Genomic DNA, 72,089 nt, shown 5'->3' with positions numbered 1-72,089 from the left:
CATTTTAGTTTTTCTTGAATTTTCCAGTAGGACGCACCCTCTGAGTATTGCACAGTGCGTCCCTAGACGCACTGTCGCTGTGTGCACAGAGCGGGCCCGCACCTGGCTTAACCAGTTGCCTGCGTCCCTTGCTAAAATTTAAGAAAATTCCATTTTTTGCATTTTTTCCTCTTAGATTTTGCTTTTTCTTAGTTTTTACTGCCCAGATCCATTAGTCTCCTGTCAGAGATCTTCACCTAAGCTTGTTTCATTAGCATTCCTACTCTAAGCTTTCATCAATTGGGTGTTTTGAGTCTCTTTTTTGAGAAATTCTTAATTGGATTTCCTTTGGTCATTACTTGGAGGTTTGTCTCAGTCTTTTCACAATTTTGCATCTTTTTGATCTTGTTTTTGCAAAAAAAAATTCCCCCTCATTCGCCGGGGGGGACTAAATTGTGTATGAGTGTTAATCGCCTTTGAGTGTTTTTATGTTTTGATCTTTGGAACTCTCACCCAATTTTCTCGACTTGCACTTGATTGGTTCTTAGATCACATTAGAATCGTCTTGTGTTTGAGAATTCTCTTGCATAGATCACATTTGCATAATTAGAATTCTCGTCTTCAGAATATTAATGAAAAATGTGCATAGATTACATTTGCATACTTTTCAAGTGAATTGTGCATAGATTACAATTGCATAGTTTACATTCTGAAAAATCAATCGTAGATTTAGATCAGTTTTCTTTGATTTGAATTTACACAAAAATAAAAAAAAATGGTTTGGAATTGATATGCATTAGTTTTTCTTGATGAAATTAGTGCATTAGAGAATTTGTTATATTTTCTCTTAGTGATCAATTTTTGCATTGTTGGAAGTGAATGGAAACTCTCTCCTTACTTTAGATAGGATTCATCGAATTGAAAAGATTACATTATCATATTCGATTGCATTCAGTTGAGTCGGGTCATAACACCATTGGTTTCATATCCATTTCCCATTTGAGTAATAACAGCCTTAATAACACAACGCTTAATTAAAATTCATCTAGTAATTTTTACATTTCTAGGGCTCTGATACACCAATATAGCTTAGGCTAGTGTCTTGGAGTAGGAGAGTAATTAACTCTCCAAGACAACAAAACCAAACAAGTAGCTCATCTTGTGGTAGGATAAATCCAACTGTTTCATTTGTACTCTGGGAAAGCTCCTCTTAAAGGAGAAGCACGAGCTCGTGTCCGAACCAGTGAGGGGATCAATCCTCCCTCGTTGGGAACGACGCCAGACACGCACGTATTACAAACGGTAAACCTCGGATTAACCATTGTCAAGGAGCCAGGGGTCACTTGTCGGTAAACCTTGGATTATTGTCAAGGAGCCGGCAAGGGGATTGAGCTTGATACTCTGCCCTTGCATGCTGTCGGAGTGTAGACTGTTCCCCCAGGTGCATTTGTTGCTGTTGGTGACCTTAGTGACCATTATCTTTAGGGTTCTACCCAAGGTGACGGTGGAGGGAAGATCCCACTGTACCTGGAGCAGACGTCGGCTAGACTCACTTGGATTTTCTGGGGGGTTCACTTCACTCGAGACGGTTAAAGTGGAGGAACTTGGTCCAGTCTATTCATTAAGCAGGTTGCCGGGGTAACTGTTCCACCCGCCATTTCTGTACTGAATTCTGCGAGGTTGGGCTTCATCACCAACTAGTGTTTTCAGTCCGGAGAGCTTACTGTTTGTGTGTGGTTTGACTCCTAGATTTGATAGCGCGTGTTAATTTGTTTGTTTTTACTTTTAGAGACCATAGGTGTGAATTGTGAATTTTAATTGTTAAGTGTGAACTGTGAATTGTTAATTTTAGTTTTAAATTGTTAATAAAATTCACTGAAGTTGAATATAATTACAAATGTTCCGGAATTTATCAACCTAGGAACCCCTCCTAACGAGAATCCTAGTACTTTTCCTTACTTTGGAAATGTTGGTCCTCCTTATATGGCTACTTTGTCATTACCTGGATTTACAATAGGTTTACCGATATGGTTGTTTCCAACTTCGTTGGCCCAAAATACTCCAATTGTTCCATCTCAACCGGATGCTTCACCTCAACAGAGTTCACCATCTCAACATCACCAACCTTCTGTTGACCCTTTACCTTATTCGCCTAATTTTTCTTCCTCCATTTCTTCCTCTTCGCCTGGTAAAAGCCTTGATGCTAGTAACCAGGAGGCTAAGAAGAAGAAGAAAGGGAAGAAGAAGAAGAAGAAGAAGAAGCAAGATAAGAAAGAAGTCAACCAACCAACCATGGCTGTAAGTGTTAGTTGTGTTGAAGAAAATTCCGACATGCACCGTAAACCCAAATACCCTTGCAGGCTTTGTAAGGGTGACCACTTCCTTGTCAATTGTCCTGGTATTCCAAAGGTCTTGGAAGTATGGTCAGAAAAATATCATCAACTTTCTATTGATCCATCAACCAGTGATAGTCAGGTTCCTGGGAAAAAGGGTAAAGTTAGGTTTCCTTGTAAGTTATGCAAAGGGAGTCATCAAACTCACATTTGCCCTCACATGGATGAAGCCTCAACATTGTTGGAAAACCTTATTGTTCTACAGCAAGAATTTCCAACCGGTTACCGTAAACTTTCTCCCAACCTGCCGTCAACTGACGGAGTGATTGACCAAAATTCAAGTACGGTCGATCACACTCTTCCATTGGGGAGTGAAACTCATGTCACCCAGGTTGATGATCAATTAGTTGATCAAGTGGTCGATTCAATTTCACATTCGATCGATCCCACTTTCCCGTTGGAGAGTGAACTTCATACCGCTCAGGTTCTTTTTGTTACATCAGATTCTGCTATGCCAGGGGGCATTTCACCTGTTTCTACAGAACCCCCTCCAAGCACTGAGGTCTTTTCCTTTGATTGGAATAGACTGACAGAACCTCGTCTTCCTTCCTCCATCCCCTTCCAAATCATTGTCAAGGCGGGTGGTAGGGACATACATCGTACTTAGGTAGATGAAGGTGCTTCTGTTAGTATTTTATCCTCAACTGTTTGGAAAGCCTTGGGTTCCCCTCAGCTTGCGCCTATTACGCAGAATCTGAAAGATTTTAACAGAACCATTAGTGAACCTTTAGGGATCCTTCCTAAGTTTTCTATAACCTTGGAAGGTAAAACTGTCTGTATTGATCTTATGGTAGTTCGAGGTCCCTTGGATTTCAATTTACTCCTTGGGCGAGACTATGTTTATGCAATGAAAGCTGTCGTATCGACACTCTTTCGCGTGATGTCTTTCCCTCACAATGGCGGTATTGTGACTGTAGACCAGCTTTCGTTCCCTAGTCTTGTCTCAACTACCAATAATATGACACCCTAAATGTTCCTGATTCTAAAGTGGTATCTACCCTGCCACGGGTTAATTATGTGGCAACCGGTCCCATGTTTTCAGTTACCGATGTAAGTGAGCCTCTCACTATTTGCTCATCTTCCTTTGATTTAGATCCGGTAATTGACATGGAAAACTCTATGGGATTACTTGAACACGATGTTCTAATTCCTTTTGAGTCCCTTGACATGTGTTCCTTCCAAAAGACTATTCTTCCTTCTAATGAAGACCTTTTGGAAGCCATGATCAAGGTGTGTCCATTGACATGTCTTTCTTCCAGTTGGAAGCCATGATCAGTGTGTACGAGGAGAGTTTTTCCTGTATCAACCTCGTTAAAAAATGAAATAGGTTGTTGCGAGGATAGTTTTTTCCTGTACCAACCTCGTTAAAAAATGAAACAGGCTGCAGTGAGGATAGTTTTTGCTGTACCAACCTCGTTAAAAAATGAAACAGGCTGCACCGAGGAGAGTTTTTTCCTGTATCAACCTCGTTAAAAAATGAAATAGGCTGCATGAGGAAAGTTCCTTTTACTGTGTCAACCTCATTAAAAAAATGAATCAGTAAGTACGAGGATAGTTTTGTTCCTGTCTCAACCTCGTTAAAAAATGAAACAGGGTGTTAGAGGATAGTTCTTGTTACTGAGTCAACGTCATTAAAAAATGCCGAGTTCTTTCCATCTTTTCCTGCTCGTAAATTAAATTGAAAGTCAGCCATATGAGTACATTTTTATCATTTTTTCAAACTCATTAAAACTTATGAAAAAGTGAAAACCATGAGTACATTTTTATCATTTTTTCGAACTCGTTAAAACTTACGAAAAAGTGAAACCTTGGAGTTCTCTTTTAAGCCCTTTTCAGACTCCTAAAATATGAAAAGATTGCTGAGCGTTTCTTTTACACTCGTTAAAACGTAATTAAAAGACGGTCCCCTTATAGCTCTTTTTTGACCGTAAAAACGGGAAAAGATCGCCGGGTTTTTGTCGTTTCAAACTCGATATGGAAATAAAACGACGTGTCCTTGATCGCTTTTTACTTTTCAGGTCAGAGACACTAATCATGAAAGTACTCCTTGGTCGCAAGATCAAGCGGTTCCCCCAGGTATTATTTTATACTTTTTCGGGCTTGAGGAACACAAATCTACGAAAAAGTTCAACTTGGAGTCTTCTTAAGTTTTTCAGACTCTCTAAAATTGAAAAACGCCGAGTTTCTCCTATACTGGGCTCGTTAAACATTTCACAGTAAAGGACCTGTTCAATTACAAACAGGAATGAACCACTCCTTCCTAGGGTTCGAATCAAAACTAGGTTGGACTCATCCGAAGGATGAGCTTATAATCAAGCATATGTTATCCTCCTCAAGCTTGTTAAAAATAAAGAGGTACTTGCCAGAAATGGTGGGGGAAAAGAGAGAAGAATGAGCCTATTTGTTACCTTTTGTCTCAGAAGAAACTTTATTACCACTCTTGAACACGACACTTTTCATTCACCTGGGTTGGGAAATCCTTACCTCACAGTTGATCAAACCACTTTGAAAGTCTTCAGCCGGGTTCCGGGGATTAACTTTGAATTATTCATCACCAAGCCATCTGTCGTGTCGTTATGTGTTCAAGAGGTCTGCAAGAAAAACTTTCATCTGCAAAATACTTGTCATCCGTTTGACCATCCCTGAGTCAGTCCTTACAGCAACATTTCTTCAACTTGAACAATGATTTCGTGTTGCAGGCTTGCCTGCAACGAGTCGCTTTCTATCGACATCAGCACATTATCTAGAGAGATGACTTAGAGATCGTCAGTACCTTGAAGTCTGCATGCATCAATGGCAGGTTTCTCGCCTTTGACGTCAGTTTACATCATTGACTTTCGATCAAAGGATTCCGTGAAATGTTCGACATCAACTCATTCATTCACATCTCATGGATTGTACTGGGTACTTTGAGAACCATTGAAATTACTGGTGGTCTCTCTCACGCTTGTTAACAGTTTACATCATCGACTGGTAATCAAGTGGTTTCTACCATGTTCGACATCAACTCATTTATTCGCATGGCTAGAATAGTACCAATTCGAGAAGTAGAAATGAAGACCCTGGATCTAGTTTCTACCATCCAGGCTGTGAGGAGTTTTGTATTCATTATCTAAGTAGACTAATCACAAACAGATGGCTGCGCCCATACTGTGTCTACAAAAGTCTATGACTATGATGTACTGCAAGATCATTCCTGTATCAGAGTAGTTAGTCTGTTAGTTAAAGTTTTAATCTGAGTATGGGAATGCCTACCTCAGTGATGATATAATCTTATACATGTATTTTGTGTTGAAAATTGCAGGTTCTGACCAGGCTCTCCATGAGATAATCCTTGAAATGATAAAGCGCTTCACCCTTCCTAGATAATACAAAACCCTAATCTATTTCAGGCTTCGCACTTTAGGGGGCAATCTGTTACACTAAAAAATGTCACCATGACCATTTACAGTTAGGATGACTCTATCAACAGTCATGCTACCCTCTTAGGCAAGTCTTATGCCTCTGCTTTCCATGTCAAACTCCAAAAAAGAGAGAAAGTCTTTCTAAATGTATTTATCTCTGGGGACGCAGGTTCTCTCAACCTTACCTGTGGGGACGCACCCAATGTTCACAAAAACTGCGTCTTTGGACGCTCTGTATGTAAAGGTGCAGGTGCGTCCCCCTGAAAAGGTTAAAATGCGCAAGTTTCATCTTTAAAAAGTCACTTGTGGTCATTTCTAGAGCATTCTAGAAGGTTGTTCGACGTGTATTGAGCGCCTCCAGATGGTTCATGCACTCCTACCAAAGAGGAACTTATCCCATCAATAGGGGAGCTATCCCATCCAAAGAGGGGATTATCCCATTGATGGTGGACCTGATTAACTTCCTCTTGAGCACTATAAGTACAGGCATTGGGCCAGAAGGAGAAGAGGTTGGAAGCTATACATTTCTAAGGGTAGATGCTGCAGGAATTAGGACTCCCATTTAGAAGCTTGTGAGGAGAGATTGCCATCTTTGCTTGTTCTATTTGGAAGTGGGTGAGCTTTGTCAAAGTAAAGGAGAACTCTTGATGGACCCTGGGAGGGACTTGCACAACACCAAGGCTCAGGTTGTATTTGTTCCTTTTGTTACCTATTAATGCAAATGAGTCCATTCTTCTCAATAACTTGTTATTTATGAGTTGTTTCATGTACTCCTTGGTCTATGTGTTAAATATGTTTTATTCTATGAGATTATCAAGTGCTATTTAATCGTTTGATTGTTAGTGGATGCAGGTTTCAAAGTGAAGGAGGAGCTCATTCGGATCAGCGGAGCTGCACTGCTACAACAGCGTGGGACTACAGGTAGGATCTAAACACTTGATTTCTTATATAGTAAATGCATGTTTAGAGAAGGATTGCTCTTGTTTGTCTTGTTTGTCACTAGAGAGTCTTAGGCTCCTAGGGAGGTTGGTTGTGTCCGCACTATCGACTCTTTCCGCCTGACAGTTAGTGTATAATCCAACTAGTATTCAATCATTTAAAATTGAAAACGACTACAAAAGATAAATTGAACATGTGAAAGGTAACAATTAACTACTAGAAAATTCTACTAGTAAACTAGTAGGAAAACTCACACAAGCATAAGTTGACATGAAAATTAATGTAGACAAATCATTAACAATTAATGAATGTAAAAATTGACCCCACCTTACTTACCTTAGTGGGATAGGTGTCACTTTCTAATCTGAATCCTTTAGTGTTGTCAAAATAATGGGATAATAATTTTATTTCTTTCCTTTATTCATTTCATTTATCAAATTTCATGCCAAGGTTCGGATGCAATGCCTAAGCTTCTTAGTTCATCGTCATATCCTCTTAACTAGATCCACTTAAACTTGCATTGGTATGTCTATATATATATATATATAGATATACATGTATTCCATATATCTATTCATATATAGGACCCTGAAATACTTATGCGTGCGTATGTGTTCATCATTACATATATACCCATATACACATTTATATTAGTAAGCTTGGATTGATCCTTCCTCTTTAACATTTGAATTGCATCTATCAATGCATGTATATTCCCACTGTACCTAGTTGAATCCAATGGCCACAAGATACCCACGTCATCACGACACTTTTAGGCTAGCTCTCCTTATGCTTCCCATGGTGACCCTCCAGAAGATGTCATCCTGTTTCTGCCCATCCTGGTGATTTCATGAGTGTGTTCCTTTGTAAGTCGTCGAGGACTCATTAACGAGATTACGTGTATAGTGGGGTCATATGGCCTCCTTCCCATTGGTTTGCGTCTTTTTGACTTTGCCTGTCGCTGCAGTCTATGCCACATCACCCTAATCCTTGTATCTCAATGCTTTCCTCTGTGCACCCTTAAAACCTCTGGGGTCATCTCGTCGGGGTGAGCTGGTAGGTGAGACCACCTCTCCACCAATGGGGCACAAGATATGCCACAAATTTACTTACGTTATCCCACAAGCTTCCTCCCATCGCTCACATACCTGTCACCATTTGTGCCTCCAAGGTAAGACCTCCAGCTCTACGTGGATTGGTGAGTCTCATCTCCACATGTTCCTAACTTCTAGTTGGCCCAAAGTGGCTAGAACACCACGTTATCCCATCCTAGCTTATGTGGTTCCTTCTCTGAGCAGTCCTTTTAATTTTATTAAACAAGGACATCGTGACACATGGAGACTATTCCAATGGCTCCACACCCAGCTAATGGGACACTCCTCCACTTTTGAGTTTCTGGACTAGCTGGCTTGGCGCTACATCAGCCCTGCTACTCCTTCACATGGCTAACTAATGCTTCTGGGATATGGACTCCAGGCCATGCAGCCAGTGGGCCATACCTCTGCTCAATTCTTGATCCTGATTGGTCCACAACACGTAAGTGCCACAACATGATGTGCTGAGTCATCCCATTAGTCTCCCACAATGCTTGACTTTCAATCGTTGGGATATTCTCACGGGCTAATTTGTTAAGTGGATCTATCCCGATCAATCGTGTAGCTGTCAGGCCACGTCTCCACCACCGTGGCCCAAACTTACACCATCTCGTGCTCCATTAAAAATGATTCTCTTTCTATCTTATGGGATCCATAGCCTACATGATGAGTTGTTTAGTGGGCTCTACCTCCGCCAATAGCAATGCACCCTCCACCTTCGGATGTGGGCCTAGCTATTTAGATGCCTACTCATCCCTGCCAACTTCCTTTGCGATACAAAATAAACTCTAGGATAAAGCCTCAGGGAGGATTTATCTTGTGGGTGCCACTCCTAACCAATAGAGGAACCCATAAGGATTGCGTGTTAGCTAGTGCATCCCAGCTAATGTCATCCATGTTGCCCCCTTGGGTGATACAAGTTAAACTCCCAAGACAAATATCTAGGCCATGCCAACTCCCTTTGTCAAATTGCAAGAAGGGGAAATCTGGGTGTACTAATGACATTCTCCCATGACTAGGGTTCTGCTAGGTTAATGGATAAGGTTACTAACTTCATCATAAGACTAAGTTTCGTCTCTCCTTCTTAAGAGAAATGCTCTTTGCAGAACTTGCTAATTCAAGCATGACTCCTTTTTCAGCTCAGTTGCAGTGGTTCTATGAACATATAGTCCCAATCTAGTGCTCCTCCATGACCATCACAACTTACTAATCACCCAATGGTGATATCCTCTTGATCTTGTGACAAAGTCAATCCAATGAGTTCTTGACCCTTAGGTATTCCCCATTCAGGATAGGGAATCCCACGCATGCCCGCATTGGTGATTTGCTGGCTGACCACTGCTAAAGATTTGTAGTGAACTCCTGAAGAGGCTTCACATCTCCTGCCACATGTCAGTGGTTCCATGCTCCAAAGCAATCTTGTAAGTGGATCCATGGCACCACTCAAGGATTTCCTAGGCATCTGGCTATTAGCAGGGACGTGCAGTCCTTAGCATTAGTGCCCCTAGGAAAAGAATGTCGACTACTGATAATGCATGACTAAGATGCCTCTAATGGGTTCCGATGACCCTATAGCATTTGGCACCTTCTCCAACTACATTATGGTGCTTTTCAAATACCTCTAGGGAATTCGGCCCTAAGGTATGGTACAAATAGTGGTGTCCAACATGATGAGGGTCACCAACAACACTAATGAAGCAGGGGTACTTTCTACTCAAAATGCAAGGCTGAAGAATCCCTTAATGCATGATTAGATATCATCATATCTAAAAGAGGAGCGATTCTTATGCATGAGCACAACACCTCAGAATAGATTCATAGGCTTGTAACCACTATATATATACTTATGCATCTATATATGTATGCACATACCTTGTTAACATAGGTGTCCTTAATGTAACCATTATTCATTAATACGAGAGTTACTTGTGCCAATATTTATCATGTTTTTGGTTCAAATCTTTGTAGATCATCTTAATGACTTCAAGGCTTCCCATATATGTTATTTATTCAATCATTACAGAGCACATTCATGTATTTCATAAGCACACCGATTTAATCTAGAAATGTAACACAATCCTGATTATTATGTATAAACATTGCACAGTATACCATTTAGAATCTTAAGGAAAAAATGTGGTACTAAACTATACTTTGCAACACCATGTCAAAATAAAAAATGTGACAAATATTTAATTCATTTACACATACCATTTCAATCCATAAATGCAAACATATATTTATGGGCATTGAATATACGTAAGAGAACTTATCTTGTAGTGTTTGGGAAACTGATTATGGGACTAGAACTTTCCAGCCAACCATAGACAACTGCAGCTACGCTTACTTGAAGATCTCACCCCCAAGCTAGATTCCAGAGACTGAGGGGTTTTCTCAAGGAATGAAACACCAACTACCAACTAGAATAGGAACTCCAAAGGACCTCTTTCCTCAATCCCACCAACTTCCTATTGCAATAATAAATGCATAGGAAAGACGTAGGTTCACCACCTCTACCCTCAAGAGTAGTACTAGGGATTCACATCCTTCCCACGAAGTCCAGAATCCACTGCCACACCAAAGCATAAATGCAAAAATATTTAGTAATGACCTTTGCAAATATTAATTCAAGATTGTTCTCTTCCCAAGCTTTTTAGGGCTCTAAGGACTATTATATCAACCCACAGTCTCTAGGGAACCCAAGCTATTATAGGGCTCCATAGATTCTATCCCAACCCATAATGTATAGGGAATGCCAAGTTGTTACAGGGATCCAAAGATTTCTATCTCAAACCATAGCCTCCAGGGAAGCCAAGATGTTAAAGGGCTCTAGGGATTCTATCTCAACCCATAGCCTCCAGGGGAGCCAAACTATTACATGCTTCTAGAGACTAGTATCCCAACCCACAACCTCCAGGAAACCCGAGAAAAAATCCCCTTCACTTCTATTTTATTCTCTTTAGCGATTTCTTTTCTTTGCTCTTCCTTCTCCTCTACTCTTCTCCTTGGATGAATGTTTCTCAAATGATTTCCTTCCTCTATGAGTGAATGAGAGAATGAATGAATTCCCTTTCCCATGAGGTTTAACCCCTTATTTTTTCTTGTTGTTTTTCCTTGTTGTGCAGGGATTTCCCTTCGTCGTCCTTGCTGCCTTGCCCAATATATTCCTCCATAAATTTTTGCTATCCTCTTTCCTTGTTAAGGTTCTAAAGCACATGGGCCTATGTACTTTCTTTGCAGAGGATTTTAATTTAGGAATTGATGCAATAAAATCATGCACCAACTAACCTTTAATGGTTGTATCAAAATAGTCCAAATTTCTTGCATAAGGAAACCTTCCATATCACAATCAAGCCATCCCCTCAAATTTGGAATCCATGTCCCCTAGAGTCAACCCATTTTAGTATATTTTTGTAAAACATTTACATTATATTTTTATGAGGAAACTTGGGCTAGGGCTATCACAAACTCCTCCCCCTTGAGGGAACACCATCCTTGATTTTTGTTTACTCATATGCAACACAAGGAAAACAAAATAAAACATGTATTGTTTATGGAGCTTTATATACACTAATTTATATAATATTTACAATTATTATACAAATTTTCCTTATCTAACAAACAAAATGGATATGCTGCTCTCATGGAGTCAACCATTTCCCAAGTGGCTTCCTCCGGCCCAAAGTGTCTCCACTGCACTTTGACTTGCTCTATGGCTCGATTCTGGAGCATGTGACTCCTCTAGTCTAAAATGCACAATGGATTTGGCTAGAAATCTCACACTGGTTCCACTTGTAGCACACATTAATCAATCACATGATTAGAATCCTGCACATATATCTTATGAAAATAAACATGAAAACATAATGAACTTTAATCGATGGAGGTAAGGCCAACATGTAGGCCATTGGTCCAATCCTCTCAAGGATCTTAAAAGACCCACAATATTGTGGTTTCGACTTGGCACATGACTTAATCTTTAAGGAACTTTTCTTGGGTTTAATCCTAAAGTAAACATGTTCCCAAACTTGGAACTCTTTGTGCACCCTATGCTGATCTACATAGATTTTTTGCCTATCATGTTCCACTTTCAAATTTTGCTTGATTATTTGAATTTTCTTCTCCATTTCCTTGAGCACATCAGGCCCAGCAAGGACCCTGTTCACTGGATCACTCCAACTAATAGGAGTATTGCAACTCCTGCCATACAGTGCCTCAAATGGACTCATATTTATGGAATCTTGGTAATATCCATTGTTGTATGCAAATTCTACAAGTGATACGTACTCCTCCCATTTCTTGGGCTAATGTATGACATACATCCTCAACATGTCCTTGAGGATCCTATTTGTCCTCTATATTTTCCCATCTATTTTTGGATGATATGTTGTACTAAATTCCAACTATATCGACAAACCTGCAAACAAATCCTTCCAAAACCTTGAAGTGAACTTGGCATCTTGGTCTGAGATAATTTTTGTGGGGATGCCATGCAGTCTCACAATCTCTTTTATGAATATTTATGCCACTCCCTAGCATAATTGGTGGATTTAATTGCTACAAAAATGAACCACTTTTCTCATCTTTTCAATTACCACCATGATTGCATCATGCTTCCTAGAGGTTCTAGGCAAAATTGTGATGAAATCCATAGAAATTACCTCCCACTTCCATTTGGGATTGGGAATGGGCAGTAACAACCATGCTGGATTCTTGCATTCAACCTTTACTTGTTGGAATTCTATGCATTTATCCACAAAATAAAACACTTCTTTCTTTAAATTCAACGAATAATAGTACTTTTTAATGGTTGTGAGGGCCTTTTGGTACACTGGATGGTCTAAATAAGGCTTAGCATGAAACTCTATTATGAGTCACTTTAATTAATCACTTTTTGGCACATATATTATGTTTTCAAACCTGATTAGGCCATCATCACCATCTCATAACAACTTTTCTCTTATCTGCAAACACTTTTCATCCTGGTGTGCCACATTCTTGACCCTTTCTACCCACTCCACTTTGTAAGTTCTTATAGCTACCAAGTTATTCATTTGAATTCTTATGCTAAGAGCATCAAGAACCTTTTGTTCTTTTCCTTTAATGTACTTGATTTCAAAGTCAAACTCACTAAGGATGGTTAGCCATCTTGCTTGTCTTGCATTAATCTTAGGCTGCTCAAAAAAATACTTGAGACCACTATGGTCTATCATAAGGGTAAATTTCCTATCAAGGAGGTAACTTCTCCACATTTTCAAAGCATGAATGATAGAAGCCAACTCTAGATCATGAGTTACATAGTTTACCTCATGCTCATTTAATTTCCTTGACTCATAGAAAACAACCTTCCCATCCTGCATCAAGACTCCACCGAGCCCCTCTTTACAAGCATCTTTGCATACTACAAACACTTTGTTAGAATCCACAATCCTCAATACTGGTGCATTTGTGAGAAATTGTTTCAACTGCTTAAATCTTGCTACACACTGAGCTATCCACTCAAATTTATTTCCCTTTCTCTGCAAGGACATGATAGGATGACCTATCTTGGAGAAATTTTTCATAAATCTCCTGTAATAACATGACAATCCCATGAATTATCTGACCTCATTCACATTCCTTGATGTTGGCCATGTCATTATGGCTTTGATCTTCTTAGGATCAATTGATATTCATTCTTTGGAAAAAATATGCCCCAAATCATGTATTTGTGATTCGAAAAAATCACATTTTCTAAGCTTTGCATAAAGTTTGGGCTCTCTCAGCAATTGCAGAACTACAGCCAAATGCTTTTCATGCTCTTCTTTAGTCCTTAAATATACTAATATATCATCAATGAACATAATGAGAAACTTTTCCAAATAAGGACGCAACACACTATTCATTAAATTCATGAATGTGGAAGGGGAATTAGTAAGCCCAAAGGGTACCACTACAAACTCATAGTACCCATATCTTGTCTTGAAGAATTCTTTTGAATTTCCTCCTCCTTGATCTTTACTTGGTGATATCTTGACCTCAAGTCAATCTTGGAGAACATAGATGATTCTCTCAATTGATCAAAGAGATCATCAATACTTGGCAATGGGTATCTATTTTTTATCGTCACCTCATTTAATTACCAGTAATAAATGCATAATTGAAGGTTTCCATCCTTCTTATTTACAAAGGGTACATGTACCCCCCCATGGAGACACACTTGGCCTTATGTAGCCCTTGTACAACATCTTTTTTTGGCTATAATTTTAGCTCCACCAACTCAAGGGTACTCATCCTGTATGGTGCCTTGGATGTTGGTACTACTTTAGGTACTAAATCAATAGAGAAATATACCTCTTTATGAGGAGGTAATCTAGGAGCCTCCTTTGGAAATACGTCTGTACACTGTTATAGAACCGGATACCTTTTCAATAGTTTCTTTTCCTCATTGCCAACATTGTTTCCAACCTTCTCATTGCTTAAGATTCGCATTGCAAGCAACATGCACCCCTTCTTGCTGCTGCACTTGAACTGCATGGTTGTGATCAACCTTACTAAAGTAGGATTTTTCCTGCCCTGCAAAACTTGTGTTTTTTATTGTTCATCTAAGAATTCAATCTCATTTTCAAAGCAATCCACTTTAGTCCTATGTAAGTATAGCTAGTCCATTCCCAATAACATATTATATGCGCCCAATGGAAATATATTTAGCTGAGATTTTGTAAGCATGCCACTGAGCTCGAATGTACATGATCTCATCTAGTGGTTAATATTTCTTTTGGTTCTAGTTTCCAATTGAACCAACCATGGTTCTTCATGCAACTCCTTGACCAAATTGCATGTTGCAACAAGTTTTGGGTTGATATAACCATAATTAGAACCTGAATCAATTATAATAGTAAAAAATTGATCTTTCATCTTACCCTCCATCTCAATAATGGATTCCTGGTGGTATTCTTGGTGGTTGTACACAATTGCATAAATTTTGGGCAATTCTCGAGCTACGTCACCCACCATGTGAGCTTCTTGGGCACTGTAAATCTTTGGCCTAACTTTATATTGGTGTGGACAATCCCTCCTTCTAAATTTTTCACCACATATCCAACACCTTAGTGGCTCTCAACCTTCAAACTTAAACTACCCTATTGGTGGTTATTGCACATTCCTTTTAACAACAACATTAGTCTTCTCGTGAGATTTCTTTGTAGGGACTAGTTACCTATCTTCCCTCTTTTCTAAACTCTTCTTATGCCAATTATTCTTATGTCCAATGTTGTTCTTTTCCTTCCAGTTGCTTTTGATTTCTATCCCGTGTTCTACATACTCATAGTAGTGCTTTATCTTATCAATAACATCCTTTAGAGTCGATGGTTCCAACAACTCAATTTTATCTTTGAATGCCATAAGCAACCCACTGATAAACCTTTGAATCTTAGCTTTCTCGTCCTTAAGATATGGTACATACCTCAATATCCCTAGGAACCTGGTGACATGTTACTCATTTGACAATTGCCCCATCTTGAGTTCATAGAACTCTTTTGCCTTGCCATCATAATAATGCTCAGACAAGTATTGTTCCCTAAAGAGATTTTCAAACTCTGCCCAAGTTAACTCTTTCTCAATGATTCCTTCAACATTCTTCAAATCTTCCCACCATGTATCTACCTTTCCCTTCAAGTTGAAGTTGGAAATTATAGCCTTCATATTTTCTGGAATAATCATGAATTCTGAAAAATTTCATCATGCCTAACAACCATGCTTTTGCATCCTCTAATTTCTTCATTTCCCCATCAAATGTGGGTGGCTTGAATTTCTTGAATTCCTCATGCATGCAATACTTTTCCTTACTTCTTGAATGATGATGATGGTGATGATGGTGATGATGGGAGTGATGATGGGAGTGATGATGGTGTCTCTTGGTAGCAAAACTAGATGGTATGCTAGAATTATACACATGTGTGTTGGTTCCTCCTCTTGGGGTGTTCAATGGTACATCTCCCTTCATAGTGTCCTCACTTTTAGGCCTGTGCCTCTTCCTAATCCTGATACCATCTACACCATTTGTATTTTCTTCTGAATTGTGAAGGCTCTTTCTATTTCTATGACTATCCCTTATTTCAGGTTTCCTTTTCCTCTATAGATCTAAGAGACTTTTCAGGATGACTGCATTTATCTCAGCTTGTTTCTCTTGAACTCCTACTATCCTTTCATTATCTGCCTTGTAGCTGCTAACTTCAACCCTTAAGCTTCTTAAGGTATCCAACCAATCTGGAGAGTGATTTCCTCCCCCTTGGTCAAATGATGTTTCTTCTTCATTAGCCCTAACCTCATCACTTCAATGCTATGATTGGTCCGAATTGTACCGCACCATACTAGTCACTATTCTATGTTTATCTTGGCCTTATGTTTCTTGTGATGTGTTGTCAATCACACACATTGTTAGGCACTTCACGTAATAAATAAACACAAAATGAACATGAACTTTACTCATAGAGAAATTACTTCTATTCTTGCTGTGAAAAAACAACCATGTTAGTATGCCATCATATTAACAAATCATATGTATCAATCAAACAACCTATAACTCTTCTATTAGTTAAAAATTAATAAATAAACAACATATTTATGGCCATGATCATGCTCTTACAAAGTTTCTGACTGTCTGCAACCAAAATAACTCACATTAGAAAATGGTTATCAACAAAGAAGTAATCAATACATCATTCACACATGCAATTCTTTAGTTTAGATCGGTGTTAAAATCTAGTGTTAAGCAATTGTTTTAGTTGATTTTCAAAAATCATCACTTGCTTTTGATAAATCCCATCCATTCCAAGTGTTGAACTTGGATGCTTTGATACCACTTGTAACAACCCACCCCACCTTATTTACCTCAATGGGATAGGTGCCACTTTCTAATCCAAATCCTCGAGTGTTGTTAGAGGAATGTGATACTAAAACTTTTTGTCCTTTATTCATTTCATCTATCAATTCTCATGCTAGTGTTCAGATGCAATGCCTAATATTCTTAGTCCATCCTTAAAACCTCTTAACCTTTCATACACACACACATGTATGCATCTATAGGACCCTGAAATACTTATACGTGCGTATGTGTTCATATACATATATACCAATATACACATATATATTAGTAAGCCTAGATTGAGTGTTCCTTTTTAACATTTGAATTGCATCTATATATATTACGCCCCGATGCCCGACAGTTCCCACTGCACCCAGTTGAATCCAATGGCCACGAGCTACCCATGTGATGAACCTCATCATTGGGTAACTATATGGACCTTAAGTCACCTCCTAGCTTAGTCAAATCAACTCTTCTCACAATTTATTACATGTTTTGATTATATTTTGTTTAATGAGATGAGTTAAAGTGAGATATTATGCCTAGTGGACTAATATGCATTGAATGCAGGTTTGAAAGAGAAAATCGAGGAATGTTGACAAGATTAAGGTTTGAAACTTGAATGGGACAAGGGAGAGAGATTGTAGGAGGTAAATCCTCATTTACTCCTCCCTCATTTGAATATTCCTCCATTAATCACACCAGCTTGGAGTACAAGCAGCCAAGTCATGAAGATCAAAAGGCAGCCGAGCAAGTGATATTCAAAGAGTTAGTTCATCTTGAGTTTGGGAGCCGAGCCTCCCTAGATTTAAGGAAGTCATTGGGGACTTCATTTGTATAAATAAAGAGGCCTAAAGCCTCATTAGGATTCGAATTTTTGGTTGTAAAAACACTAGTTATTGTTGAGCTCTAGATTGTTGGAAGGCATTGCTATGTAATTTTCTGTTTTGAAAATGAGAATGAGCTTTTTTATGATCTAGTACTGCGTTAACTCAGAGAGCTGAAGCTCTTGGGTTAGGGCCCACCCCTAGCAGCAAAGGCTCCTCTTCTTGTATCTGTATTCTTAGATTAGTTTCATAGATTCATGATTAAATTGTCCTTAGAAGTATTTCATTGCAAGCAGTGTCGGTTTGATTAGTTTGTTTATTAGTTTTCTTCCATTTGTTCTTTACTTCAGCAGCAGGTTAGAAGCGAAAAAGTAGCACACAGATGTCAGTAGGTGTCTTGGCCTCACTTCTTCCTTCAGGGATCATGACTTCAGGAAAGGACACCTATGCAACCCCAAAAAGATAGATTTCTATTTTCTCATAGGATTTAGAGTTTACTATACTTGAACCAGCATTTGATCAGTTTTCAAGTGTAGGATTTAATTACCATCTCTTCCATCTTCAGTCTTACAGTAGATCTCATCAATGATTCCATTTCATTATGAAATTTTCCTCATGCATGAAGTAGATAGCTAGCTCATTAAACTCTATTTTTCTAGCTTATTAGAATTCTTCTTGTTTACATGATTTTTTGGCAAATATCAATGTTTGATGCAGAGAAGGTGTTTTAGAAGTAGAGAGAGATCCCATAGTAGCAACCATCTTCCAACTTCCTCCATCCATAATCATTCCTTGCTTTCACCAAGACCTTCACCAATTTCATCATTTTACATAGAAACTCCTCAAAGCATGTTGAGCAAATCCAACCATCTCCTAACCTTGGTTTTGAGTTCTAAGTGACCCTAGGCATTTTATCACTCCATTCCACCTATCAAAAACCTTCCCTAAGCCCTCTATCACCTCTAGCACCCATCTTTTTTCTCTCGACTGTATCCTGTAGAAATACAGGGAATCCTGTAGGTTTTCCTGTAGTGGCCTATTTTGAGGCCGAATTGAGGGAAAACCTCTAGGAAGCCACATAAGGGTACCTGAGGGTCTCCCAAACCTCCCAACCATTCTCCAACATCCCTAAGCCACCTGCCACATCACCAAAAGAGATTAGGGTTCACACTTGATTTTCCATAAAAAGAATAAAAAGAAAAAAATAGATTTATTTCAGTCCTTTACATGCACAATAGTGATGTTTGATGTTTTGAACTTCCATGCTTTAGATAGTAGCATTTCATACATGTTAGCTTGGAATTATTGTAAAACATAGTTTCTCAACAGTTAGTTAGAGAATGGTGTGTTTTTAGCATAGGATTTTAGTCATTTTCCTTATTGCAGTAGACAAGCTTTCTCCTAGAGTAGATTTCTCTTTCTCTCATCAGTAATCAAGCTTCTTCTGAATCCATAGAAGTCTGGCTTGAACACCCTAGTGGTCTCTTGCCAACTGAATAGTGACAAAAGGCAGAACCATCACTTTTACTTGTGTATACAGCACTGTCACCTCCAAGTTTGTACGAACCCCGGGTTGATAAAGTAAATCTGGTAGCTCTAGGAGTTGCAACATTCTTGCTGCAATACTGGTGCTCATCACTTTTTGGTGCCATTGCTGGGGAGGTGTTTGAGTAATATGTGATTACTGCTTTCTTTCTTCCATTTCTTGTTTCTGATATTCTGTTATTAGTTTCATTTATGCAAAAGTAATTTAGATTGCTTCCTTTTCCATGTTGCATTCTTTGCTTTCCTTTCCATTCTACAAGTAAGATTTCAATCAAGTAGTTAATTTTTCATTCAGTCAGTAGTTTTCATTTAGTCTACAATTTCAATTATGCAATTACTTTCAAAGTTTAAAAAAAAATACAAAACAAAACAAAAAAATATTTTTCATGCCTTGTAGGAATAGGGATAACTTAGGACAATTTTGGAAAATACCCCCACTACTTCAAACAACCAACCTTCCATCTTCTTCGGTGGCTGTGAACTAGAGGAACCCTTAGGCGAGCAACTAGACATATTTGAAGAACCTACAGGGGAAGAAGAAGAAGAAGAACCCATTCCTACTAAACCAATGGCTGAAAATAGAAATGACAGAGGAAATAGAGAAAGAGTTGAGGGTGCCTTCCCCATCAGGGAAACCAATGGGGATACTAAGATGAAAAATATAAGCCCCTATGCCCTTCCTCATTTCCATGGCCTGAACACAGAAGACCCAGACACTTTCTTATTTGAGTTTGCTATCATATGCAGAACCTATGACTATACAAATGATGAGCAGAAGTTGAAACTATTTCCATCCACTCTCAAGGATGCATCTTTGCGTTGGTTCATGGGTTTACCTAGAGATAACATCACAACTTGGGCTCAAATGCAGCAAGCCTTCAACAACAAGTATTGAGACTACTGTAGGTCTAAATACACTAAAGAGGAAATTTTTAGGATGACCTTATGCAATGATGAATCCCTAGAGGATTATGAAGAAAGATTCCAGCTTAGCTACAAAAGGGCCAGGTGTACACTTGACCCTGAGTCATAGAAGCTGGTACTGCTTAGAGGATTAAGGGATGATCTTTTGGATACCCTACACTTGTTAATAGGAGGGGATATCTACCAGTTACCCTATGAGGATATCAAGACTATCTTTAGAAACCATTCTATGGCAGCTAGGAAAAAGGGTAGGGGTAGTCAACCTATGGTCAGTCCATCCTCTTCCAATTCATCCATCAAGGGTGAAATTGGAAATATGTTGGAGGATTTCAAGAGTGAGATGCTGCAAACCCTTGCCCTACAGATGGACACTATGCACATTAAGAGAAAGCAGGAGGAAGCAGAGAGAGACTTGGCCATCTTCTGTCCTAGATGCACAAGGAGGCACACTAGGAATGAATGTCCATTGAATTATATTGAAATCTTCCCAGTTTTTGAAGAAAACCACTCCACAGACAAGTGTCCTTCTCTACCTAGACTAAAATTTGTATATCAAGGAGATGAAGGGGTCACTGAGCAGCTTTGCTACATAAACCAAAGGAGACCTCATGGGCCTAGGCCATACCAACAGGGCATGCAAGGGTCATCCCATGCATATTACAACCCCAACCAGACCACATCCATACCTTCTTGGGCCCCCCTGCTCATCATTCTTGATCTACACCTCCTCCTTGGTCCTCTGCACCTTAGTATCATTCCTAGCTAGTCAACCAGTCATTTCAACCATATGTTCTACCACAACCTCAGTGGAATGCACCGCCCTAGGGGTGGAGGCCCCCATACAACAATGTTCCAGCTTTATTTCCTTCACCACCTGCTCAACCACAACTTTTACACTTTGCTCCACCTAAACAAACCCAGATGCCTGCCCCGCCAAATCCAAACCCGAACAACAGACATGCACAACAACTATATAGTAGAGAGACATCCTATCTAGCTTATGCTGTGGAAATTCAGGAAATCAACCTGAGATCTTGGAGAGTACTTTCAGACAACCAACCTCTACCTCCACCTAGGGAGGTTGAGGAAGAAAGAGAGGAAATCATGCTTAAAATAAATCCACTACCCTTTCCTGAGAGATTAACCCAAACCCTCCAGCCTACCCCAAAAGAGACTAAACTTCTAGGATAACTGAAAAACCTATGTGTCAAAATTCCACTTCTTCAAGCCATTAAAGATGTACCTATTTACAACAAGTTGATTAAGTAAAAGCGCTTTAAGCATCTAGGGAGGCAAAAAAGAGATGCCCCTACCATTAATGTCATTGGACATTTGTCCAACTTAATGTTGGGGCAGGTAATATGTCCAAAGTATTTGGACCCTGGAAGCCCTGTAGTAGATGTGCACATCAATGGCATCATTTTCCCACACACTTTGATTGATCTTAGGGCTGCCATTAATGTGATGACCAAGGACACCATGCTCAAGCTCAACCAACAAGGTTCATTGAGAAAGACCACAACAGTTCTGCAACTTGCAGACCGCTCCACAGTGACCCGTGAGGGGATTGTGGAGGATGTGATGGTCTCCATTGATTCTTGGGAATACCCTGCAAATTTCCTAGTTCTCCAGCCTAAGTCTAAGCTTACTGGTTACCCTCTCATCCTTGGGAGGCCCTGGTTAGCCACTATCGATGCTTACATTAGCTACAGAGCTGGAAATATGACCACCAAGAATGGGCATATGTCTAAGCAGTTAGTCCTATACCCTCCTGATCAGCCATCTCTAGAACATGACTTACCTTTATGGCTGGAAGAGGAGGAAGAAGATGAAGTTTATTCTGCCCAACTATATACCATAGAAATGACCATGGCAGGGGGACAATAGGATGAAGATGATTTGATTGAACACATACTCCAAAGTCCAACTCCCAGTACATTTTCTTTAGAAGAAATAGTAAAGGAAACCCAGAACAACCATCAGCTTGATCTATTTTTAGCCAATTCCAACCCTCTCTATGTCAAATCCATAGAATTCATCCCCGAAAGAGCTTTGAAAATCAATCCATATCTTTTTGTTCTCCTTTGTGCAACATGCTAAAGGAACACCTGGATGCCTTTTCTTGGAGTTACAAACAAATGAAGGGAGTGCACCCTCGGTGTGTACTCACCACATTTATATCAAAAAAGGTTGCAAGCTAGTCCGGTAACCCCAAAGGAGGATGAATCCAACTCTTAAAGATATAGTCGAAGAAGAACTGCAAAAGGTGCTAGATGCATGATTCATTTACCCTATCTCAGATAGTGAGTGGGTCTCTCCTTTAGTGTTGGTTCCAAAGAAAAATGGTAAGTGGAGAACTTGTGTTGATTATATGGAGTTAAACAAAGCCATAAAGAAGGACCATTTCGCTCTACCTTTCATCGACCAAGTGCTAGATGGCCTGGCGGGGGCAAAATATTTTCTCTTTCCTAGATGGATTCAGCAGGTACAATCAAATCTAGATCAGCCCAGAAGACCAAGATAAAACCACCTTCACTTGTCCCTAGGGTACTTTCGCCTATAGGGTCCTTCCTTTTGGCCTATGCAATGCTCCTGCCACTTTTCAGAGAGCAGTCCTGAGTATATTTTCCGAGTCAGTCCATGATGCAGTAGAAATTTATATGGATGATTTTATACCTTACAGAGGTGATTTCAAGGAGGCTCTATCCAACTTAGGTAAGGTGCTGTACAAATGCATTGAAATGAACCTATCTCTCAGTCTCAAAAAATGTGAATTCTTGATGATTGCAGGGACCATGCTAGGTCATTCAATATCTCAGCAAGGACTGCAAGTGGACCCAAACAAAATAGCTATCATCCAAAGGGTCGCACCTCCACAAAAGCAGAGAGATTTTAGAAGTTTCCTAGGGTTAGCTGGATACTACCGAAGGTTTATAAAATACTTCAACAAGTTGGCTTCTCCTTTATTTGGGTTGTTGGCCAAAGACTATGAGTCTGTATGGTCAAAAAGCTATCAAGAGGCCTTGGACACCTTGAAGGACAAGTTAACCATTGTACCAATTCTCAGAGTCCCAAATTGAGCCTTTCCTTTTAATATTCATGTTGATTCCTCACACAAAGCCATAGGAGCAACGTTAGGCCAGATAGATGAAAAATTGTCTTATGCCATTTACTTTATCAGTAAGAATCTTTCAAACAGCGAACTGAACTACAGAGTGACCAAAAAGGAGCTCCTGGTTGTTGTGCACTCATTGAACAAATTTAGGCATTATATTACAGGCTATCAAACATTTGTACATACCAACAAATGTCTAGTCAATTTAACGTCTTAAATTTCTCTACATAAATTATCAATCAAGGTATTGTAAACTGATGAAGTGTGGTGCACCATATGTGCTTAGTTAACCCTTTTTTTTACTTCGTTGTTTTATAGTTTATGTTTTTTTGGGGTTTTGTTTTTGTTGGTCTCCTAAAGTATTCTAATGCAATGGAAATCCTAGTTTAAAGTTTTAAGAATGATTTTAAAGATCAAGTGTGGATGTATAGTTGAAGACAAGGTTTATGCTTCTTCTGATAATTTCCAAACTTAGCACTTCAAAGATCTCAAAACATGCTATCTCTAAAATCAGAACTTGAACAAAAGTGTAAACATGCAGCTACATAAATCAAGCTAAAGATGAAGTACTAAAAGTGAGGTTATTGTCTCTACTGTCCATGTAATTACAGAAATAAAATCTAAACTACTGCACTCAAACCAAAAATAAAGAAGTTGGAAACTAGTCACTGATTTCATCCATAATTCCAATATTTCGTCAATTAACTTCTAAAACGAGGTTAAGCTAAAGACACTGGAAATAATGTCATATGGAATGAAAGAATGACATTTAAACTATCTATTTGCAGACTAATGAATGCAAAATCAAATTACTTGACCTACAATCTGATAGCTCACCAATTAACTTCTAAAATGGGGTTAAGCCATGGCATCGGAGATAACATCACGGAGCATAAAGAACTGATATCTAAATTATCTACTTGCAGATTAATAAGAGAAAAATCAAATTACTTCACTTATAATCTGATAGCTCGCCAATTAATTTCTAAAACGGGGTTAAGCCATGGCACCAAAGATAACGTCAAATAACATGAAGAACTTGATATCTAAACTAGCTAATAGCAGCAAATAAATCTCACTGAAATAAAAGCATAACAACTAGAATTAAAAACTAAAGTTCAGCAGAGGAAGCAAGTCTCAGATCACTACTTGATGCAAAAACTACATTAAAAAGCTCGAGCAAAAACTAATAAGCAAATACAATAACATGTAAAGAAAAACTAATCTACAATCAACCGGTTGAACACACTTGCATGAATTAAAATTGCATGAATGGAAACTCTAAACTATCAAACTTGAAAGCAATAAAATGACATACATAAATGAAATCAAAGCAAAATTACAAAATAAAATCTACTCTACCTTACATTCTAATATGCTCCACGACATCTACTTCACATCTCCTTCCATGTTGAGAACATCAAAGTTTTATTCAAATTCTTCAAAATTACAAAGTACAACAAAGCTCTCTAAAGATTTCCAAAGCCATCAAAGAAGAACTACAAGCTCCAAGCTACCAACTCTAAACTCTAAGCTAAAGAACTCAAAAGCCAAGCTAAGCTAAACAATGAAGGAGAGAAATCTCCTATTTATACAAAAAGATGAGAAACCATCTTATTAATGAGAGTCTGTGAATTTCTCCCTCTACCTCTAGAGTCCTAATCAAAATAGGAACTAATAAGACACATGTCTTGTTAGGGTTTCAATACAATTAGGAGATGTGACACATATCCTCATGATCTCATGATTCTCTCCACTCAAATTCGAATTTGGCCTTAGGGTGCCACATAAAGGTCTTCTAGAAGCCTCCTTTTGACCTACACATGTCAACAATCTCAACCCACTTGTTAGGTATAAGCATATGAACATTATTTTCTAATTTTTAACCACAAATTCACTTAAAAAGGCTAAGAATTAATAAAGTTTAGAAAAACATAAATTTGGCCCAATGATAATGAAAGTGGGATGAATGTAGTGACATAGTAGTGAAATGGAGGTGATATAATGGACATAATAGTGAAAGTGTAATGGAAATGAATGACATTTTCAAGACCCAACATACCCTCCAACTGAAGCTATTGCATGTCCTCATGCAATATATATTACATTAATTCTTTTGATCCTTGAGCTTTGGCTTAACTTTGCATGATATCATTTGATAACTTCATATTTCTGCAAAGTGTTTTACTTGAATTGCAACATGGTTGGTTCTTGTGTTACAACCATTTTTTGTTGTTGCATTCTATTTTGATCATTGAACTTTTCATAATGATATTTTGATTATTATTGCAAAGTATATCTTTATTGGATTGCATGATAGTTGATTCTTGTGTGACAACCATGATTTTGTTTGTATCCAATTTATCCTTTAAGCACTTTTTGAGAAGCCATTGTATGCTCATAATAACAATGTAATAGTTAATATGTGTTGGAAGTATGTGGGCTCCTGAATATGATATGGACATGGCAAAATATGAAGATGAATGTATTCCTCCCCAACTGATGGTATTGGAAATTTTATGAAATGAGGAAGAGAAATGTTTTTCCAACAATTATCATTCTAGATTTTTATGGAATTCTATGGTCAAAAGTTAGAAAATGACGTACCTTAACTTACCCTTTGGAATGGATGAGTTGTATGTGTGGTGGCCTCAAAATTATGATCATATTCTTCTTCAAGTGGCTGAACAAGAAGAGTCATGGATAAAGAGTTAAGATGACTTTTTATTACTTCTACTAAAACTTGCTAAATCTGCTCCAAAATGCTAAAATAATAGTCTTCATGTCTTCAAAACTCATTGGCACAATTCCTACTATGTGAAAAGAAGTTCTGGTGTTGAACATAGTAGGAAATTTTTGACTTAGTGGCCATTAATGGATGCCACTATTCAACACAAGAACTCTCACCATTGATGACAATGAGAGTCAAGATGCCCAAACACATCTTGCTAGGTATGAATAGTTTTGCCGACGTCGAGTCACCTAAAAGATCTGACGAACAAGGGACATTAATTTATTCCCATTGTTTGTCAGCATGAGAACTTGCCATTAAGGCATGCAAGTCTCAAGGTGTCTTTACAAGGAACTTAGACTCAAGGGACTATGGACTCAATAATTTGCATTGAAGCAGGGCTTATTTGCGAAATGAAAATGACAAGAAATGAAAGATGAAAATGGAAGATGGCAATGGAGAGTAGAAATGGCAATGGGCAATAAGCATGTGAATGAGCCTCTTGCTTTTATTTGTGGGTTATGAATGGAGAAAAAGTAATGGAAAGTGGATGTGAATGTAAATGGAAAATATGGAGGGAAATGAGGTGAATGGTTTATTATGAAGTATGGATGTGATGGAGACAATGGTATCTGAAAGTTTTTCAAGTATTTGGATCTGATTTTGCATTAACATATTTCCTCTTTGTTGTTGATCATCCTCTTATGAAACAAATTGGTCTCTTAGAGAGACACCATTCACTTGTAGTCATTTTTCCTTCCTCCTGGAACCTACAAAAAAAACTAATACTTCTTCTGCAATGGAATGTAAGATTATCAAAGGAGAGAGATGGCCAATCTCTCTAGTTATGATATTTACACACAAAACTAAGAATTTGTATTAATGAAACAAGTTTTAAAGGGAAAAATCAAAAGAATTTATACCTGTTTTGGAACTAGTGCCTCAAGTTGATGTTTTTTTTCAGAAATTTATTTCATTATTTACCATTTCAAACTCTAATGATGGATTTCTCATTGTGTAGATCTTATTCAGATCTTTCCAATGACACTTGAATCATCAAAATCTGATTTCGTATGAGAAAGTTAGGCGGATTTGAACAATGAGGTTTTTTAGCTGCGAAATTGGAGAATAGTCGCGAAATTGGACTATAGCTGCGGAACGCGTGCAATTTCTGTAGCTAAAAATCTTGAATAAAAATTTAGCCATTCATTTTTCATCATCAGTCCAAAATTAATCAATATCTTCAGAAAAGTGAACAAATAACTTATTCATTTCATTGATTCAATTTATTTATTTATTTATTTATTTTAAGTTATTGGAAAGGAGATTTATGCAGCCAAGTACCAGAAAGAAAGCCCAAGACCACAGCTGGTGCATAGTACCAATTATTCATGAGCTTCTCTGTTATTTTCAAAAAATTTCTTCACTGTCTGCGTGTAGGAACTCTGTAAATGGTAGTGGCATATGAAGCAAAACAATTACAACGACGGAAACGGAATATCAGAGTACTATGGAAAGAAGATGATGGATATGGGAATGGAACATGGAGGGTATACGAAAAACAGAGTGGTTGTATGCATAAGATTTGTGGAAACAGAGTATGCTTCAAGGTATGTGAGATAGAATGCTTGTATGCGTAAAATATGTAAAAAAAGCAAAGTGAGAGTTAATAGAGTGTTGGAGAAGTTTGGTTGAAAAATGAAAGATCAGCATCATGTTCTCCTCCTGCCTTAGCACCACACTCAACCTCTTCATCTTCGCCACGTATATCGATCGGGTTGTGAAGAGCCGTGTCCAATTAGGCTAAGTCATGTAATCAGCCGTTAAACAGTGTAACAGTGAAGTGCGAGACATGGCGGGAGACATGGTGGAGTGGAATAATGAAGTATGAGTTAAAAACGGAAAGCATTAAGTTGTGAGACATGGTGGAATAAGGTTAAATGCCAGTACATAATTTATTTTCGAATCAGAACTCCTTTACTGAATTAAATCACAGCATGTTCATTAATTTAAACTCATTTTTCTTCACGCGGCATACAAAAAGAGGCTTTAGAGAACTGAGAATTTCTCCCAAACTACTGCGAATTTCTTAAAACCATTTTTGGGTTATCTAATTGACCCCATCCCATGTTTTCTTTTTCCAAATTCATCTTCATTTGGCCAGATCGTACAGTTGAAGTTTGACGTTTTTTTCCTGTTTTGCGTTTTTGTGAATTGTTGCATTCGGCTATAAAATTGATTTGAGAGAGAAAAATGGTTTTCAGATGTACTCACAATGTATGAACCAGTCAATTTTGATGATATAGTCTCCATCAGTAAATCTCTCGTGAATGGTGATCCGAATACTTGCGTTTAATGGTGAATGAGCGAATTGCCAATAACCAAGAACTCAAAGAAGTCTGTGAGGCCTACAATAGAGATCATGAGCTCAACATTTTCTCTAGGAGTATGGGTGACTACAACATGCCCTAAGCCTCTGTTTTCAATCCATTTGCACAGTTTATGTAGGCCATCCATAGGTTTCAGATTCTGTTATCATCGAGAAATTTCTTACGTTGGCTTTCCAAAAACTTTCCAAAACCAAAAGCTTCCTATATGAGTAAGATACACAGTCCGGATGAATGCAAATGGATCGATTACAAAGAGCTGAGGATGCACTGAAACGAAATCACGAAGGGGCCAGAACATCAAATCAATGCGTATGCAGATTTTTCAGATTTTGATGTTGGGAGGTTTCAAAAATTTCTGCCACATAAATTGGATGCTGCATACATTATTTTGAAAGCCACACAAGAGTTTTTTTTTTTTTCAATTGGACTCATCTTATTTTCCTTAATAAACACAACAGTCCTATGCAATTTGATCTGTTGAATTTGCACAATTGATTTTTTTTTTAAATGTTCTTGCAGGTTTGTTTCAAGGCCAAAGCTTCAATCAGGAATGCAGATTTTCTATTGAGGCCACAGTGGAAACTGGAATTGGGGATAGCCATCGATTATTTTTTTCTCTGAAATTGTGAAATTTTATAAGAATGATTAATGATTTTCAATTTAAGGCAACAAAGACTTCAAGTAAAATATGCTAAAAACAGGACTTTGACTGAAGTCTTACGCTGATTTTTTTTATCAATCTGGGCTGGGTGACTAGGATAGGATCCATGTCGGGACAATTTCGGAGATGCCCATGTGGTCATTTTCTTCATTGGACACCTGTAACCTGCTAAACCTTGAAATTAGTTGCGGAATCAGACTGCATTCCATAGCTAATTTGCAGAATCTTATTAAAATAGGACATAGTGTTTTGAGGACCACTACAAACCATAACCAATCAATCTTGGACAGTTGAACCTATCAAAGCAATTGTGTTTCATTTTTTTTTTGTTTTTTTTTTTATTGAATCAAATGAAATGATGAAGTTTATTTTGTCCCCTTTTCTCTCTCTCTTTTTTTTTTTTTTTTAACATAACAATTCTTTTTCTGATCCTCCAGATCACACAAAGTGCAGGAGGAGAGCATACTCAAGAAATTATTAATTTTTTTTTAGATGTAAGAAATAAGGTCTCCTAATTACACTTCCCCGACAATGGTGCAAAAATGTCTAGTCAATTTAACATCTTAAATTTCTCTACATAAATTATCAATCCGGGTATCATAAACTGATGAAGTGTGGTGCACCATATGTGCTTAGTTAACCCTTTTTCTTACTTCGTTGTTTTATAGTTTATGTTGTTTTGGGGTTTTGTTTTTGTTGGTCTCCTAAAGTATTCTAATGCAATGGAAATCCTAGTTTAAAGTTTTAAGAATGCTTTTAAAGATCAAGTGTGGATGTATAGTTGAAGACAAGGTTTATGCTTCTTATGATAATTTCCAAACTTAGCACTTCAAAGATCTCAAAACATGCTATCTATAAAATCAGAACTTGAACAAAAGTGTAAACATGCAACTACATAAATCAAGCTAAAGATGAAGTACTGAAAATGAGGTTACTGTCTCTGCTGTCCATCTAATTACAGAAATAAAATCTAAACTACTGCACTCAAAACCAAAAATAAAGAAGTTGGAAACTAGTCACTGATTTCATCCATAATTCCGATATTTCATCAATTAAATTCTAAAATGGGGTTAAGCTAAAGACACTAGAAATAATGTCATATGGCATGAAAGAATGACATTTAAACTATCAATTTGCAAACTAATGAAAGCAAAATCAAATTACTTTACCTACAATCCGATAGCTCGCCAATTAACTTCTAAAATGGGGTTAAGCCATGGCACCAAAGATAACGTCATGTAGCATAAAGAACTAATATCCAAATTATCTACTTGCAGATTAATGAAAGAAAAATCAAATTACTTCACTTATAATCCGATAGCTTGCCAATTAACTTCTAAAACGGGGTTAAGCCATGGCACCAGAGATAACGTCAAATAACATAAAGAACTTGATATCTAAACTAGCTAATAGCAGCAAACAAATCTCACTGAAATAAAAGCATAACAACTGGAATTAAAAACTAAAGTTCAGCATAGGAAGCAAGTCTCAGATCACTACTTGTTGCAAAAACTACATTAAAAAGCTCGAGCAAAAACTAATAAGCAAATATAAGAACATGTAAATAAAAACTAATCTACAATCAATCGGTTGAACACACTTGCATGAATTAAAATTTCATGAATGGAAACTCTAAACTTTAAAACTTGAAAGCAATAAAATGACATACATAAATGAAATCAAAGCAAAATTACAAAATAAAATCTACTCTACCTTACATTCTAATATGCTCCATGACATCTACTTCACATCTCCTTCCATGTTGTGAACATCAAAGCTTTATTCAAATTCTTCAAAATTAAAAAGTACAACAAAGCTCTTTAAAGCTTTCCAAAGCCATCAAAGAAGAACTACAAGCTCCAAGCTACCAACTCTAAACTCTAAGCTAAAGAACTAAAAAGCCAAGCTAATCTAACCAATGAAAGAAAGAGATCTCCTATTTATACAGAAACATGAGAAGCCATCTCATTAATGAGAGTCCATGAATCTCTCCCTCCACCTCTAGAGTCCTAATCAAAATAGGAACTAATAAGACACATGTATTCTTAGAGTTTCAATAATTAGGAGATGTGACACATATCCTCATGATCTCATGATTCTCTCCACTCAAATTCGAATTTGGCCTTAGGGTTCCACATAAAGATCTTCTAGAAGCCTTCTTTTGACCTACACATGTCAACAATCTCAACCCACTTGTTAGGTATAAGCATATGCACATTATTTTCTATTTTTTAACCACAAATTCACTTAAAAAGGCTAAGAATTAATAAAGTTTGGAAAAACATAAATGTGGCCCAATGATAATGAAAGTGGGATGAATAGAGTGACATAGTAGTGAAATGGAGGTGATATAATGGACATAATAGTGAAAGTGTAATGGAAATGAATGACATTTTCAAAACCCAACAACCATGCTGCAATCAAATATTTAATGAATAAACCTGATGTGAATTCCCAGATAATTATATGGTTATTTTACTATAACAGTTTGATCTGATTATTGTTGATAAGCTTGGAAACGAAAATGTTGTTGCAGATTTTTTGTCCAGTTTAACTTTGCCTGCAGGTGAGGAGGGAATGGTTGATGATCAGCTATTGGACGAGCACTTATTCGCCATTTCAGTTCTCTCTCCATGGTTTGCTGACATCGCAAACTATTTGGTATCTGCACAGTTCCCACAGAATTTTTCCTCCAAAGAGAAAAGAAAGATTGTGAGGAAGAGCGCCCCCTTCAGCAAAGAGGACAACATTTAAAGTGTTACAAGCTGGGTATTATTGGCCCACTCTTCATCAGGATGTCAAAAGATATACTATTCAGTGTGATCGGTACCAAAGGATGGGAAATCCTACTCTAAGAGATGAAATGCCTTTGCAACCTCAAGTGAATTTTGAGCCATTTGACAAGTGGGGCATGGACTTCATTGGGCCTATTGACCCTCCTTCCAAGAAAAAGTAGTATATCATTATGTGCACTGACTGTCTGACTAAGTGGGCTGAAACCAAGGCAATTAAGGTAGCAACAGAGGAGAAGGTGGCTAAGTTCTTAAGGGAGAAGGTATTTTACAAATTTGGGTACCCTAGAGAAATGGTCACTGATCAAGGCAGCCAATTTACCTCCAACATGATTGAAGACTTGTTATGCCAGCATAAGATCAAGCATAGAACCTCCACTCCCTATTGCCCACAAGCTAATGGGCAGGTGGAGGTGACCAATAGAGCACTGGAGGGCATTCTGACCAAAGTGGTTAGCAACAACATGAAAGATTGGGTAGATACACTAGTTGAGGCCACCTGGGCCTATAATACCACCTGGAAGACCACCATTGGATTCACACCTTATTAGTTGGTCTATGGAAAAAAGGCCCTGCTGTTCATTGAATTTGAGTATAATACATTGAGGATGGAAACCCAACTAGATCTATATCTCAGCAGTGCACAAAAAGAGAGATTGCTCCAGTTGAATGGTTTAGATGAGTTCAGAATGCAGGCCCTCCTACACACAGAGGTAACTCAAATTCAGAGGAAGATCTAGCATGATAAGAACATCAAAGATAAGAAATTTCAAGAAGGTGATTGGGCCTTGTTATATGATTCTAGATATAAAGACTTTAAGGGCAAGTTAAGGACAAGATGGTTAGGGCCTTATGTTATAGAGAGATGTCATGATAATGGTTCAGTGCAAATCAGAACCATAGATGCAGAGGCCATTCCTTTACTTGTTAATGGGCACAGATTGAAAGTTTACAAAAGGCCATTGTCAAAGCAAGAGTTCATTGATGGTATCAATAAAACAGTGATGGTGGTGGAGCAAGTTTCAGCTCCTGCCTCATCAAGTCACTGAGAAAAGAAAAAAAAATAAGGAGACTCAGGTGAAAACCTCCATGAGGTGCCTGAGTCCCACTATTGGGCTGAAAACCTCTTGGGGTGGCCCAATGGTGTCAAAAGAAAAAATAAAAAAAGAGAAATAAAAATATCTCTAGGTGAAAACCTCTCTTGAGGCGCCCAGGGAAAGCAGCTAGAATGAAAACCTCTTGGAGGCAGACTAGTTGTTTTCAAAAATAAAAAAATAAAAAATAAAAAATAAAAAGAGAAAAGAAAAATCATGAAAAATTGTTTGCAGGTTAGTAGGAGGACGATCAAAGAGCAAAGGAGAATCAAAAGGGACCTATTCCACTCATATTTTTATTTCACCATTCATTATCCTTCATCATTCCACCATTCCTTTCATTTTTTTCACTCATTTGCCTCAGTTTGCAAGGGTACTATGTTTTCTATAGGATTCCTTGTAAACCTATAGGATCCCTTAAGAACCTACAGGATGATCCTATAGGAATTACAGTGGCTTTGGAATCCTAAAGTGAGTAACCCTAGGGCAAGGAAATGACCTACCCATGTCAAAAAAATAGAAAACCTACATCACAATTTCATTACCATACCTCTCTCCACCTTGATCACCCCTGCATTCATAAAAAAAATCAGTTTTCAAAAAAATTCACATTCTTCAAGAGAAAACACAGAGAAAAGATGAAACATAGAATAGAGGGGAACAACACCTGAATGTATTTTTCATTATTCACACTCGTAGACCTCCTCTCTATCCAGGTCATCATCCTCAAGTCCCAGTAATGGAAATGATTAAAAATTCTGAGGGAGAAGTAGCTACAGGACATCCTGTAGGAAATCCTGTAGCAGCCTATCCCACAAAATAAAAATCATGAGTTGCAGCGAGCTTCCAGCATGGAGATCCAAGGGTAGAAGAAGCTCTAGAGCAGTAGCAACATGATCATCTTCAACACTAGGTACCTGCATATCAAGGCAATCATCAAAAGGGAAAGATATATATAAAAAAAAGGGAGGGAGAAATAACATGCAACCAACACACAACAAGCACCTCATGTCCTCAACAAACTGCAACAAGGTATTATCACCACAGGTAAGTATCTCGCTTCACTCTCTCATTTGCATAATGTAATCAAAATATGTAAATATTGTGGACGAGTTGGTTTATAAGCAAAAGGTGGCTAGTTAACTTGGCCACCTTTGTTCAGTCAGCGAGGACAAAACAGTTAGTCCCCACACACGTGGCAGCAATCAAGTCAAAGAAAACGAGAATGAGGTCAGAAGCAATTGAGACTACGGATGCCCGAAGTGGGAGTTGATTATGAGGAGAGGGGAATGATGATGTGGTAGTGGGGACCAATGGTCCAAAAATAGAAAATCGTACCTTGGCTACCAGCACACCACCTCACTCAACTTGACCATAAGAGGAAATAAATGTTGATCCCCATGCACTCATGCATTCATCTTCTCAAGGCTCACTCTAGCAAAGTCGCTCTCGTACCCAAGCAACCTATAGAAGAGAAAAATTTCATCTTTCTCCTACGTAGGACTTCCTACAGGATCACACAGGAAATCCTATAGGATCACACAGGAATCCTACAGGATACAGTGAGGCAGTCTACAGGATTGGCAGAGAAAATTTTTACTGGAGGAAACACAGGGGTTGGATACAACAAGAACCATGAGGAGGTAGGCTCTACATTTCCTTCCATTTTTCCAAGTGAAAAGAATAGAAAAATCTCCTAGTTTGATTGAATTTGATAGTTATGTAAGGGAATAGTTCCACAAGTATTTTAGTCCCATTTCCTCCTTCATTAAAATTTGTATCATACATCTTTGCTCCTCAAAATTCACCAGACAGAATGACAGGGGGGTTTAATAGAAGGGATCCCATCAACACTGTGAGGATTCACCAACAACCTCCTGTGTTAGAAATCTTCACAAGGCATAACTGGATGGGGTATTTTGAGAAATTAAGGGGGTATGATGATGAAGTAGCTCGAGATTTTTCTCTCTCCCTCATTCCACTGACAAGAACCCATGCCATTGTGGTGGTGAGAGGTCTCTCCATAGATCTCACTCCTGAACTCATAAGAAGAATTACCACACTTACCATAGGAGTGCCTTGGAGAAAGGAAGACAAGGGGGATAGCCAAACTGCCAAAAAGAAATTCTTTTTAGAGGGAGAGGAGTCCATTGAAGGCAAGAATAGAGTAAGGAGAACAAGCCTACCATATCCCTGGAATGAGGTAAGCTACCACCTTATAAAATACATATCATTTGAAGGTAGGTATAGTGTGGTTTATGGATATCACTTTAGGCTTCTTGAGGAATTAAGGTTTGGATTAGAAACACCTCCTCACCATAGGCTCATCATATCATACTTCCTTCTGCAATCACTAATAGATACAAGCATAAAGGTGCAGGAAGGAAACTACCAACAGTTATCCCACCATGGGTTAATTAGAATCATCATAAAGATGACCTCCAAAACCTCAGAATTCCTATCCAATGGGAAATTTTTGGAGAAATGCAGACAGATGAGGATATCAAAGCCCTCACATATGATATTAGCCCTACTGTCAGTGAAAAGGATGAAGAAGATACTGAAATAGATGGAGGAGAAACAAAGAGGGATGAAGAGGAGATAGATGAAGATGAAGAGGAAGAGAAATATGAAGAAGGTGATGAATAAATAGAGGAAGATGTCAAGGAGGACACTGATAAACAAGATGAGGATCTAGAGGGAGAAGAAGAGGGGAAAGACAAAGGTGAAAAGGGAAATGGAAAAGAAGAGGCAGAAGACAAGGAGGAGTCACCCAGGGTGTCTCCAGAACCCACTGAGAAAGAGGCAGCAGCTTCCCTCACTGCCCTTAGCACCCCTATCAAACAAAAAGGAAAAAGACAGAGGCAAACCCCCTTATACTTCAGAACAAAAAAAGTACAAGGATAAGGCAGGGAAAACCCCAAACTCCAACCAAGGTTCCCATTTTTATTGAGGACTCACCTAAACAATAGGAGAATATGGCTCCTCTTACAAAAACTCAAGAAGAAGGATCCTCAGCACAAACCTCCCCTAAGTCTCCTATCACCTATGTGAGAAGGCCTGTAACCAGATCTACCTCATCCAAAGGAAAAGACATCCTATAGGATACACAACAGGACCTACAGGAAGTAGAGGCAATCCTATAGGAAACTCTGCTAAACCTACAAGAAACTCAAAAATTGGAAAAGGAAGGAAGTATGCAGCCAAAAACAAAGAGAGAGGACCCAGAGCTAAGGGAACCCAATCCTCAACCTAACCTTGACTCCTACTATAGATTTATTGAGGGAGTAGGGTCATTCCACAAAAAATTTCCATTCTGTTATTCTTTAAGCTTGAGAAAGAAAGAGCCAAAACAAATAGATGGATGTAGATTGCCAAGTCCAAGGGAGTGGAGGATATTGGTCACATGGAGGAAAATCTCAAAGATATGGGCAGAGAACTAAGTAGCCTAAGGGATAGAGAGGCCATAGTGAAGGCTTAGTTGGAGGCAGAAAATGCATGGTTGAAAGGACAATAGCAAGAAAGAGAGAATCAATTGGCATCCATGGCCAGTCTATCTTTGGAAGCAATCTAGTGCAGGATGCCAACCATGTCCTATGTGTTATACCTTAAGGAACAACAACTACAATTCCAAATCAAGACCCTATCATAGAGAGGCACTATGCCATTCCAGGAGTATAGACAGTTCATTGATCTCTGTGATCAAAGTACATTAGAGGATAGGGCTAAGATGTCTGAGTTCTACTTGCATAACATGGCTTTGACAGATATGAATGTATGGGACCCTAATGCAAAGTTGGGGGATTTACAGTTGATGGCTTTGGCATCATGGATGAACCATGAGGAAGCAAGGGCTACATAAATGAAGAAGATATTGGCAAGGGAACAAACTAAGCCTCTCATGATAAGAGCTGAGCAGTCCAATCCAATGGTTGTCATTAGCACACATAATTTAATTGCAAATGATCCTCAACTTGCACCCAGGTATCTTGCTGCCCAAGAGCAAGCAATTACACATTTTGAGGATATGTTCAGACTGTTAGGGGATGATAACATGCAAGCTTTCCAAAGGAGATGGAATACTTTGCCATATAGTTTGAAAATCATAGAGTACCATTCTCCTCAAAGGATGAGAGAAGCACTGAACAGGACACCCATGTACAAACAAACCATCCAAAGGCTCAAAGTCAATTGGATTGGCTTGAGACTCAGTCCACCACTGCTCTTGGGGATGTTAGAAGGAAGGAAGGAAGAGGAAGAAAGAAAGCAGTGGGAGGAGGTAGAAAGGAAGGTAGGATTCTATGCACAGGAAGAGGAAACCACAACAGAAGCATGGGATGTCAGGGAGGCCACTAGAGCTATGAAAGACATGGATATTGATTGAGTTTCTCAGAGGATGAGCAACACTTTCAGTAGGGGGTGATGATGAGCCTCATCATTGGGTAACTATATGGACCTTAAGTCACCTCCTAGCTTAGTCAAATCAACTCTTCTCACAATTTATTACATGTTTTGATTATATTTTGTTTAATGAGATGAGTTAAAGTGAGATATTATGCCTAGTGGACTAATATGCATTGAATGCAGGTTTGAAAGAGAAAATCGAGGAATTTTGGCAAGATTAAGGTTTGAAACTTGAATGGGACAAGGGAGAGAGATTGTAGGAGGTAAATCCTCCTCATTTACTCCTCCCTCATTTGAATATTCCTCCATTAATCACACCAGCTCAGAGTACAAGCAGCCAATTCATGAAGATCGAAAGGTAGTCAAGCAAGTGATAGTCAAAGAGTTAGTTCATCTCGAGTTTGGGAGCTGAGCCTCCCTACATTTAAGGAAGTCGTTGGGGACTTCATTTGTATAAATAAAGAGGCCTAGAGTCTCATTAGGATTCGAATTTTTGGTTGTAAAAACATTAGTTATTGTTGAGCTCCAAACTGGTGGAAATTCCCATCAATGATTCGATTTCATTCTATAATTTTCCTCATGCATGAAGTAGACAACTAGCTCATTAAACTCTGTTTTTCTAGTTTATTAGAATTTTTCTTGTTTACATGATATTTTGGCAAATATCGATGTTTGATGTAGAGCAGGTTTTTTAGAATAGAGAGAGATCCCATAGTAGCAACCACCTTCCAAATTCATCCATCCTTAATCATTCCTTGCTTTCACCAAGACCTTCACCAATTTCATCATTTTACATAGAAACTCCTCCAAGCATGTTGAGAAAATCCAACCATCTCCTAACCTTGGTTTTGAGTTCTGAGTGACCCTAGGAATTTTCTCACTCCATTCCACCTATCAACCACCTTCCCTAAGCCTTCCATCACCTCTATCACCCATCATTTTTCTCTCGGCTGTATCCTGTAGAAATACAGGGAATCCTGTGGGTTTTTAGGACATCCTGTAGGCTTTCCTGTAGTGGCCTGTTTTGAGGCCAAATTGAGGGAAAACCTCTAGGAATACACACACGGGTACCTAAGGGTCTCCCAAACCTCCCAACCATTCTCCAACATTCTAAGCCACATGCCACATCACCAAAATAGATTAGGGTGCACACTGGATTTTCCATAAAAAGAATAAAAAGAAAAAAACAAATTTATTTCAGTCCTTTACATGCACAATAGTGATGTTTGATGTTTTGAACTTCCATGCTTTAGACAGTATCATTTCATACATTTTAGCTTGGAATTCATGTAACGCGTAGTTTCTCAGCAGTTAGTTAGAGAATGGTGTGTTTTTAGCATAGGATTTTAGTCATTTTCCTTATTGCAGTAGACAAGCTTTCTCCTAGAGTATATTTCTCTTTTTCTCGTCAGTAATCAAGCTTCTTCTAAATCCATAGAAGTTTGGCTTGAACACCCTAGTGGTCTCTCACCAGCTGAACTGTGACAAAAGGCAGAACCATCACTTTTACTTGTGTATACAACACTATCACCTCCAAGTCTGTACGAACCCCGAGTTGATAAAGTAAAGCTGGTAGCTTTACGAGTTGTAGCATTCTTGCTGCAATACTGGTGCTCATCACCATGCAATCTCGATGCTTTCAGACTACCTCTTTTTATGCCGCCTGAGATGACCCTCTAGGATACGTCATCTTGTTTCTCCCCATCCTGATGATTTCTTGAGCGTGTTTCTTCATGAGTTGTTAGGGTCTCATTACCAGGATTACATGTATAGTGGGGTCACATGGCCTCCTTCCCATTGATTTGTTGCTTCCAACTTTACATGTTGTCGTAGCCTATTCCACATTACCCCAATCCTTTTATGTTGGTGCTTTAATTTTTGCATCTCTTGATACCTTCAGGGTCATCCCATCAATGTGACCTAGAAATTGGGACCACCTCTCTGCCAATGGAGCACAAGATCGACCACAATGGCTTGAATTACATCATCCTACAAGCTTGCTCCCAACGCTCACATTCCTATCACATTTTATGCCTCTAGGTTAAGACCTCCAGGTCTACATGGGCTGGTAGATCTCTCCTCCACATGTTTTTGACTTCTAGTTGGCCCAAAGTGGTTACAACACCATGTCATCCCATCCTTGCTACCCTGACACCTTATTTGAGCACTCCTTTTACACTTCTGGGACAAGGCCATAGGGGCATGTGGAGACTAATTTGAGGGCTCCACTCCTAGATAATGGGACACTCCTTTGCTTCCAAGTTATCAAGCTAGCTGGCTTGACACCCTATTAGCCCTGCCTTCACATGACTAACTAATGCTTCCAGTGCATGGCCTCTGGGTCACGTGACTAGTTGAACATACCTTTTCTCAACTCTTGATCCTAGTTGGTCCACATCACATAAGTGCCATGAAATTTTGCGCTGAGTCATCCCGACACTCTCCCACAACATTCTTCTTTCAACCTTTAGGATAGTCTTATGGGCTGAGTTGTAAAGTGGGTATGTCCTTAAATAATAGCGTAGTTTTTGGGACATGTGTTGACCATTGTGGACCAAACTTACGTCGTCTTGTGCTCAGTTATGAATGATCCCCTTTCTAGATTATGGGATCCTTAGCCTATGGGATAATCTGTTTAGTGGAATCTGCCTCCGCCAATAGGATTGCACCCTCCACCTCTGGCTGTGGGCCTATCTAGCTTAGTGCCTAGTCATTGCTGCCAACCTCTTTGTGGTAGAAAATTAACTCTATGATATGGTCTCAGGGATGAGTTGTCTTATGGGCACCACTCTTGGCCAATAGAGGAACCTGTCGGGCTTGTGTATCTACCAATGCATCTCGACAAATGTCATCCCTTCCGATCCCCTAGGTGATACAAGTTAAACTCCCAAGAAAAAGCTCCGAGCCATGTCAACTCCCTTTGTCCAATTGCGAGAAGGGTATATCTAGGCATGCCAATGACAAGCTCCCATGGCTAAGGTTCCTCCAGGTTAAAAGATAAGGTTACTGGGTTCATTATAAGACTAATTTTTAGCTCTCCTTCGCAATAGCACTACTCTATGTAGAAGCTCCTCATTCAAGCATGGCTTCTCTTTTGGCTCAATTCTAGTGGTTCTACGAATGTCTGGTCCTAAGCTAGAATTTTTTCATGACCACCATGACTAGCTAAGAACCTAATGGTGCTATCCTCTTGAGCTTGCAACAGAGCCACTCCAATGAGTTCCTGACCCTTTGGTATTCCATGTTTCAGGATATGGAATCCCACGCATGCCCATGCTGCTTATTGGTTGGCCGACCACTGCTAAAGATTTGTAGTGAACTCCTAAAGGGGCTTCACCTCTCTTGCCACACACCAGGAGTTTCATGCTCACAAGCAAGCCTGTAAGAAACTCCATGGTGCCACTCAAGGGTTTCATAGCATTTGGCTATTAGTAGGGATTTGTAGTCCTCAACATCGATACCCCTAAGGAAATAATGTGGGTAGCTTATAATGCATGTCTGAGAGGCCTCTAATGGGTTCTAGCGAACCTATAGTGTGTAGCACCTTCACCAACTACATTGTGGTGCTTGTTGAAGACCTCCTAGGCATTTAGCCCCAAGGCATGACACAAATAGTGGTGTCTAGCATAAGGTGGGTCACTAACAACACCAATGAAGCAGGGGAACCTTCTACTCAAAATACAAGGCTAAAGAAGCCCTTGATGTAGGATCACAAATCCTTATATTTAAAAGAGGAGTGATTCCTCCGTGTGATCACAACACCTCATAATGGATTCACAAGCATGTAACCAAAATGGATCCAGTTTTGCCTCTGAATCAAATTCTTCAAATTCAGTTGAAAGTGGGATTAAGTCGAAGTGCTCAATGAGACAATTCCAACAGTGTGAACGGCGTGAAAATCCGAGTTCGAATGAAGAAGTTAAGGCCAGTCAAAGTTTCAAGGCAAACTAGGGCAAAAGGTCAAAAAGTCAAAGTCAAATTGGTCAATGGTCAACAGTCAATGATTATGTCAGCAGGACACGTGTCGTCTCAAGAATGTGCCACATGGTTTTGATGATGTCAGCAAGGAAGGTGACCTGGTAGTTTTTGATTGGTTCACATGGGCCAATCCATTGCTGACACGTGGCATCCCGGATTTGCCCAATATTGGCATGCAAATGCAAAACTTTGGGGGTCAAGGAGGATCGAACCCCTGACCTCCCAGAATACTAAGATCTCACCAGATTCTGCTCACCAGATGAGCTATTGTGTTGTTTATTCATAAAGGCAAGGATGATGTATTTAAAGTTTATGGGTTGGTGACTGTCGAAAAAGGGTCAGATGGTCAAGGTCAACCCCATGACTGCTAGTCCCTTTAAGCATTTAATGTTATCGTTATAACCACTGACCGAAACCATATATAGCCAAATGTATCGTATATAATCCCACATGCGTCGTAGAACCATATCATATATGATATATATATATATATATATATATATATATATATATATATATATATATATATATATATATATATATATATATATATATATATATATATATATCATATAAGCATTAATTTTAAGCAATGAGATAAGCGCGAAGGGTCGGGTGAAGGTTTGAACCACTGACCTTCCTAAAACCATTATATAACAGCACTTTCACATAAGTCCGCTAGCCAACTTGCCATTTAGTGGAGCTTGATATTCAAGCCACCCAAATTTTTATATGCAGGTGCCGAACCATACCGAAACCACCAGTGCACTTTCTAAGGCGAGTTTCAGCTGCAGAAGTGGTTTTTCACAAGAAAAAGAGGTTTTTTGCAGTAGAAAGGCGGTTTTGCTACAGGGAGAGGTGGTTTTTGACTTTCCAAGGGGTCTGGAGGTCACTGTGGCCAAATATGGTCAAGTTTATACTCATTTGACTCGAAATTTCGAGCTGGATGCAGTGGTGACGTCCATTTTCTTATCTGAGACTTTGTTTTTGAACTCATGCCTATAACAACATATTGAAGACAAAATAAAGAGGTCAGCACTAGAACCGAAAGGACTAGGAGATGTAGCCAGAAAGTCTGGTGAACTCCTTTATTAAATTTGGCTGTGTTGATGTGTTTAAATGTGTCTTCAAATTTTTTATGTGTTTATGTTATTCGCAATATTTTCGATCCATTGCATTAAGTAACATAAGAGAATTCACACATAGTCTATAATACATTTTTCATTACTGGATAAAGTGGTATCAGAGCAACAAGGTTTTTAAGGTTTGACAAGTTTGTGTGAAGATTTAGATGCTTACTAGGTTGAGGCTCAAACGAGGTGAAGGAGAGCTTGTTGAAGCGAATCCAGAGATTGGACGAGTCTTTTCACAAAGAAGGATGGTAGATGAAACTCCACTTGGGTCAGAATCCTAGTTCTTGGATAGTTTCATCATGATACGTGCCATGGTGGAAGAAATGTATAATGAGTTTAAAAAGGGTAAAGGTGAAGACACTTCATCACCTAAACCAGACAAAGGAGCAGAGGAACCTTTTCTTTTTACACCTCCAGATAATGAAGATAAATGAAAGGGAGAAAAGCCTCCTCCATCTCCTCCATCATCACCATCATCTTCTTCTTATAAAACTAGTTCTTCTAAGAAGAAGAAAAAGAAATCCTCTTTGATCAAATTAGATGTAAAATTTGATTTGCCAATTTATGATGGAGAACTTAATGCTGAAAATCTTGATAATTGGATAAGGCAAATTGATGTATATTGCAGGGTGCAGAAAGTTGATTCAGAAAGAAAGAAGATCCAGCTTGCTAGCCTTCGACTTGGAGGAACCGCACTTGTATGGTGGGAAGGCAAGACACAAGAAGATCTCCAAAAGCATGGTAAAATCATTTCAACTTGGAATGAATTTGTTTCTGCCATTAAAAATAAATTTTATCCATTGGCTTATATGCAACAAGCAATGATGAGTTGGCAAACACTACGTCAATTAAAAGGTCAAAGTGTTCAAAGTTATACTCAGGAATTCCATAAGAGAGCTTTAACATTAGGCATTTCATTGGACTCACCAGAAACATTGTTGAAATACATAGGTGGTCTTCATAGTTATTTGAGGCATACCATACTTATGTTTAATCCAACTAGCTTAGATGATGTATTTGTTCAAGCAACTCATCTAGAAGCTAGAGGTAAAAATGTAACCCCAGATGTTGGGAAATCATCCAAACCTATTGAAGGCAAGAATAAAGGCAAGAAGAAACTCAAGTGGAAAGAGAAGAAAAAAAACACTGTGAAGAAAGATAAACCTTCATGCACTCATTGTAAGAAGGAAGAACACGATGAGGCACACTGCTGGTCATTGCATCCAGAATTGAAGCCTAAGAAGTTTGGAGGTAAAGAGCGAAAGAATGCTACTGCTATTCAAAAGGACTTGGGATTAGATTCAAGTGACGAGACAAAAGTTACAGCTACAGGTATAAAAGGTAAAGATTCTAAAGCATCTACAGGCACTTCTTCAAATTTTGTTGATAATGATAATGATGAGAAGATAAGAAATGAGCTATTTCACATAAGAGTAATTTCCAAGCATACTAAAATTGATACTTTATTTGATAGTGGGTTGCTAGTTAATTTGATTTCTGAAGCAATTGTAAAGAAGTTGGGTCTAGAAAAAAAACCTCATAAAAATCCATATCCATTAGGTTGGGTGTGTGATAAAACTAAGCTACAAGTTACAAAACAATGTAAACTTCGTTTCACTATTGGGTCAAAGTTTGTAGATGAGGTTGAGTTAGACATAGTCCCATTGGACATATGTGTAATTGTGTTAGGAAGTCCATACTTGTAATATAGAAATGTTATCTTCTATCGAACTGAAAATAAGTATCAACTCACTAAGGATGGAATTGAATATATTGTAAGGGCTCATAAACTCAAAGATAATTTCTCTCTCATAAATTCTGGACAGTTGAAAAGAATTGTAAATGCAAGTAAACAATTTTTACTTATGATTGTAAAAGAAAAGTATATTGATAAATCCGATGCATTCAAAGGTCGTAATCTTAAACAGAAAGCAGATCTAGTTAAAGTTGTTTCCAATTATGATATTCTGTTTCAACAGCCTAAAGGGCTTCCACCCAAGGAAGAAATAGAACATGAGATTTATTTGCAGCAAGATGCTCCACTACCTAACATTGGAATGTATAGGTTATCAGCTCTAGAAAATGCAGAAATAAGGAAGCAGGTACAAGAGTTGCTCCATCAAGGGTTTGTTCAACCAAGCACATCATTGTGCGGATCACCTATTGTGTTAGTGCAAAAGAAAGAAAATTCATGGAGAATGTGCATTGATTTTAGAGCATTAAATAAAATCACAATAAAGAATCGTTATCCTATTCCTCATATTGATGATTTATTAGATCAGTTAAAAGATGCAATTTACTTCTCTAAATTAGACTTGTGAAGCGGCTACCATCAGATCAAAGTTGCAGAACAGGATGTGTGGAAGACTGCTTTCAAAACAAAGCAAGGACTTTATGAATGGATGGTTATGCCTTTTGGCTTAACTAACGCTCCAACTACATTCATGCGAGTCATGAATGATGTATTTAGGCCATTCATTGATGATTTTGTAATAGTCTATTTAGATGATATTCTTGTTTTCAGTAGAACATGGGATGAACATGTTAAGCATGTAAAGCAGATTTTAAATGTTTTGAAAAGAGAAAATCTCTATGTAAAACTATCAAAATGTGAATTTGGAAGAACATATTTAAATTATTTGGGTTATATTGTAGGGGGTGGTGAATTGAAGATAGATCCCTCTAAGGTCGAAGTCATTGTAAATTGGCCTAAGCCCAATACTGCTACAAAAGTTAGAAGTTTCTTAGGGGCAACGCAATATTGGAGAAAGTTTATTGCTAAATTTTCTTTGATTGCAACTCCTTTACATGATTTGACAAGTTTGAAACAGGTGTTTCAGTGGGGAGGCAAATAGCAGAAAGCCTTCGACACATTGGAAGAAAGGATCAGTACAACGCCAGTACTAGCACTACCAGATCTTCAGTATCCATTTGAGATCGAGACCGATGCAAGTGAATATGCCATAAGGGTAGTGTTGATGCAGCACGGAAAGCCTATATGCTTTCATTCTAAGACATTCACACCAACAATAGTTAACTATCCTACATATGATAAGGAATTATATGCATTAGTTCAAAGTGTTAAAAAGTGGAAACATTACATAATGGGTAAAGAAACAATCGTACACACAGATCATCAACCACTTCAATGCTTACACTCACAAACTAAATTTCAAAAATCAAGACATTACAAGTGGATGGGTTACCTACAGCAATTTCATCTTGTTATCTGATATAACAAGGGCATACATAATAAGGTTGCAGACATGTTATCAAGACCAATCATAAATGCATCCACAATACTTAAGCATAATTCGGTAAATCATGAAAGTTACATAGAACAATATGCTCAAGACACAGATTTTAAGGATGTATATGCAACTTTAAGTCATGGAAAGCAGGTAGAAGAATTGGATTATTACATAAAGGACAAACTCTTATATCATTTGGGAAAGTTATGCATTCCACAAACTGAAAGAGTTAACATAATTCGAGAAGCACATACTTCTCTCATATCAGGTCATTTTGGTGTAAGTAAAATAGTTGCACAATTACAAAGATTCTGCTATTGGCCACGAATGAATGAGACAGTTTCTAGATATATTAAAGGATGTACTATGTGTGCTACAAGCAAGCCAAGTAATAGAAAATTAGGCTTGTATACTCCATTGCCAATTCCTTCTCGTCCTTGGGAAAGTGTTGACACAGATTTTGTTGGGGGGTTGCCAAAGTCTAGAAAGGGTCATGATTATTTGTATGTAGTTGTGGATAGGTTTAGTAAGATGTGTATTTTGACACCATGTAATAAATAGGTCACAACTGAACAAACTGCAAAGTTGTTCTTTCAAAATGTATGGGTTCATTTTGGGTTACCCACTTCTATTGTATCCGATCGAGATTCTCGATTTGTCGGGAAATTTTGGTCAAGTGTATGGGAGTTAATGGACACAAAGTTAAAGAAGAGCATGAAATTTCATCCGCAAACAGATGATCAGATAGAAGTGGTCAACAGGACAGTGATACAATTGCTTCGAGGATATTACAGCATGCATTCCAAACTTTGGGATGAACATTTGTGTTATGTGTAGCATGCTTACAACCATGCAAAACATTCTTCCACTCAGAGATATCCTTTTGAGACTGTTTTGGTTTTACACCAAAGTCTTCCTTAGATTTTGTCTTTGGTAAAGACATAACAGTTGATGGACACAGCAATGTGGACAAAGCAACCAAGTTCATTGAACAAATCTAGGAAATTCACCAGGCAGTACAGGAACAGTTGGAAAGAAGCCAAGCAAAGTATAAAGCGCGGCATGACAAGCATCGAGTTAAGCATAGTTTCCAATTTGGTGATCAAGTCTAGTTGTACATCAACAAAGAAAGACTGTAAGGAGAATGTAAAAAGCTGAAACCAATTAGATATGGTCCTTTCAAAATACTTGACAAAATTGGTGAAAATGATTTCCTGCTAGATCTACCAGCTTATATGCAAATCTATTTCATCGTAAATGTTGAAAAATTGTGATTTTATGAGCCTTCGTTGATTGAATATCCCAAAGATCTTGGTCAACTACCTTCCATTGAAGATCTTCCGCATGAGTATCTCAATGAGCTACAGGAGGACACAGTTCTTGACAGGAGGATAAGAACTTTGCGATGGGGAAATGTTGAGTATCTTCGAGTTGGACTCAAAGATACAAATCCAAGTAAAGCACGATGGATAGAGATTGGAAAAGTGAGGGAACTTTATCCTCACTTACTCGATAACTAAAACCAAATTTTGGTGGTCTAAAAGCTTCCAGTGGGTTAGAGTGATCCAAAATGGATCCAGTTTTGCCTCTAGATCAAAGTCTTCAAATTTAGTTGAAGGTGGGAACAAGTCGAAGTGCTCAACAAGACGATTCCAACGGTGTGAACAATGCTAAAATCAGAGTTCGAATGAAGATGTTGATGCCAGTCAAAGTTTCAAGCTAAACTAGGGAAAAAAGTCAAAAAGTCAAAGTAAAAGAAAGTTAAAGTCAAACTGGTCAATGGTAAATGCTTACATCAGCAGGACACGTGTCATCCCGGGAATGCGCCACATGGTTTTGATGATGTTAGCAAGGAAGGTGATGTGGCAGTTTTTGATTTGTTCACATGGGCCAATCCAGTGCTGACACGTGATAGCCTCGAATTGCCCAATATTGGCATGCAAATCACAAAATTTGGGGGTCAGGGAGGATTGAACCCCGGACCTCCTAGAATACTAAGATCTCGCCAGATTCCACTCATCGGATGAGCTATTGTAATGCTTATTCATAAAGGCAAGGATAATGTATTTAAAGTTTATGGGATGGTGACCGCCGGAAAAGGACCAGACGGTCAGGGTCAACCCCATGACCGCCGGTCCCTTTAAGCATTTAATGTTATCATTATAACCGTTGACCAAAACCATATATAGCCAAACCATATCATATATATAACCAAATGTATCGTATATAATCTCACATGCACTGTGGAACCATATCATATATGATATATATATATCATATAAACGTTAATGTTAAGCAATGAGATAAGGTGGAAGGGTCGGGCAGAGGTTTGAACTGCCGACATTCCCAAAACCATTATATAACAATGCTTTCACATAAGTCCACTAACCAACTTACCATTCAGTGGAGCTTGATATTCAAGCCACCCAAATTTTTATATGCAGGTGCCGAACCAGACCGAAACCACTAGCACACTTTCCAAGGCAGGTTTCAGTTGTAGAAGTGGTTTTTCACAAGCAGAAGCGTTTTTGTGTAGCAGAAAGGCAGTTTTGTTACAGGCAGAGGTGGATTTTGACTTTCCAGGGGGTTTGGAGGTCACTGTGGCCAAATATGGTCAAGTTTATACTCATTTGACTCGAAATTTTGAGCTAGACACAGTGGTGGTGTCCATTTTCTCATCTAAGACTCTGTTTTTTAGCTCATGCCTGTAACAACATATTGAAGACAAAATAAAGAGGTCAACACTGGAAGAGAAAGGACCAGGAGACGTAGCCAAAAATTCTGGTGAACTCTTTTATTAAATTTGGCTATGTTGATGCGTTTGAATGTGTCTTCAAATTGTTTATGTGTTTATGTTATTCGCAATCTTTTTGATTTGTTGCATTAAGTAACATAAACAAATTCACACATAGTATATAATACCTTTTTCATTAGTGGATCAACTATGTATATACTTATGCATCTATATATGTATGCATAGAACCCATTAGCATGGGCATCCTCAATGTAATCATTATTCATTAATAATAGAGGTTCTTGTGCTAGTCTTTGTCATGTTTTTGGTTTATATCTTTGTAGATCTTCTTAATGCCTTCAAGGCTTCCCATATAGTTTATTTATTCAATCATGATAGAGCACATTCATGTATTTCATAAGCACATTGATCAAATCTAGAAATGTAACATGATCCTTCCTATTACGTATACACATTGCATGTTATACTCTTTAGAATCTTAAGGATAAAACGTGGTCCTAATTGTTCCCTACGACACCATGTCAAAATCATGAATGCAACAAACATTTAATTCATTTACACATAACATTTCAATCTAGAAATCGAAACATATATTCATAGGCCTTACAGATACATAATAACACTTATCTTGTAACTTTCTAGAAACTAAGTTTGGGACTACGACCCTCCACCCAACCATAGACAACTACAACTAATATTACTTGCAACTCTCACCCGTGATCCAGATTCCAAAGACTGGGGGGCTTGCTCAAGGACTGAAACACCAACTTCAAATTGGAACAGGGAATCTGAAGGACCTATTTCCTCAATACCACCAGCTTCCTCTTGTAGTAAATAATGCATAAGAAATATAGAGGTTCACCAGCTCCACCCTCAAGAGTAGTACCAAAGATTCGCCTCATTCCAAGGAAGTCCATAATTCATTGCCACACCAAATCATAAACTCATAAATCATCATGAATGACCTCTGCAAATATTAAATCAATATTGTTCTCCTGCCAAGTTGTTCAGGGCTCTAGGTACTATTACCCCAACCACATCCTGTAGGGAACCCAAGCTATTACAGGGCTCCAAAGATTTTCTCCAAACCCACAACCTCTAGGGAATCCCAAGTTGTTACAAGGATCTAGAGATTTCTATCTCAACCCACAACCTCTAGGGAACCCAAGATGTTACAGGTCTCCATGGGTTCTATCTCAACCCACAACCTCCAATGAACTCAAGCTGTTATAGGGCTCCGTAAACTAGTATCCCAACCCACAACCTCCATGGAACCAAAGAACCAATCCCCTTCACTTCTCTTCCCTTCTCTTTAGTGATTCATTGCTCTCCTCTTCCTTCTCCTCTGATCTACTCCCCAAATGAATGTTACTTGAATGGTTTCCTTCCTCTATGAGTGAATGAGAGAATGATTGAACCCCCCTCCCCATGAGGTCCAACCCCTTCTTTTTCCCTATTATTTTTCCTTGTAGGGATTTCCCTTCCTCATCATTATTGTCTTTCCCAGTCTATTCCTCCATAATTTTTTCATGTCCTCTTTCCTTGTTAAGCTTATCAAGCACATGGGTCTGTTTACTTTCTCTACAACCCATTTTAATTTAGGAACCAATCCATTAAAATCATGCACCAACCAACCTTTAATGCCTATCTCAAAATAGTCCAGATTTTCTACATAAGGAAACCTTCCATATCCCAAGAAATCCATCTCCTCATCTCTGGAATTTGTGTCCCTTAGACTCAGCCCATTTTAATATATTCTTCAAAACATTTACATTGCCTTTTTATGAGGAAAACTGGGTTGGGGCTATCAAAATTATCAAATGCAATAATCCTACATTTATCTTCTTCTAGCCCTTAAGGCCTATTGTTATTATATTTCAGATTTCTCCAATATACAAAATACCATAAAAAATACCCTTTCCTCTTAGAGCCTAGGAAACATTATAGATAAAAAAGTGTTATAGCACCATTTACCACTCTTGGTAGATTTGATGCTCTGATTATGGCCTAGGGTAATCCTTCCTTTCTAGACTTGGTCCAAAATCTAAACAACAATGTTTTATTTCCTTACGCTACTTTTCCCTATGTTAAAAGCGTGTACACGCGGGTCATCATATACCCAACCCACGTACATGTGTTAAAACACTTTAAAATAATAAATCTCCTTAATTTCTGGAGGATTTTATAGGGTTTACCTATTACTCACCTACTATAGCCCGTGGCCCAACTGTTTCCCAAATAGAAAAAACTAATTTGGAGAAGTATAAACAAACCTCCATGGGAAGGCGTAAGGGGAGAAGAGAGATATTGATATTATAGTTAATTGATCCCTGATCGAGTCTGAAGAAATCCCTGTTCCTCCTGCATTCCCCAAGCTTTAAGAAACTTTTTTTCCTCTTTTGACATATCCTTCACCCTCTTGTGATATCCTTGTGAATGTTGATGGAGGAAGATTATTGGGTCTGGGACAGGATAGATCTGAAGACGGTTTCGCTTGGAGCTGGAGGAAGACTCAGGTTGTAGTTTTCCATGTTTCTTGTAGCTTACATCAATAAAAAATGATGTTCTATTCCTGATATTTATTATGTTTATGCATTGATACATGTTGTGATTTGTTTATAAATATTATATTAATACGTAATCGTTCATTTTCTTATATGATCTAATGTATATATCATGAATATGATTTTTGTTACTACTATTGTATATGATTTTCTTGGATAATTTACAGGTTTCAAAGGCATCAGAGGAAGCAAAGGGTTTGAACCCTGCGAGATCTACCCAAATGTAGGACCTCTGGGTAAGGGCACTTCTTCCCAGTTCAGTAGTATAAGCATTTAAAATGTTTGTCTATGCATTTCTTGCTGCAATTTGCCCTCCACTCTATTGGGATTTTCAACCCAAGACCCTAGGGTGTTCCCACCTGCAACAGAATTGGTGACTCCGCTGGGGAAAACATTCTTGTTTTTCCTAGTTTGGGTTGTTTGTTCTCAATCAGGGTTTGTTTTCTTGATTGCTTGCTTTTACAATGTTATTTGACTTATTAGCTTCCCAGACATCAATTCTGATCTTCTGGATCAGGCCTTGATTTTTGTTTTTCTTGATTGAGTCATTTATACGCTTTTTTCTTGGAGTACAGTCGTGTATACATGCTAGTTTCCTCAAGTAGACTCACGTATATGTGAGTTTCCTGTGTTTGAAACGCATGTGCACACCTCTATGTCTTTACACAGTCACATATACATAATTTTGGATTGTTTTTTTATAATATTTTTCTCAGTTAGGTCTGTTGCCTAGTAACTTCTGCTATTTTTTGGTCATCCATTGTCTGTAGAACTCAGTTCTCTTGCAAGTTCTCATTTTCAAATATCCTTCTTAGTGAAAAGCCTAGTTGGCCTAGGATTAATTTTGGAGCAAGTTTTTGGTTTGTGTCTTGGGTTCAAGGCTTCTGTCTGAAGTCCTTGGATGTTCCAGTTTTCCAAAACAAGAAATTGGTTTTGATTTAGTTTATAACCCGGATTTCAAATTGAGTTACTTTGCTTTCCTTTTTTGTTTGGCCTTGTTGCTTTTCGTGCTTTTAAGTGTCTATTTGGCAATCTTGAGAGTTTTTCTTTCTTGACATTTTGTCGGTTTGCTGAAATCCTTTACCATTGTTCAGGTCAATTTGTGCAAGTTTGTAGTCCTTCTTGTTTCAAGTTTCATTTATTAATGAGTTTTATAACTTGTGAGATATAAGGACTCCTTGTGCTTGTTTCTTGATCTTTGGAATTTAGTAGTTCTTTTTGTGACCTCAAAAGTTTCTTTAGTTTCTTTAAAAGAAAAAGACAAAAACATAGCTTTTCCTTTCTTTTTCTTTCCAAGCTTTTGGTTTTTTGGTTTCTTTTGGTTTTGTTTTTGAGCAATTGTGATCTTTTTGTCAATTTGTTTTGCTTGGTTTTGAGGGAAATTTGTTTTTAAATTTTGTGCCCTCTTCATTGTCAAGTTGGCTTATTGACCTTATAAAGAAACAATTTCGCTTATGTTGTGAGTATTCATAGGATCTTGCATCATCATTTAAATTTGAATTAGGTTAGTTTGCATCATAAGCATTCTTATTCTTTTTTAGATTTTGAGTGTGTGTGGAGTATTTATGAAAATAAAAGAAAAACAATTTTCCTTTTATAATTTTTTCATAGAACCAAGTAGAAATCCCTCTTCATAGGAAGAAAATAACTGCATGCATATATTTAAGTTTCTATTGGTTTCTTTTGCGTCAAAAACATCATTAGTTTCACTCTCGTTATACCCTTGACTTAAAGAACAACCCTCTAAAATCAAGCAATCTAATAAAAGGAACTAGAAATTTTTTATTTTGTCATTAACAAACACCAACAAGTTTAAGTTCTTTAGGGCCTTGGAATAGGTGAGTAGAGAGTTAACTCTCCAAGGCCACTCAAAATATCAAACATAGAAGTTGAATAAAGAGCGAAATCCAATATCGTTAGAAAGATCGGGAAAGCTCCGTGACTGGAAGTTAAGCACAAGGGAGAGTGAAGACAAGGAAGAGAGATACCCCCTCTCCTACTTGTTGGATCTCAACTCATGACTGTTCCGCCCGGATTTTGATACGAGTTGGTGCCCATAGTTTCCTTTTCTAGGGATCGCATAGGTGGTTACAGAGGGGAATCCCGTGGCACCTAAGGCAGACGTTGCATCACATTCATCAGTACTTTTGGAGGGTACCCTTGCGAAGCTTGGGCACTTGCACCGACAAAGGCTATTGTCTGGAGGTCAACGTAACTGTTTTTGTTACCTTTGCTAGTAGGCTTGGGTCATCATTACCCCAGACTATTTTCGGAAGGTCCTTGATTTTCGCTTTCTTGTATTTTGGTGTCCGGTCCTCATCACCCGGAGTGGAAATACTTGGAAGTAGTTTGATTGACTACATCTTTAGGGATTTTTAGAGAGTTCTCTTTGCTCCTAGTTGGCCTAGCTTTACAATTTTTTTGAGTCTTTAATTAGATTTCTTAAAAATAATTAAAAGTGGTTGATCGACCAGTTCATCGGTCTAGGAGGCTTCATGGGCTTTCACCTACGAGTCCTGAGCCTTCTCCTTGAAGGCATAGGAGAAATTCTGCCAGTGATTTTCAATCAGTGGCATCAAAAGAATTAGAGATTGATCCTCCAGTTGGAGTTATTGATTTACAAGGTAGACTTGGTACAAGTATAGAATTGGAGAGAAACACTCCAATTCTTTCAAGAGTCCTCTTCTAGTCAGAAGATGTTATTGAGGTTGAAGAGCTTCAAGAGTCTCTTTTGACTCGTAATTCTCCTCTTCCTTCCAATCACCCGAACATTTTATTATACATTGGGACTCTGACCAACAAGCCTTCAAGCCCAGGTTTCTTTCAATATTTTCCTTCGATGACCACTGTTGGAAGCATGGCGTCCACCATGAGTGCTACTAGTATGCAAACTCCTGTATCCGTACAAGGAGGAGGAATGATTTCCATACCTTCCATTACTCCTAGCACTGCTATATTTGGTTCTACTTCCATTCCATCTTCGAGTGGGGGTACTCAAGATTTTGCCTCTAGCATTGGCTTTTTTTCCTTTTGGAATGCCGATTAGCATTATTCCTTCAGTTCCGTTAAGTATCCCATGAGCTGCCTCCACATCCATGACTTCCATGGAAATTGGGTTAGATTCTTTTTAGTGTTTCCATTTTGGGAGTGGTCATATACCACATTCCAACCCATATTTAGGATCAGTACCTTTTCCCTCCACAGGTCAAAGTTATAATCCTTTTCAAGGTTGGACAAACCCTGCAGTTAGTGGACTTGGAGCCGGGAATAAATCTTACTTCGGCCAACAGGGGAATATGTCATATTCTTCTGTCAATTCATTCTAGAACTTTTCTCCCTATGCTCATGCATGGAACCCTTACCAAGGGCTCTTTGTTCCTTTTAACACCTCTCTAGGGGCCAATTTCACTAGCTATAGAAATTTTTTGACAAGAGTTGGTCAAACTCTAGGTTTTTCTGGACCACAAGGAGCTCCTTATCATTTAGGTGGGTCTATAAATTATTTTAAGCAACCTGGTTCCTTCACAAATCCAGGGAATTCTTTTCAGAATGTTTGGAATTCCGCCCACACTGGGCGGAATCCTCAGGGTCCTCTGCGATTACCTTTTTTGGAAATGTTAAACTTGCCAGATCTTTCTAAATTGACTAATGATATGATTAGATATAACCCGGTTCCAAAAAAACTTCCCTCAGACATACCTAAATTTGAAGGGAAGATTGGTGAAGATCTAGGTGACCATGTAACCACTTTCCACTTATGGTGTTCATTAAACTCCCTGATAGATGATTCAATCAGGTTGAGATTATTCCAACATACCCTAACTAGAAATGCAACTAAGTGGTACATTGAACTTCTGGGGGGAACCTTTGCTTCTTTCGGTGATTTGGCTACAATATTTTTGAACCATTTTCAGTTGCCTGTCCACTATGATGTTGGAACTAAGCTATTGGCTAATTTTCACTAGGATCAGGCAACCCACATTTCAGATCACATCCAGGAATGGAGGAGAAGGAAGAGACTCATTAAAGCTGATATTCCATAAGAATTCCTTCTTGAATGGTTTCTTAAATCTTTACAACCCGAGATCTCTAAGGATCTATCGCTTTCCAGTGTGTTCACCAAAGAACAGGCTATTTTTAGGGCCCTACAGTTAGAACTTATATATTATCAATCTGGGGTTCTTCAAAAAATTCTGCCTGATGCTCCTAGGTCCAAGGTTGATATAGCCAAACTGAAGCTAGGTCCCCACACCAACGGTCTAGTCGAATCGATCGATGCTAACACTGCTAACCTGCTAAATCAATTGCAACGGTTGTCTTTACAAACTGCTTCTTATATGCAAGCATCGCCATCAACGACTATGCCTTCTCAAACTACATCTATAAATGTCATCCAAACTTCTAACCCCAAAAAAAACCAACAATTCGATGGGAATAAGAAAGGACGAGGTAAGAAAAATAACTAGGATGGGAAGGGTAACGCAAACAAACCCGGAAATGATGATGAATGGGGTAGGAAAGAGTCGAAGGAAAAAGAAAAATTTCCATGCAAGTTGTGCAATGGAGATCATTTGACTCATCTTTTCCCTAAGATCCAAGATACTCAATGCTTTTTAGTTCAGCAGGGGTCTTCTAGCTCCCAAGTTTTCCTCACTAAACCTTTTCCCCAAAGGCAGCAGTTACTTGCTGGCGCAAACTCTAGTATTGGTACCTTCGCACGGGGCAACCAGGAAGGGGATAATACATCAAATGTCTACATGATGAGTTCACATATCGACGTTGCTACGCAATCATGTGATTATGGTGAATCGGAGTCATCTAAGGCAAAGTCTACTTCTGATGCTTCAGAGCCACTCCATATTGAGTGGAACTTTGTTGAGTTTATACCTCAAATGCCGAAACACTCTGCAAAATGCTTGACCATTAACCCTAATACTAGGACATCCCATAACTACTCGATTGTAGAAGATTTGGCTCAGATTCCTTATGCTATGTCGGCATTAGAGGTACTCCAATCATTCCATACAGAAAGGAGTGCATTACTCACCATGATCAGAGTAGTTGATACGAAAAATTCTCTTATGCTTACATTCAATATGTCAAACACCAATAAAACACTCCTGCATCATATGGATTTCCAGATAAAATCTACATATTGAAAGACCAATATCTTTCGAACTGTAATCGATGAGGGAGCTTCCACATGTGTAATGTCTATGTCATGTTGGAAGGTTATTGGATCGCCTCAAGATGTTCCTTCACCAACTTTGTTGACAACATTTGATGGCCATTCTCATAGGTCGCACATGATTATCCTAGCCTTTCCAATCTGTGTTGTGGGAAAGGTGGTGAATATTGAAGTAGCGATAGTCGATGCGAATCTAGATTACAACCTCCTTTTAGGCAGGAATTGGATTTATGAGATGGATGCTATTGTATTATCATTATTTCGCATCCTTTGTTTTCCTTGTGAAGGGAGAATTGTAAAGGTTGATCAGATGGATTATTCTCCGGGAGACTCCCACGCATCTTCTAAGTCTATTGTTCTATTAGTGGACAATCCCAAGTAGCCTATAGAGAATTTAGGAGTTGGAATATACTCTTCCTTGGTGGGTACTTTTGATCTTCCTTCTTCTATAGCTAGAATCAATGCTATTTCGTCCTCCAAGGGACCTTCTCGAAGAGAGCTCTTTAGAACTCATTATTTTTCGAATCCTTGGCCCTTACCCTCATCTACCACCACATTAGGTGAGGAGCAAGTAGGTGTTATGGAAAGTCCTATGTCTGTAGCAGAAATTGCTTATCATTCTATTGTTAACTCTGTAGACTCTGATCCTACTCCTTTTTCACCAGAGGAGCTCGATGGAGATGTGGCTTCGGCTTGGACTCTCGATTCAAATTCTTCTTAAGATTGCTTAGATATTGTCTTGCCATGTGAGGAAGAAATTCTAGAAGAAATGATGGGTGTTGAAAGACCATGGAATGATTTGCATCATCGTTTGTATTTCCTCCCTCATTTGCACGAAGTAGAGTCAAGTTTGTCTAGTCCGTCTACTAGTGATGTTCATGTAGTTTTAAACCCTTTGGCCCTAACAAATTTTTCTGCCAATGGTAACATGTATGTTATCTCACAAACTATACTGGTGAACATTTTTAGGAATCCCAACACTATTGAAAATGTCTTCATTGGAGCTGACTTTTCCCCTGAATAAATTCAAACTTATATCGATCTCTTTAAAGATTTTCGTGATGTATTCGATTGGTCTTATGAGGAAATTCCTAGAATAGATCCATCTATAGTCTAGCATGAGATCAAGACATACGAAAATGAAAAACCTATGCATCAAAAAATTTGACTAGCTAACCCTAGAAAAGTTATAGCTATCAAAGCTAAGGTCGAGAAGCTGCTTAAGGCGGATTTCATATACCCCGTTCCTTAAACTGAGTGGGTCTCTAATCCAGTCCCCGTAGACAAAAATAAAGAAAATTTTCGTGTATGAATTAACTTTAGGGACCTAAATAAGAATTGTCCTAAGGAAAACTACCCCACGCCCTTTATTGATCATATTATTAATGAAGGTGCAGGTAATGAGATTTTTTCATTTATGGACGGATTCTCTGGTTATAATCAAATTACTATCCGTCCAAAAGATCAACACAAGACATCTTGTATTTTTCCTTGGTGTACATTTGCGTGCAAAAAGATGCCTTTTGGCCTCAAAAATGCTGGAGCTACTTTTTAGTGGGCCATGTCATATGATTTTCATGACATCAAGCACATTATCGAAGCATATCTGGATGATTTAGATTCTCTTTCTCGAAATATAATTGGTCATCCTAAACATCTTCGGTTGATTTTTGAACGATGTCATTTTTATAAAATCCGGTTGAATCCGAATAAGTATGTTTTTGCAGTCACATCCGGTCGGTTGTTGGGATTCATCGTGTCAACAGAGGGGATTCATGTAGATCCCTTCAAGGTTGAGGCAATACTTCAGTTGCCTCCCCCATCTTCCATACATCAACTTCAGAGTCTCCAAGGAAAAGCAAATTTATTGAGGAGATTTATAGCCAATTATGCTGAGATAACAAAAGGATTGATGCGATTGCTTAAGAAAGGGGTCCCATTTTTATGGGATGATTTCACACAATGCTCTTTTGATGCATTGAAAAAAGCATTAACCTCTACTCCTTTGTTGAGTCCACCTGATTATAATAGATATTTCCTCTTGTATCTCGTTGCAGCAGAATCAACGATTGGTATGGTTCTAGTTCAGGAAGATGATGCCTTGTGTGAGCATGTAATATACAATATGAGCCGAGGCTTGGTTGGTCCTGAAACGCACTATTCTCCCATTGAGAAATTAGCTTTCGCAGTTGTTCATGATGTCTAGCAGTTTCGACATTATATTCTACTTCGAAAAACTTTCGTCTTAGTAGTTGTCACTCCATTTCAGTTTGTTCTCAATAGGTGAGTGATTGGGGGCAAATATAATAGACGGATTGTCATTTTACAAGAACTCGACCTTGAATTCATGTCGGCTAAATCTAAGAAATCTTTAGTATTTGAAAAGTTGATCTCAGCGCTGCCTCGTGAGGAAGAAATCGTTCATGAAGAAAAATTTCCTGATGAACATCTATTTCTTATTTCCTCGCAAGAATTGGCATGGAAATACCATTATATATCTCTAAACTTCGAAGTTTCCACCGTCTTTTTCCAAGGACGAGAGTAGAAAATTACGTCACCTCGCTAAAAATTATATTATTATAGGTGACACTTTATATCGTCGCGGGATTGATTCAATCCTTAGACGTTGTTTAACCTTGGAAGAAGCTGAGTCTGTGCTTAATGATTGCCACAATGGAGCTTGTGGTGGTCATCTATCTAGGCTTGCTATAGCCCAAAAAATTTTGCGAGCAGGCTACTTTTGGCCTTCGATCTTCAAAGATTATATTGAAGTGGTCAAGAGATGCCATCCTTGTCAGGTTTATACTCAGAAAATGTGCGCACATCCAGCTCTGCTTTTCCTTGTGATCACCGTCGGTCCTTTCACAAAGTGGGGCATTGATTTTACTACTTGTAATCCGCCTTCGGCAGGAAATCACAAGTATATCATCGTGGTCGTAGACTACTTTACTAAGTGGGCTAAGGCTATGCCTACTTTTAAGAATGACAGTGAAACATCGGCCTTGTTTCTCTTCAATCAAGTTATTTCCTGGTTCAATATTCCTAAAGAGATTGTCACTGACCATGGTAGTCATTTCCAAAATCAACTGATCTCAAGTTGGGTTTCCAGCAGGAGCATTCATCTCTGTATTATCCTCAGGCCAATGGGCAGGTTGAAGCTGTGAAAAAATCCCTTAAAATCATCCTGCAAAGGATGATTAACAAAGCTAAATCCAATTGGCACATCATGTTATATCTGACACTTTGGGCATACCGAATGTCAGTTAAGGCTGCCACTGGTTTTACTCCCTTTCAACTGGTTTACAGGTTGGAATTTATTTTTCCTGTAGAATGTGAAATTCCTTCCCTTAAACTGGCTGTTGAACTTCTTCCTGAGACTTCTAGTCTCAAAGAATTCCTCATTCATTTGAAACATCTTGATGAGAAGCATCGAGATGCTGCCACAATAAACGAAGCTCATAAAAAGAGGGTAAAAACTCAATACGATAAAGTTGTCCATCCTAGAATTTTTTTTTAAGGCTATCTTGTCCTAGTCTATGATCAAGACAATGATGCCTTGGGGTCAGGCAAGTTTAAGTCTATGTGGTATGGTCCCTTCATTGTCAAGTGAGTTTTTAAAAAGGGAGCCTATGAATTGATTGATTTTGAAGGAAACAAGTTGGTGGAGCCCAGAAATGGGCTCTACCTTAAGAAGTACTTTGCTTAGGCTTCGGCCAAGCATTTACTTGTTTGTATATATTGTATGATCATACATATCTATCTATCAGTTTTAGTGATGTCGATATTTTTTGATCTACTTTGGCAGGTATTGATGGACGATTTGATATATCTAGGTTTCACCGATGGTGCCAGTAAACACACCAGAAACCTTGCTTCAGCATCTTGGGTGATTTATTATCCATCTGGCCAGTTGATGGTTTTGAGAGGAGTATGTATCGGTCTTGCTTCAAATAATATTTCCGAATATACTATTGTTATTAATTTACTATTTGAAGCGATATCTCTTGATATTGATTCGTTAGTAGTTTATTTGGATTCACAACTGGTGGTATCTCAACTTAATAACATCTATCGGGTACAAGATCCTTATTTGTATCACCAATTTCTGAGAGTGTGCTTATTACAAAGATCATTTGTTTACATCACATTTGTTCACATTCCACAATCAGAAAATTCCTTAGCAGATTCTATTGCTAATCAAGCATTGGATTGGCATATAAATCATTCATCACATTAAAACATAAAAAATAATCGAAGTATCATCTGTATATATGATCATCATAAAATTGTCTGTATATAGATAGAGTTTTTGTGTCCAAAATAATATACAAAATCCAGACAAAATGCCCTATAAAATTTAGGCTTATTCCCATCATCATGTCTAATCACAAAAATATCTAATCATCTATCTAATGATCCTGCTCAGGATGAGTATCTAGAAAGAAAACGATGACATTAGCCACCTGCCGAAATAGTTGCACCCAGTCCCCTGGTACTCCCATTACGCGTCGCTACATCTCCTTTAGTAAGTCCTCTATGGCCACCATGGGTACTTGGTGAGTCAATCTCACCAAGTTTCTCTAGATTGCATGGAGGACTCTCTCAGTCCCAGCTGCGGCCCTTTGGTATCCCTTCCACAACACCTATGTCAAGGAAGTCCATTAGGTCTCACTGATCCCACATCTGAAACATGATCAATAATTTTGTAAGTGTCTTGTCTCATCAAAAATATTTTTAATTCATTTATATTGAAAATCCAAAAAATCTTAAAAATCAAAAATTAAAAAAAATCATTTATACCTATGACACCCCATGCTGCATCTGGTGGCAATACTAGATCAGGATCTCCTCGGAAATCCATTCTAGCATAAGGGTAGTCTTTGACTGTGATGACCTGTTGTTCTCACCAAAGGAAAAACTCATCATCAAAAGTCATCCTAGGGACCTCACCAGCCCCTAAGCGTTTCTTCAAGTCAGCCCACCTACCCATCCGTGGATCTCTCAGGCTACTGATGGTAGATAATACCTTGGGATGAAGCCTAGGTACTCCCTCAAAAAAGAAGGAACATAAGATAGTCCTGTATTCGAAATTCTTTGTCTGACCCTTCTAAATGGAAGTGAGTTGTTTATTCATGTTGATTAGCAAAGGTTTACACAAATCAAAGACTGCAATGAGGCAATCCACTGCAAGGCTCATGGAAACACGTGAAGCCTGATGTAGAGAAGCAGAACCTTTTACCATGGCTATGGTAAATAGTATGATTCTCAATGATAAACTCTCTACATACTTGATTGGAATTTGCCTTCCAACCTTTTTGGGGTTGCCAGGACAGTATATACAGACGTAGTCTTCTACAATGAGACTACCTCTCGTCCTTCCAGTTGAGTGCACTCTCTCTCCCCTTTGGGAAAGACCTGTAATGAAATAAATGTCTTCTATCTCGATCCTCAGGGGCATCTGATCAATCACAAATGCATCTTCTTCTACACTCCAGTAGTGAATTAGCAGCTCAAGCAATTGAGTATTTGCCTTCATGTTTGGCATTTTGAAGAATTTTAACAAACCGCATCCTCTCAAAGCATCTAATGTGTTTTGATCCTCCATCACTTGGTTATCAATGGCACTGTGCTCTCTTTCACGCCAGGTAATTTTCATCCTACAAAAAAATATGTTTCATATCATTAAATCCATGTTTAAAATTTTAAACTCGCGCACACGCGGGTTCATTTTTTACATAGTCGCGTATAGGGCCTTCGTATACGCGAGTTACCTGTATCCAACCTACATGTACGCAGAGTAAAAATTTTAAAAATAATTTCTTACAGTCAAATTTATGAAAAAACATCTAAAAAGCATAAAAAAATTATAACAAGTATGATTAGAGGGTTACCTGGAAGATTTGAAGCAATTTGAACGGTTGAATTTGACGGAGGAAGCTTGCTTGAGTTTTTCTCCACAGCTCCTTGCTCAAAACACAAATGAGAAAATTGTGAGTCCAAAAGTCCTTATATAGGTTGAAAAATGAAAATTATTTTTTCTAAAGTTGGTTTTTATTTTATGGACTTTTTGACCTTTTGGCTTGGAGTGTTGGGAATGGGTTGTTTTTACAGGATATTTTGGAGACTTTTTTGAGAAATTGCTTTGGTTCCATGACTGTAGACCCATCATGGTAGGTATCACTTTCTTACTGGCATATAGGTTAGGGAATATCACTTTCTGCTGCATTTTTCATACTAGCCTCCATACTGCGATATTTTTTGCCATAGGGTCGACCCCATCATGTCTTGATTCACAAACCATTTTCACTCGCCGACTTATAAAATCATGATATGATGGTAGAGCCAACCTTTACATGGGCATCTTAGTTAGATCCTTGCTGACATATGTTTCCCATGCTGCTATATTGAGTAGGCTCAAATTCCTCTTTAGTCCCGCCATGACTTGTGCGTTGGAGACTCATTCTCTTTTTGCGTCGCTATTTTCTAGCTTTATACCCTAGAGGCTCCTTTGTGTTGAGTTGTACTACTACATTGCATGTTGACCATTTTCACCTTTTTTCCTTGAGCCGGCTTCACTTGGACTCATGTTTAAGCCACATTTTGACCATGTCTTCTGCCAGATCAACCTTGCAATCACTTAGCTTCTGCAACTTGACATCCCCTTTTACCCATGGAAAGAATATTCCTTTGAGTTTCATTGACCAGTCTCGCCACCTTGCATTGAGCATAGGAATGTTCGCCTCCCAGGAACTAAAGCATCTTGTTTTTCGACACTCGTTCTTTCCACTGTACTATAACATTCTTTTATTCCTTTTCAAGCTTCATAAATATGAAAAAGACAAAAATATATATATATCCCAAAAAGAGCAGGAATGAGACATTATTTCCATATTTTACGATAGCTAGAGTTAGTGGTGTCGCCCTTGAACAAAGCACTCAAAAAATAAGTCTTTCCTACATTGGGATAGGTTTTAGTTTGACTTAGGAGAGCCTTAACCTTGTTATTGAGTCAATACTCCTCTGATTGGTTATCTCTTCCAATCATATGGAGAGTTTGCTTATGCCTCCTACATGACAAACTTATACAAAGTTATCATATGCTGCCATGTAGTCACAGTTGAGTTGTGCTTTTGTTCAAGGGAAGTAAACCTGAGTCGACCTCTCTGCGGTGTCTCTTGACTTATTTTCCAGTTGGCCATCCCTAGTTGTCAGAGTCATGTTCATTATCACATTAGTTTTTTGGTCCTTTGATCATGTTGGTTTGAGAAGGTCTTCATTGACTTCTTGCTGACGGGTCTTTCTCTTATCGACTACGACAAATTTCTTTGAGAGCAGATCTAGAGCCACACCCTGGACCTATTTTCATTATTGATAGGTCACTTTGTTCTCAACATCGATCAATATCATGGGTCTTTAACTGAGTGGTTTTCCTTGTGTTCGACATTAGCTTTCATTATCACACATTGGAATTTGTGCAGTACCTTGGTTTCCATTTGACCCTATTGGTGGATTCCTTGCCTCTGTGTCATCTTTCATTATTGGTTGGTTTAGAGGGTTTCTATCTTGTGCTAGCTACATATTATGTATGCCAGAAACGTGCTTTAGTTGGGTTACTACATCTTTATTCGTCCAATTCCTTCCACATTATTGACCTACTGGTTACACTCACGCTAGATTGATGAAGGATGCCTTAATGCCTTCCTTCTAGTGGATCTTTTTCCATCAACTTCAGCTCATTGCTCTGGGAACAAGATCTAGAGTCCATTTGGTAGTACCTTAGGGTTTGTAGTCATCAGCGGAAGACTCCTTCATTATCGACAATGGGAAAACATCATTGTCTCCTTATTGATAGATTCTTCCAAGTGTTTGACTACAACTCATTTATTCGCACTTGTTAGATTGTACTGGGTACCTTGGCTCTCATCATCATTATCGGTGAGTAATCTCGAGTTTATTAACGGTATACATCAATGACCAGTAATCAAATGATTTATCGCATGGTTGACTTCAGATCATTTATTCCCATTGTGTAGAAATGAACCATGGCGGTCAGTGAAGACCTCGGGTTCGCATCATCATTTCTTGGTTCACTTGTTAGTTGCTCATGTTGCTGCTAGCTGACACCATCCACCTTATATGCTACAATTCCTTATAGTGACATCCTATATGTTGGCACCCGATTTGCAGTGTAGTACCATTTATTCCACCATTTGACTTGGTACTTTTTGGATCAACTTTATGACTTCAGTGATCAGCTTCATACTTCAACATCATTGATTAGCTCTTTATATGTGATATTCAGACATGCACTTACTTGGATATGATCGGATAATCCATTATGTATTTTCAGTTCCTTTATACTTGTATGCATATTGGATCCACTTTTGTACTTGACATGCGAACATGCTTTACTATCTCTGAGCATGGGTATGCTTGCCTCAGACAACAATTTCTTTCTGATCTCTTTCACTAGCTTGGCATGCTTAATTATGGTGAACTCATCCTCGGTCTCAGCATGATTCCTTCTATACACTTAATATATTTCGGCCATCATGTACCCCTTCTGACCTCGTATATTAGGGGGCATCTGTTATAGCACCATTTACCACTCTTGGTAGATTTGATGCTCTGATTATGGCCTAGGGAAACCCTTCCTTTCCAAACTTGGTTCAAAATCTAAAAAACAGTGTTTTATTTCCTATACACTACTTTGCCCTGTGTTAAAAGCGCACACACGTGGGTCAGCATATACCTAACCTGTGTACATGTGTTAAAACACTTAAAAATAATAAATATCGTTAATTTTGGGTGGAGTTTATGGGTTTTACCTATTACTCACCTACTATCGCTATGGCCCAACCGTTTCCCAATTGAAAAAACTAATTTGGAGAAGTATAAATAAACCTCCATGGGAAGGCCTAAGGGGAGAAGAGATGAGATATTGATATTATAGTTGATTGATCCTTGATTGAGTCTAAAGAAATCCCTATGCCTCCTTCACTCCCCAAGCTTTAGGAAACTCTTGTTTCCTCTTTTGAGATATCCTTCACCCCTCTTGTGATATCCTTGTGTATGTTGATGGAGGAGATTGTTGAGGCTGGGATAGAACAGATCTAGAGGACAGTTCCGCTTGGAGCTATAGGAAGACTCAGGTTGTAGTTTTCCATCTTTCTTGTAGATTACATCAATAAAGAAATGTTGTTCTGCTCCTGATATTTATCATGTTTATGCATTGATACATGTTGTGATTTGTTTATAAATCTTATATTAATGCATAATCATTTATTTTCGTATATGATCTAACGTATATATCATGAATATGCTTTCTGTTACTGCTGTCATATATGCTTTTCTTGGATAATTTACAGGTTTCAAAGGCATCAGAGGAAGAAGAGTTTTTGAACCCTGCGGGATCTACCCAAACGTAGGACCTCCAAGTAAGGTCACTTCTTCCTAGTTTAGTAGTATAAGCATTTAAATTGTTTGTCTATGCATTTCTTGCTACTGTTTACCGTTCGCTCTATTGGGGTTTTCAACCCGAGACCCTAGGGTGTTCCCACCCGCAACAAAAATATAACTTCTTCTTGGGACTTCTTGATTTCCCAAAGAGTTGTTGCAAATAATTAGTTCCATTTCTTTGTCCTATCCCAAATTTATAAAAAACTATCATAATTCTTAAGAGTAAGTGAATGACACCTATTAGAAGATCACATCGTCATTTATTTCAACCCTTAAGATGTCATGTAGATAGATTGCTGAGATTTTAGAGTAAGAAGAGATCATCTTATTTTGACCCCTCCATCACTACATGATATTCAATGGTTCTTTATCCAATATTTTCGTCATCCCTTTCCAAGGAAACCATAAAGGAATTCAATACAGTCCGTTGCTTACTTGGTTCTACTATATGTTGTTTTAAGGAATCCTTGGTCACTTTTCTCATCAATGTTGGACAGTTGGCAGTGTTGATTGTTGGACAGTTGGTAATGTTTGATGGCTAGTAGTTGCGATTGTGTTGGCATTTATGTCAACTAGATTAGCATGGTGATTGGGAGTCCAAATCCCATGGTAGTTGCAGGCTTCTGGTAGAGAATCATCATAGTAGTAGGCTTATGGAAAATCCATAAAATGATGACTATGGTGATAGGGAGTTCAAGAGGAATCCCATGATTGCTGCAGTGCTCTATATAGAATCATCGTAGTAGCAGGCTTACTCGAGAAGCCATAAAATTATGACTATGGTGGTTGGGAGTTCAATATTCCAAGCACAAGAAGAAGAGTGAAGGAGAAAATAGTGGCAAAGAGTTTGTAGCCATTTTATAGATAGTAGATGGGCTCAAAGCCTACATCAGACCTTCTCCATTGGGAATTTATCTTAAATATCTTTCCAATGGTGTGTGGAAGTCTAAAAATGGCCTCCTGGATCAAAATTTATGGTCTTGAAGTCCTAAGTAGGCCGAAATATATGAGGTCAGCAAAGCCGAAGGATGAATATCAAAGGTCGAAGAATATCAGAACCGCAGAGAAGGTCATAACAGAATATCGGAAGTTGGAGGTCACCAGAACATCAGAGGTCAAAGCAAGAAGATATCGGAATATCAGAAGGCTGAAGCCATCGAAGCCTCGAAACTTCTTAACACTTGAAGTTACCATATATCGAGCTTCCGATATTTTTAAAAGTGCCGAGGAATGTGTAGCAAAATTAGCAAAGGACTTCAGTGCAAAACTAAGGCTTGTCATGACCTCTTCTCTCTCCTCTGGTAGGACACATGGCGGCATGTGATTGGCTCTGAGAAGCTACACTAGCAATTGACGTCAACATGACGTAGCAGTACGGTGGACATGTGGCAAATTGTTTTGGAATTTTTAGTGGCTCAATGGGGAAAATAAGGGTGACACGTGTCACCACTTAGGAGGTGCCATGTGGAGAGATGACAAAAGCATGATGTCATCCTAGAGGTTAGCATATTAGAGGTTGAGGACTTCATAACTCCTATGCAAATGGTATTTGAAAAAGTTACAATAAAAGGGGGCTCCGATGTTATCTGACAGATGGTCGTGTTGAGATCAAAGGAACCAAAGGGCTAAGCAAAGGGAGCTAAAACGCAATTGGGACTTTGAAAAAGTTATGATATGCAGGGGCTCTGATATAACACTACAGTGGTAAGCTAAGCCAACGGTCATAGGCCTGGTCTTATGAGAAAGAAAATGTTCAGGGAGCTAAGCGTCAAGGGGCTAAAGGTATCAGAGGTGTGCAATATCATAACGTTTCATTTGTATGAGTTATGATATGTTGGGGATCTGACAGGAGGAGCAATGCTGAGGTACACTTAGGAAGTATGGACACAAGCAATAGAAACAACATTTTGTAGTGTGCATCAGAGGATCTAAAACATCAATTTCCATCGATAATTGTAGGGAGTAGAGCTTATTTTTTATGTGCTAAGTAGTAAGAGTAGTAAGAGCAGAGAGTGTGTTGTGAGACAAATAGTGAGAGTAGAGCTGAAGGGTGTGTAGCAAAGAGCTTGTGTGAGAGAAGGAAGAGGGTTGAGGATATACTGTTATGAGTAGAGGATAGAGTGTTGCTGAATGAGACCGAGTGAGTCTGTGGAATAGTAGAGGACCGCGGGTAGAAGTTGTTTCTACAACCAACCAGATTGGTATTTTATCTGTAATTGTATATGCCTCTGTTTCCAATTTGGAAATTGTACGAAATAGTAGAACAACGGCAAGAGAAGGTTGTAGCCTACATTCAGAAAAGGTTGGTGCCTCTTCGCAAGTTGGTGCTTTCTAACCTAAGGGGGTCAATGCCTCCTGTGAGTGGGTGCTCACAAACAAACTGATGTAATTAAGTAGGTGATTAATTTACATCATAAACAAACAACAATTTGGTGGTTTTTTCCCTCTGGGTTTCCACGTGAAAACACTGGTGTCAAAATGTGTATGCTGCTCATGTGATTGGTTGTATAAACATATGAATTCTTAAAACTTGTTGCTCACTTTCTTTATGAATGAATGATCTCATAAGTAATAGAAAATAAAGAGGACTAAAAGCATATTCAAGAAAATATTTAAGAATCTCACAATTACTGATTCAACCCCCCTCTTAGTAATTCCTTATTCCAACAATCAATACACTAAATGACAATTCCTAGGCACCTAGATTTTCATCCAATTCTATGTAAACTTAAAGGTTGGATCTTGCTTCTACTTGACCACAAATGGATGGTAGCTTGTCCATATTGACCAATATTTCTTCCACAACATGGTTCCTTTGGTAGAGAGGAATAGATCAAGCTACATCCTTTTCTAACTTTTCTTGGGCTCTGAGTGCTCAATTGACCACTTCATAATAATATTTAATTTCCTCCTCACTGATACTAGGGGATTTTAGAGGAGCATTAGGATATAGTTTAAGTTTGTCAAATGTGCTTAATACTCCCTTCAATTGCATCGTTCATTCTTCCACCTTATCCCATAGTGGGATCAACTTGGCATAATTATTCGATATCTGTTAAAGGTAATTTTACCATATCTTTATATTATCCATGTATTTCAACAACATAAGATTGATAATATTCTACCTTATACTTTTCTAGTTTCAACATCTTATTCTCAACTATGAACATTCATTTTTTCTGCTTCAACTCTATTATGTAGTCTCGCTACTTTTGGAGTTGGTCTATCATATCTTTAACATTCTTCTCAGTTCCTGTGACAAGGTCATTCCAATCAAGGCCATGGGTAGATAATATCAATGAGTATTAGGAATAATGGCCAGCTACATTGTGATAGATACTAAAGACAAGTGAGAAATAGTCATTGTTATTTCTATTTGTTCACAAAATGGTCTCATTTTGTTGTCATATCTACATCTACTAATGTTGACAACTTTCTACATCCTTGTAGGAGTGATTCCTAACTCTTGCATGGGGAGATGTCCACTAGTAATGATTGGCATGGAAGATTATGTGGGGTTTATGTACATACAAGTTGTGGCTCCATTACATTGTTGAGATTTAGCCTACACATCCTTTGGATCTTGTTGTGCCCTAAGCGCCTCCTCCCTTTTCATAGCATCTTCTTCTTCTTTAATTCTCTTCTCTTCATCTTCCTTTTTATTCTTTCCTTCTTCCTCTTTTTTGATTCTTTCTCCTTTATCTTTTCTAATTATTTCCCTTGTTATTTTCTAGTTCTTTCCCATTATTATTTCTCTTCAATTATTCTTCTTGAACCAAATTAATTTATTCTTGAGCCAATATAGTAGCTTCTATGAGCCTAGCTACTTCTTCATCTTCTTTAAATTTATTTTCCTTGGCTAACTTGGCTTCTTCCATTCAAGTAACTTGTTTCTTGGATAAGGCCTCCTTTTTAGATTTATAAAAAGCCTATCCCATTCTAAAAATCACTTCAAAATAACTCTTAACATTCCTTAACTTCTCTTCCTTGTCCCAGGTCTCAAATTGGTAGTCCCATATATACTTGCACAACTTGCAATGATTTATGATTAGAGGTTATACTTGTGGAATTCCAAATCTCCAAAATTTAAAGGGGTCAAAGTGTTAGATTCTATTCTAGCCTCCTTCATATATTTGAGTGTGTATGAGTTCAAATGGAAGGGAATATGGGGTTGGTGAGATTTCTAATTTATTAGGAGTGTTTCTCCCACTCCTATGAACACTTGGTATGCAATATCCTAACAAATCACCTTGTTGATGAAAAACTAAGGAAAGAGATTCCATTTGTACTCTCAAGTACATTCGCTCCTCCCTTAGAAACTATTATCTATTGCATTTTATTTCCTACATGGCTCTTTTGGACATGCATCGAGGTGGTGCATTAAATAGTTCTTCATACAATAGGATCAGGAGGTTATGGCATATTTGTTATAAGATAGACAATATTTCAAATCCCATGGTATTATACAATATATATGGATAGGGAATTTTTATGTTGTCCAGTGTCAATTCATCACAGGAAAGAAATCCTTCACATATAATGCATCTATAACATCCCACCCCACATTTACCTACTTTTACAAGCTCTCTAGATTAAACATGAGCCAAGAGTTACTATGCATGACACGACATCCAAGTTATAGTTATGGAAGTGTGGCCTACTACCTTTAATATTTACTACAACCTCCATGAACAACAAATCACCCAGATATCAAGCAACATCTACTGATCAACCTTCCCTAGACTTGAAATACCTTTTTGACTCACCTCACAAGCTAGTCGTACACATGTCAAGTTGTCCATGCAGGCAGATGGCTTCAGCCACATGCAAAAACCATCCTCCATGCATCTACAAATGAAATTTCTCAGTTAAGAGATTACGACCAAAATCCCTGTTCTGGATTTTCAAGGCTAGCTCCAGGCCAATTGCCCAAAAATGCCCAGAATATTCCAAAACTCTGTCATTAACATGTAGGAGTCTTCGTTTACTATTCTTGGCCTTATTCCTACTCAGAATTATTAAATACGTGAAAATAATTTAGACAAACACTTGGTAGACAAGGTACCTATAGGTAATGAATGCATGACTTCGTTAAGTTCATCAGAGAATCATCAAGAAGGCTTGTCACTCTCTATTACTAACTGCAATAATACACATTAGCTCATGCATTCAAATAAGATAACTAAGAGCCCATCAAACCACAGAATGGATCCATAAATAGAGCACATCATATTAGGAGAAATATATCATGCATGTAACAAACATTTTACCAGATTAGAACCATGAAAAACCAGTCATAAAATCATACATAACATCATAAATTGTACTCATTAATCTCAATAATAATCAACACATAATAGCATATGCAAATACCAACCAAGTTAGGGACTTCCACATACCACCGGACCATAGATTGGTTTGAACCAAATATCTCTTTCAGCCAATCACCCCTGTGCCATATTCCAAGCATGAATGTATGATCTCATTGGATAAACCAAAATAAAACCAATCAAGGCATCCAGAGGCTAAACCACTTCAAACCTCAACCACAGGGATTTCACCTAAACGCTATGACTTTTTACTATCGTCTGACTGTTACAGAAGCTTTTGCCTCTGTTCAATACCTAATTACCGAAGTTAACTTTGGTTGGTTAATCCAATCAATTCATCGATGGTCGGCAAGTATGATGGTTCTAAGGATGATCATGCATGTATTATGTGTTTATCTCACAGGTGGTGGTTTCTTATGCTGCTTACCAGTTTCAGTCAAGGGTACTACAGATTATGTTGTCTGCAAGGTAGGCTGCTGGTGGGTGAAAAGCCTAAATTCTAAAGAAAAGGTGGCATATGGGTAGATCTAATTCGAGGTAGTGGCCCAAGAGATATGGTCTTGAGGGTTGGCAAGAGTAGGCTTTCAAGCGGGTAGGCTTCCCGTATAACCCTGAATAACGAGTGTAGCCCCAAACTTCCTCTTCAGTGTAGCCCAAGAACTAACTAGCGAGGTCGGGATGATGACCAGCCCAACAACAGCACTAGATCTTCACCCTATCTATGGAAGATATCATAGTACGTCGTCCTTCCCTAAAATGGAACTCTCGTGCTGGAGCAAGAACTAGCATTCAAGTTGATCTATTACGACTAGCGGTCCCGGTTGTTTGTATCTCATTTTATCATTCCAATTCCCTGTACTGGAAGGTGCAGCTAGATCACCTCCTTTTCAGGAAGAGCTAATGATTTTTGGGCTTCTTCGTTTGACACTACTTCCGGAAGGACTCACATCTGAGTAAAGCTCATAGATGGAAGTATTCTTTCGAGTCTCGATAGTGAAGTGAAACCATGAGCTTATCATCCCAGGTCCGGAGGGTTCCCTTAACCAAGTCACTACCTAAAAGTCACCGGCTCATTCTTCAACATGCACGCAGTCAGAGATCTAATTTTCCTCCCACTACTTGGGAGCTTACGGTTTCATGTTCTATTTCACTTCACAGTCCAGAAATCACCAAACCAACACAAGGTTGGATGCCTTAGAATTTCTTCACCATACCCAAAGGAATTTTCCTATCTCCACCCACCTGTCAAGAGATTCCTAGAGAAGTCGATCTCCACCCCCAACCATTGGGATTT

Source organism: Pinus tabuliformis, chromosome 4_1, assembly GCF_031772625.1.
Source record: "Pinus tabuliformis cultivar Carrire ecotype Pingquan chromosome 4_1, CPIR1, whole genome shotgun sequence".
NCBI classification, from domain to species: Eukaryota; Viridiplantae; Streptophyta; class Pinopsida; order Pinales; family Pinaceae; genus Pinus; species Pinus tabuliformis.
This window is presented reverse-complemented; position numbering follows the sequence as displayed.